This window comes from Malus sylvestris, chromosome 2, assembly GCF_916048215.2.
Source record: "Malus sylvestris chromosome 2, drMalSylv7.2, whole genome shotgun sequence".
NCBI classification, from domain to species: domain Eukaryota; kingdom Viridiplantae; phylum Streptophyta; class Magnoliopsida; order Rosales; family Rosaceae; genus Malus; species Malus sylvestris.
The window spans coordinates 16,276,270-16,348,358 of record NC_062261.1 but is presented as its reverse complement, the minus strand read 5'-3'; the positions used below and the strand labels follow the sequence as shown (position 1 = coordinate 16,348,358).

General features: G+C 38.0%; 5 protein-coding genes, 1 long non-coding RNA gene and 1 other non-coding gene across 9 annotated transcripts; 3 read left to right on the top strand and 4 right to left on the bottom strand.

Annotated features, from left to right (window-relative positions):
- Positions 1–18,362: 18,362 nt before the first annotated feature.
- On the top strand, positions 18,363–19,213 carry LOC126611183 (uncharacterized). The gene has a single exon (XM_050279375.1). It carries the CDS (start codon positions 18,525–18,527, stop codon positions 19,005–19,007), a length of 483 nt encoding a protein of 160 aa, XP_050135332.1. The 5' UTR covers positions 18,363–18,524; the 3' UTR covers positions 19,008–19,213.
- An 11,517-nt stretch (positions 19,214–30,730) lies between these two features.
- On the top strand, positions 30,731–31,862 carry LOC126611402 (uncharacterized). 2 transcript variants are annotated; one of them, XR_007618828.1, is made up of 2 exons: positions 30,731–31,415; positions 31,631–31,862. It is a non-coding gene; the product is annotated as an uncharacterized LOC126611402 (long non-coding RNA). The 2 variants fall into 2 exon arrangements; XR_007618835.1 differs by having other exon boundaries at positions 30,731–31,425.
- A 668-nt stretch (positions 31,863–32,530) lies between these two features.
- On the bottom strand, positions 32,531–34,239 carry LOC126611394 (galactomannan galactosyltransferase 1-like). Its single transcript, XM_050279673.1, is given in 3 exon segments — positions 32,531–34,132; positions 34,134–34,181; positions 34,183–34,239. Coding segments are annotated over 3 exon segments (1,491 nt in total). The 5' UTR covers positions 34,207–34,239; the 3' UTR covers positions 32,531–32,713.
- A 2,163-nt stretch (positions 34,240–36,402) lies between these two features.
- Positions 36,403–38,155, bottom strand: LOC126610880 (glycosyltransferase 6-like). Its single transcript, XM_050279031.1, has one exon. It carries the CDS (start codon positions 37,857–37,859, stop codon positions 36,591–36,593), a length of 1,269 nt encoding a protein of 422 aa, XP_050134988.1. The 5' UTR covers positions 37,860–38,155; the 3' UTR covers positions 36,403–36,590.
- Positions 38,156–38,900: 745 nt separating this feature from the next.
- TRNAT-AGU (transfer RNA threonine (anticodon AGU)) lies at positions 38,901–38,974 on the top strand. Its single transcript has one exon. It is a non-coding gene; the product is annotated as a tRNA-Thr (tRNA).
- Positions 38,975–39,060: 86 nt separating this feature from the next.
- Positions 39,061–42,292, bottom strand: LOC126610919 (heptahelical transmembrane protein 4-like). 2 transcript variants are annotated; one of them, XM_050279081.1, is made up of 4 exons: positions 41,997–42,292; positions 41,351–41,613; positions 40,532–40,856; positions 39,061–39,899 (listed from the first exon to the last, which is right to left on the bottom strand). In XM_050279081.1, the coding sequence occupies exons 2-4, from the start codon at positions 41,608–41,610 to the stop codon at positions 39,243–39,245; spliced, it is 1,242 nt and encodes a 413-aa protein (XP_050135038.1). In that variant the 5' UTR covers positions 41,611–41,613; positions 41,997–42,292; the 3' UTR covers positions 39,061–39,242. The 2 variants fall into 2 exon arrangements, with proteins under 2 accessions (XP_050135038.1, XP_050135047.1); XM_050279090.1 differs by having other exon boundaries at positions 39,061–39,896; positions 41,997–42,290.
- Positions 42,293–43,197: 905 nt separating this feature from the next.
- Positions 43,198–44,830, bottom strand: LOC126601680 (uncharacterized). The gene is made up of 2 exons (XM_050268425.1): positions 43,688–44,830; positions 43,198–43,263 (listed from the first exon to the last, which is right to left on the bottom strand). Exons 1-2 carry the CDS (start codon positions 44,828–44,830, stop codon positions 43,198–43,200), a joined length of 1,209 nt encoding a protein of 402 aa, XP_050124382.1.
- Positions 44,831–72,089: the final 27,259 nt, after the last annotated feature.

The window sequence follows — 72,089 nt, the reverse complement described above, 5'->3', positions numbered from 1 at the left end:
GTTTCTGTTCGTTCATGCTGTTGTGATGCGCTGCGCGGAGGGGTTGTAAATAAAAAAATTTATTTGTAAAGTTAAACGGCGTCGTTTTATTTGCTCTTTGAAAAAAATATATAATATTGCCGAGGGACCACTGGTTTCCATTCCTATCCAACCCGTTTAGTTTCCATTCATACCCTCTCTCTTCCCAAATGAAAAATCTCTTTCACTTTTCAAAAGTGTGCCCTAACCCCAGCAAACCACCAAAAGGCCACGGCAGCTACCCAACCTTGTTCCGCTGGCCTTCCATTCCAGCAACCACGCCAGCAGCCCCTTTCCAATTTTGAGGTAAATTTTTTATCTTCTGAATTTATATTATGCCAAATGTGATTGATTATTTTTATTTAATTGATATAGAGTTATAGGATAATACACTAATATAGTTATTGATTATTGATAATTGATATGAATTCTATAATGATTGATGAATATAATTGTTGTTTAGAGTGAAAATTGAATTCTTGATTATTGATTGACTAATTGAATTATTGAATAATGTATATGATCATTCATATTCATTAGGAGAATTGAATATTTGTTTATTGAATAATTTGTATGATTTTTGGTATTAATTAATTGAATTGTTAGTTTGATTAGTTATATATTAGCCATATTAGTATAGTCTACTCTAGGATTAAAAGTCTAAGATTTTTTTATTTTTTTTTCAATATACAGTTAAGTAATAGATCGAAAATATAAGACCTTGGAATTAGACGTCGAATGCTTGATTATCCACCCAATTATCGCGAAGCAATTCGTACACACTAGCTCCAAAATGAACCTTGCCAACCTAAATCCCACACCATGCCGAGGAAGTTAGAGACAATCGATGTTTTATCACTCGTTGGTTTGCCATTTTTAATCTTGCACTCCTTTAAGTTCGCCCCTCCCCTAACAATTTCAGCTTCTCCACAGGTGGTAGTGGACTAAGCCTCACAATGGGCGAGCAATAGGTAAATTAATTTTAAATCAAATAAAATTTCTTTATTTTGTAGGTAAATTATTTTTCATGAATTTTTACATATATTAGGCATGTTTTATATATTTATTAACATATGTGTATGTGTTTAGCATAATTTACCCACATTTATATGTAAAATATAATTTTTGTAAAATTAACTATGCATGTATTATTTTATAGGGTAACCATTTTTTTAACATTAGTTTATTTTGTAGGTAAACTTATTTTGCATGGATTATTACATATATTAGGCATATTTTATTTTACTGAAAATATGACTCCAACCCCTCAAATTCAATTTTTTCCATATAAAATCCGACATAATTTTTTTACTCTAAAAAAACCCAGTGACTAAGATCCCCCTAAGTGAATTCATTAATTACATATTACTAAAAAAAAAACCTAATATATGTAATAATACATAAGAAAAAAAGAAGTAATTTACCTACCTACTATTTGAAATGTTCATTTCCAATTATGCAAAATATTGTATACCAACAACAAAATATTGCATAAACTTAGGAATTGGATCATGCTTTTGATTTTATCTTTTACCTACAAACAATCATATACATATTACTTTATATATTTTTACCAAAAAACGTCCCTAATAGGCTAATATATGTAATAATTTACCTACCATGTATACAAAAATGTTATTTAATTCAAAATATATAATCTAGGTTTTATAAATATATATAATGTCACATCCCCGCCTAGGCCCCCACTACATCCCCAGCTCAACTCCACTGTACCACGATATTGTCCACTTTGGGCCCCGACCACGCTCTCACGGTTTTATTTCTGGGAACTCAGACGAGAACTTCCCAGTGGGTCACCCATCATGGGATGCTCTCGCTCGAACTCGCTTAACTTCGAAGTTCCGATGGAACCCGAAGTTAGTGAGCTCCCAAAAGGCCTCGTGCTAGTTAGAGATGAGAATATACATATAAGGCTTACAGGATCCACTCCCCTAAGCGATGTGGGATGTTACATATAAACTCTAGGTGTAGTATATATATATATATATTTATATAATTGGAACATATTAATTTACCTACCTACAAATTAATTTCCAATAATTTACCTACAAAAAATTATACCCCGTGTGTAATATAATATCTTTTTTTCACTAATACATGGAGAATAATTTACCCATAACAAAAATAAATATAATTTGATGTATTATATTGAAAAATATTATGTCATACCTATATTTATACAACAATAAAACATGCCTAACATGACACACCCCAACCAGGAATGTCCACTAGGACTCTGAATCGAGCTATGCTGGCCGACACCTGGAAAGTGACAAAGTCTTTTTGGGTTTTTCAAAACTTTTTCTAATTTTTTTTTCAAATTTTCGTATTTTTCTTTCAAAACACACTAAAAACGCTTAAAAACAGTGAAAAACAACTCTAGTGGTGCTAGGTGGTAAAATCCCACGAAAATCAATGCAAAACACTTTGTGTACCCCCCCCACACTTAAACCAAACATTGTCCTCAATGTTTCAAACATAGACTAACACGCAAGCAAATAAACAACACAACTAACAATCACGACAATCATGGCAAAGTGAAAGCAATAAAGAGTAGAGTTTAAGAACGCAAATCTGGTTGTGGATCCGGAGATTCCTAGGTCTTCTTTATTTGAACGCATGGGTTGCCTCCTAAGAAGCGCTTGCTTTAACGTCTTACAGTCGGACGATACCTCAATTTAAGCTTCACTAGAGCCTATGACATGGAGGGGTACATCCTCCACGACATGCTCCTCAAAACTTCCATGCATTAGATCTATGAACGGAAGAGGATAGTGATCCTTCCTGATTATGCCATTGAGCTTCCTAAAGTCAATGTAAATGCTTCCACCATCTTGGATTCGATTGGGCACCTGAACCAAAGAAGGTAACAACCTATTAGTTGAAATGGGAATTGGAATTGGAATAGATGGCTCACCAATATATTGCGACGAAGGCTCAAAAGTAGCAGCACTGTCAACAAATTCATTAGGGATGCTTTTGGCCAGATTGGATATTTTGAGGGCAGTGGCGTGTTCCTTGTGCTTCACTCCAATTCCCTCTTCGATGGTGGTTCTAGATACATCCTTCTTTATTGGTGCTGTTGAACGTTCCTGCCCTAAATTTTTAATCACATCTATGGCAAAACAAGAACGAACATCATTAGGATTCTTAACAGAGTCAGAAACATTGAATTTAATCATATCACCACCAAACTCCATTGTTAATACTCCCTTGGCCACATCAATCTTGGTTTGGGTTGTTTTCATGAAAGGTCGTCCAAGTAAGATTGGCAATTGTAGAGAGTGGGTTGAATCTTCCATCTCAAGCACATAGAAATCGGCTAGAAAGATCAAATGGTTAACCTGCACCAAAACATCTTCTAAAACTCTTTTCGGATATGCATTAGAACAATCGACTAATTGGATGATAACTCCATCATTTTTAAGCTCTCCTAGATTCATAGATGCATAAACAAAATACGGCATGACATTAATGGAAGCACCTAAATCTAGCATAGCATGTTCAAACCTTGTATTGCCAATCACACAAGGGATAGTGAAACTACCTGGATCTTTGCATTTATGTGGCTGCTTCCTTTGTAACATTGCAGAGACATTTTCACTTACATGTACCACCTCGTTCTCCAGAATTCGTTTCTTTGTTGTACAAAGCTTCTTAAAAAACTTAGCATACTTCGGAATTTGCTTTATTGCATCAAGGAATCAAATATTAACTTGCACCTTCCTGAAGGTCTCTAAAATGTCTTTTTCATTCTCTTCATTCCCAGATTGCATAAACCTGCCAGGGAAAGGCACATTTGGTGGAATAACATTAGGAGGAATTGAATTTGGACCTACCTTAGTTGAGTTGGACAGCATAAGATGCTTAGGGGGTTGTGGCAAGGGGTGTTCTTCCCTTGTCGTGGCTCTTTCTTCTTGATGTAGCAACTTTTCGTCCTCCTCTTGGCTTGGTTTGGACGTTTTTGAACTTGTTCCAATCTCCTTGCCACTTCTCAAAGTGCTAGCGTTAGCGGTTTCAAAACCTCATTTTGGATTGACAATGGTTGGGTTGGAGAGTTCACTTTGTTCTTGAATTTGCCCCATGAATTCTCCGATCTCTCCAAGTTAATTTTTCAATTCGCTCATCTCCTTAGCTTGGTTTTGTAAGCCCTGCGTTAAAGAAGTTAGTACATCAAGAATTTTATCATTATCCATGAACATACTTGAATTCGATTGGAATTGTTATGGGGGAGGCTGTGGTGGCTGCATAGGTTTTGAATAGAACTCCTCAGATTGCTGCCAATATCTGTCTTGTTGAAATTGTTGAGGTTCCCTCCACATAAGATTTGAGTAATCTTTCCAATCTGAATTGTAAGTGTTGGAAAACAGGTTGTTCCTTGATTGATTATGGCCTTGATAACCCCAGGCATCTCCATTCTCAGTTAATTGAGGACATTGATAAGTTTGATATCCTTGCCTATAGGACTCACCAAATGTAGGAACACTTTTCATTGTAGTCATTTCGATATACCGCGACAAAAGAGAAGTAAGATTCGCCATTTAAGCTTGAATATTAGCAATTGTCATGTCTTGCTTCTCTAGTACCTAAAATCAAAGAAAGAAAACTAAATCAATTATCAAAAGTAAAATAATAATAAATAAAAAAACAGGGTGATTAGCAATTTTACTAATCCCCGGTAACGGCGCCAAATTTGATGCGGTAAGAACTAACACACAAATTAAACCCTATTAAGACAGTTGTAGTAAACGTAAGTAGGGATCGTTCTAGGCCGAGGATTAATTAGGGATGCTAATCAACACAAATTAAACTTAAAAACTGAAAACTAGACTCAAGCAACTCAAAACAAGCTAAACTGACTCAAATAACACAAAACTAAATCAAATTGACTCAAAACAATAACTAGAATGTAATTTGGACGAAAATTGAACTAGAAAAACTTAAAACACTAAAAAGAACCCAGTTTGGACATGTTCTAACCTAAAGACATGAAATATAAAGGGGAATTGGTTTTCTGATGAATTTGAAGTAAAAACAAATAGATTTAAGACTCTATATAACTTTGAACGAAATTGGTGATTTAAAGGGGTGAATGGCTAGCTAGAGGATTCATCTCCACACATGGCACATATACATACGAATCGATTTCCAGTTATTCTTCCTATAAACCATGAATGACAATGCCCCAAATTAATCGTGAGAAACACAAATTAACTTTCAGATTTTCTTAAATTCATTAAATTGGACTCAGCGACGCAACTAAATTATTCTTATCAAGTTCCCTACATGAACATCATAATAGAGATACATATCAAAGATCATTAAGTTCTATGAAAATCATAAGCATTGACAAGGCATTCATAACTATGAACTGCATGATACTACTGCCAAGAGTTCACTTAACACAATCATGACTAGTGATTTTTACTACTTGTGAATATAAGTTCATAATGATTAGGTGAAATTCCCTTATATTCTAGCATCAAATTCATGCATGCAAACTAAGTAGGCCTCATTAATCAACATACAAGAACAAGTTATCAATCAAACAGATATGTAAATTGCATTCATGATTCATGAAATAATAACTGAACGTAATCAATTCATATGCAATATATGTTCATGGCTTTGAATTCGCCTCTAACTAAAACGAATTTAGTTCCATATGTTCACCATAATTGAAAACCAAATTAAACTAAACATTGGACTAAAACTAAGGATAGAAAGAACCCAGAAACGCTCCAGCACTCCAATGGCAGATTTGGCACAAGTCTTTAAAATCTCTCAGAAACCTGCAGCACTCATGTATATTCTGATTTTTTAGGCTCTTATGTGTGTGGTGCACGAAATTTTGGTGATCAATATGTATTTATAGGCCTAGAGTTTGCACAATTTCTAAAGGAAAAAGGATTGCAGAATCCTAGGATGAAAGGAAGTAGGATACACGACACAAAGCTTCTAGAAAGGGATGTTCTGGTAGATTTCTAGAGCAGAGGATAGGACTTCTAGAACCAGGTATTTAGGTGATTTAATGTGAAATTGATTCCCCCTTGCAGCTGGAATTAAGGTAGGATAAGATTAGGATATGATAGGATAAGATAAGGTTTTGGATAATGTTCATTCCTTTTAGCTGATTCCTTATCTTCTTTGTCTTGACTTTATTTTCTTTATCTCTTCAGCATATTCCTAGCCTCTTGAACTTCAAAAACGTCCATCTGCCTTGCTCCATGCATGTGCCATCCATTCTTGGCCCAAAACTACTCCAAAATACTCCAAATTGCACTTTCTTGCCAATTTTGTCATTTGAACCTGAAAACACACGAAAATAGCTTAAAACACTCTAATAAGTAGAAACTAACTATGAAAATGCAAGAAAACAAGCTAACTAAGTCACTTAAATATGCTTCTATCAATAATGTTTCAACAAATTGTCGATGATGTGATATGTGATTGAATAATGTTGAGCTCATAAGACTGCACTTAGGGTGATTGTGATTTAGCCAGAGTTACGACACATGCTTGTTTATTATGTCACCTCTCGCACCATATGCTCATATTGGATCCAATTTAGGTGCACAGTCTTGTCGTACAAACCTTATTCATGGTTCCGACTCGTAGGTGAATAACAATTTATCGCCCAACTATTATGTGAAAGTAGTATTGAGCATGATTGTATTACACCCATTATTCTCGTACAGACCTTTTTGTTTGGTTTCGACTCTTATGCAGTATATTGCCGTATAGGTCATTATAGTGACTTCAGCTAGATTGATTCTGAGCTATGAATTCAGCCGTACAGATTACCACAGGGGTTCCAGCTAACATGTTATATTTCTATGAAATTATTCTGACCTGAATTGCTTACTCTATTATATCTTGGCATGGCATACATATGAATATGATTATGTGAAGCCTGAATTGAATTGATATGATTTCATATATATATTTATGTATATGCTTATATCTTGATTCTGGGAAAAATTATACATGTTTTACAGCGAGGGGTTAGATATGTTGATAAATGAAATGATTTTGTAAAACATTTGTTTTTGCCCACTCACGTTTTCTGTTTTGCACCCCTCCAGGTTTTAAGTAAGCTTGATGTTGGTGGCTTGAGGACGTCGGCAGTTCTGACCTATATAAATAATAGTAGGACATTCCTGGTAATGTATAACTAGTACTTGTCCTACTGGACTGCACCTAGACTTTTATGCTCTGATTAAGAGTATTTACTTTTGTAACTAACTCCTATCACTTCTGGTTTAATAATGCACTCTAGTAATTCAATTTTTAATTATTCGTATATTTCCTATCATTTTTGCTTCCGCACTGTTCACATGGCTACGTCACTCTCACGTGACGACCAGCATGCCTTGATCTCGGTCGGGGTGTGTCAGTTTGGTATCATAGCCTAGGTTTAGCAGTCCTGTATAATTCTTGAATATTCTAATCCTTGTGATGTCTTATGTCAGAACTATGCCGCCTCGTAGAGAGCCCCGTCACTCAGCTGAGCTTAGTTTCCCTGATATTACTCAATTAGGGAAAGCTATAGTTACTGCGCTTCAGACTGCATTCCATCATTCCCAGATGACACCTCTTGAGACTGTGTACAACTTGAAACTGAATCACTTCATTGGAAATGAAGGACATGAGGGTGCGGAAAAATGGCTTAATTATATTTAGAAGACCTTTCTTATGATACAGAGTCAGGGTAACCTTCCTCTTGATAGGTGGGTCGAGACGACTACCTGGCTTTTGGGGGAGCAGCCTGCATCCTAGTGGAGACAGAAGTCTTACCAGTTGACCCCAGCGGAGATTGCAGACTGGGCAGTATTTAAAGAGTTGTTTAGGAAAATGTTCATTCCTCCTGAGTACATTGATCGTAAGAAACAAGAGTTCACTCATTTGAAACAAGGAAAGATGTCAACTAATGAGTATTACAGGATGTTTACTGATTTGTCGAGATATGATTCAGAGGTTGCTGCTAATCCGGTTAAGATGTTTTGTCGCTTCAGATTGGGTACTAAGAAGAAATGGCGTTCCATAGCGACATTGACTCACTGTGCCACTTACCAAGAGTTTTATGCGGTTTTACTACGGATCGAGGACTTAGAGAATATGCCCAGTGAAAGTGAGGATGAGGAAGGAAATAATGGGAACCAGAGGCGAGATAATAAAGGAAAAAGGCAAGCATTTCAGGGACCTTGCAAGACCCAGAACTTTAAGAAGAATGGTGGCAGTTCCAACTCTTCTAGCGGAGGATTGAGTACTAATATGCAGAGAAGAGGTGGTAGATTTACTGGAAGTCTTAGGTTCCAGAGGCAAAGAGATTTATGTGGTCCAGGTGGTTCTGTTGCTCATTTATGCCACAAGTGTAATAATAGGCATTTTGGGGAGTGTAGGAGAGGTAACAATGGATGTTTTACTTGTGGACAGATGGGTCATAGGGTTGCTCAATGCTCTCAGAGTTAGCAGAAAACCCAGCAGCCTTCCTTCCCACCACCTGCACCGACCCAACAAGCTTCAGAATCTGGTGGTTATACTCAGACTGGATGAGGAAGTGCCTACCATTATCAGGGCGATGCCGCTCCTTACACCTTAGGACAACATCAGCACTCTCAGGATCCTCAGTATCAAAGTGGGTACCCTCAATATCAGGGAAGATCTATGTCTTATTAGCCACATTCAGCCAGTGGATCTCAGTGGTGCCAAGGGGGACAGCCCCAGCAAAGAGAGATTACTGCTAGAAGTGCAGGATCTTCTAAGCAGTCTGGCCAGCAGAGACAATGACGTGGTGTTCATGCTAACAGAGGTCGTCGTGGACGACAACAGAATCAGGGGTGTATCCATAACATGTCACTGCAAGATGCCCAGAACAATCCGGATTTAATCATGGGTACGTTAAATATTCTTGGTCATTTTGCTAGAGTATTGATTGATTGTGGTGCTACACATCCTACACCTCTAGGATATGATTTAGAGTTTTCTATGCCTAGAAGGGATAAATGTTTTGTAGATCGAGTATATCCAGGATGTCCAGTGATAGTAGATGAGGTTATTATGCCTGCTAATCTTGTGCCGTTGGATATTATGGATTTTGATGTGATTTTGGGCACTGATTGATTGCACTATAATCATGCCAAGATAGATTGTTACGGAAAGACAGTCACATTTCATTGTCCTGGATTACCTAAAGTTACATTTGTAGGAGAGCCTAGTGGGGTGAGGCATGGTGTTATTTCTGCCATGAAAGCAAAGAGATTGTTGTCGAAAGGTTGTCAAGGATATTTGGCTCATGTAGTGTTGAATGATGATGCTCCTAGTAGTGTGGAAGATGTTCGTGTGGTCAGATATTTTCCGGATGTATTCCCTGAGGATTTGCCTGGATTGCCGCCAGATAGAGAGGTGGAGTTTGTTATTGATCTACTTCCAGGTACGAATCCTATATCCTTGACTCTTTATAGAATGGATCCGGCTGAATTAAGGGAATTAAAAGTCCAGTTGCAAGAGTTAGTGGATAAAAGTTTTATTCAACCTAGTACTTCACCTTGGGGACCTCTAGTTTTATTTGTGAGGAAGAAAGATGGAACTTTGAGGCTGTGCATTGATTACAGGCAATTGAATCGGGTAACTATTAAGAACCGTTATCTATTGCCTCGTATAGATGATTTATTCGATCAACTCAGAGGTGCCTGTGTATTTTCTAAGATTGACTTGAGGTCGGGTTACTACCAGTTGAAGATTAAAAATGAAGATGTCCCTAAAACTGCATTTAGGACTCGATATGGTCATTATGAGTTTCTTGTGATGTCATTCAGGTTAACTAATGCACCAGCAGCTTTTATGGATTTGATGAATCCAGTATTCCAGCCATATTTGGACAGGTTTGTTATTGTCTTCATTGACGATATTCTGGTATACTCTAAGTCTAAGGTTGAGCATGCTAGACATTTGAAATTGGTGTTGAGCAGTTTGAGGGAACACCAGCTATATGCTAAGTTTAGCAAATGTGAATTTTGGTTTAATCAAGTGGCATTTTTGGGACATGTCATTTCTGCTCAAGGCATTCAAATGGATTCTCAAAAGGTGGCAGCTGTAGAGAATTGGAAGCAACCTTGAACCGTTACCGAGATACGGAGTTTTCTTGGCCTAGTGGGCTATTATGGACGATTTGTTAAGGATTTTTCAGTGATTGCTTTGCCATTGATGAGGTTGACTCGAAAGGATGTTAAGTTTGAGTGGGATAACAAATGTGAGCAAAGTTTTCAGCAGTTGAAGTACTATTTCACTCATGCACCTGTTCAAGCACTTCCAGATGATAGCGGTGATTATAAGGTTTATAGTGATGCTTCTCTGAATGGTTTAGGTTGTGTATTGATGCAACATGGTAGGGTGATTACTTATGCTTTGAGACAATTGAAACCTCATGAGAAGAATTACCCTACACATGATTTGGAGTTAGCAGCTATCATCTTTGCTTTGAAGATTTGGAGACATTATCTTTATAGTGAGAAATGTGAGATCTTCACAGATCATAAAAGTCTTCAGTATCTGTTTACTAGTAGCGATCTTAATCTTCGACAGCGGAGGTGGATTGAGTTACTTAGTGACTATGATTGCACGATTGAGCATCATCATGGTCGTGCAAATGCAGTGGCAGATGCACTTAGTAAGAAGACTCCAACCAGACTTAATGTCATCTATGATTGTCATATTCCTCTTCTAGCAAATTTGAGGTCCACTGGAGTGGAAGATCGAGAAGAAGCCTTACTTGCTAATTTTCAAGTTAGGCCAATTTTAATTGATTGTGTGCTCGAGGCTCAGATGGATGATGAGGAGACACAGAAAATAATTCAAGCAAGAAATCAAGGTAAAAAGAAAGATTTTAGGATTCAAGAAACTGATGGTATGCTTATGCAGGAAAGCATAATGTATGTGCCAAATAATGCAGGGTTAAAGAAACAAATTTTGGATTAAGCACATATTTCAACATATGCGATGCATCCAGGAGACACTAAGATGTATCATACCATTAGACCATTTTATTATTTGCCGGGTATGAAAAGAGAAATTGCCGAATATGTGAGTAGGTGTGCCATTTGCCAACAAATTAAAGCTGAAAGGAAGAAGTCGTTTGGTTCCGACTCTTGTGCAGTATATTGCCGTATAGGTCATTATAGTGACTCCAGCTAGATTGATTTTGAGCTATGAATTCAGTCGTACAGATTACCACAGGGGTTCCAGCTAACATGTTATATTTCTATGAAATTATTCCTGCCTAAATTGCTTACTCTGTTATATCTTGACATGGCATACATATAAATATGATTATGTGAAGCATGAATTGAATTGATATAATTTCATATATATATTTATGTATATGCTTATATCTTGATTCTGGGAAAAATTATACATGTTTTACAGCGAGGGGTTAGATATGTTGATAAATGAAATGATTTTGTAAAACATTTGTTTTTGCCCACTCACGTTTTCTGTTTTGTGCCCCTCCAGGTTTTAAGTAAGATTGTTGTTAGTGGCTTAAGGACGTCTGCAGTTCTGACATATCTAAATAATAGTACGACATTCCTGGTACTGTATAACTAGTACTTGTCCTACTGGACTGCACCTAGACTTTTATGCTCTGATTAGGAGTATTTACTTTTGTAACTAACTTCTATCACTTCTGGTTTAGTAATGCACTCTAATTATTTGATTTTTAATTATTTGTATATTTCCTATCATTTTTGCTTCCGCACTGTGCACATGGCTATGTCACTGTCACGTGACGGCCAGCATGCCATGATCTCAGTCGGGGTGTGTCAGGTCACCTTAATCTTAATTTCAATTTTGCTTTGAAATCAAAACTGATGCATTAATTAGTTTATAATCACATTATTGCTAGCTCATTGTAAGGCTTAGCTTATCCCCCACTCATTAGTGTAGATACTATTGTTTGTTAAAAAGTTAAAAAAAAAAAAAAAAAAAAAACTAGTTTATAACATTGGTATTCTACACTTAGGGGAAGGGAAATGTTTAGTATCACAATAAGCTAGCAATAACGTGACATAAATTTGCTTTTGGCTAGAACCGAATCTAAGTCCTCTCACTTACAAATGAAGAAGAATATCACTAAACTGTAATACTAAATAGTTAATATTGTTAGTTAGCTAATTGATCTTGTGCAGCTTATCATGTCATGGTATTAGTTTTCTTTCTAAAGCCAAAACTGATATTTTCATTATATCCTAACGTTGGAGGTAATAACGTTAGACTTTTATTGTATAATTATATATGCTCTTTGAATAAATCTCATTTATTGGCCAACATCTCTTTGTAATAGTTCTATTATACACTTGGTAATCACTCTGGTGAAAAAGATGACAATGCTTTCTTCTCCTTTCTTCTCCTATAAAATCATCATTCTTGAAAGTTATATTATAATCTTCACTTATTTCATATCAAAGGAAAGAATGAGGTTGTTCATCCGATTCAAGTATCGCGAGTGTACGCTTACAAGGATCATAGGTGGTATCTTAAAGAGTATGGCGCCATAATCTACTACCCTAAGACATTGTCTACTAGAAGCGAAATCTACTCTTGAGGTCAATGAACTTAATCATATGCCTCAACCTAAAACCTCACTCTAATCAAGCATTGATGAAGAGCTGTTTCTACCCAACAAAAAATAAACATTTCGCTGTTGTTTTATTATTTTATATGATTTACCATGTCAATGGAAATTGTCATTTACTAATATTTATCATGTGTAAATTCTTGTAGGAGAAGTAACATCCACATTGTCATATTTTTCCAACAAAAAAATAATCCTCATCAACAATGGCGTTATTGTCTAAAAAATGTTTGTCAATTGTTCCAAAAGTGCAATAGTACTCATGCAATAAACGCAAGGACGAAACTATAAAGTCATCTCCAATCGAAGGGGTTATGTTTAGCCCCGTCCAGAGTTATAGACCTCCAAGAAATTATTTTTAAATAAACAGTGTCAAAGCCATATTAATATACCATAAAGGGGCTATTTTTTAGACGCTCTATAATTTATTATTTTTAAGTTTGTTCTTTAACTTTATTGGTTAATTGAATTAAACTACCATATTAAAATAAGGTTATCTAGACGTATTTTGAGTGTCACTTGTGGCTAAATGAATAAGCCTTCAAATTTCTTATTTTTATATAATCTCATTAATCTTTCAGATAGGATTTCGAGTGACACGTGTCGCTAAATGAGCAACTCCCCATATTTCTTATCTTTATGTGGGTGAAAAATATTGAAAATTTTAAATTTAGATTATTAGAAGAGGTAAGAGAGGGGTGTGTATGAAAATAGTGTTTGAGGTGAATAGAATGTAAAAATTGAAACAATATGAGATAAGATAGTATGGAATGACGAAAATAATGTGAGACCTGGTGTAGAAATGGTTTAGGTATTTATAGGAAAAAAATTAGAATTTTAAATTTTTTTTGTTTTTAATTTCGTCCTAAAAAAATAAATAAATCAAAATCCAACAGCTAATGACATCAGCTAAAACGGCTAGTTGACATCATGTAGCCATTGACTACTGACAGTTTGGGCCCCTCAAACGAGCTGGCTGGCTGGCTGACTGGCTCAACATGCCCAGCCCGATGGCCAAAGGGCTTGAGTTCAGCCTGATGGGTCCCTTTTTCTTTTGGGCCCATACCTCCATTAGAGATGGATTTTGTCTTAATTTGGGCTAAAACATAGGTGCGCTACTATTTCATTATTACCTACAAAGCTCTAAGAAAATTTCCTTATTAACTAAAAGCTTCAAATGCGTTAGTCATGGAGGGGTGGCTGAGTGACTTCAATTTGGGGAGAATCTTGAGTAGTAGGGTGACTAATTTCTTCTGAGTAGGCTGAGCTAATTTATGTAAAATTTGGGAGGTCTCGAAATTAGTATGGGTTTCTTAATATTTCAAACTTAGGCCTAGGCCAGCCCACCTTAGCCTAACTATAGGTCCACTATTGAACAAACGATTACAACGTAGTGAATTGGTTTCATGAGATCTTCACGAGTATCCGATGGCTAGTTTTTAAGTTTTTCAAATTTGTAGTCAGTACATACAGGTTAACAGTGGAAAGTTGTCAAAATTGTTTGAATGCTGATGAGTGCAGTGATCAAAGTGTAGGGTGCACTTACAAGTGCATAAACCATTTTGTTCGTTTGTTGTGTGTTTTAAAGACATAAGATGGGGGCGTCTTTGTAGAGCTAATACTAGATTCAGGTGTTATAATTCACGTTGTATAAAAAGAGGCGCTTAAAATGATCTAGATCTAACAGAAGATCAAATTAATTAATTAATTCAGAATTTAAATGAATTAAAATAACGAGCTGGTCAATTTTACAGGGGATGTGCTATCCACACATCTCTTTTTACTTCTCTCATATCCCTTGTTATTTTTGTCCTTTGATCTTCTTCAATTCATCTAATCCGATTGTCGAAAATTAAAAATGTGTGAGATAAATAAAAAAAGATGTGTGGATATCATATCCCTTTTACAGACCATTCATTCATGATAAAAAATTCTTAATAAAAGCAACTTTTTGTCAATTTTCCATTTTTAAAAGTTGAAAACAAACGTGGCATGCACTATCATGACCTGCTCATCCATTTGTCAGACATGGATACATGGCGACTCAGGCTTCTTTCTTGCGTTTCTTGTTTTTTCTTTTTGTTTTTTTTGTTTTTTTTTTTTTTTGGGTTAAGATTTTATAACAATTGTCTATCTTTGCAATTGAAGACTTTAATTCACACAAGTTGATTTAAAAAAACGTACTTTTTTGAATCACATCCTCCCGGCCTCGGCCGAGTCATCCCAAGAAATATAAATCTAAGGTATGCCACGTATCATATCCAGTGAAGTCGTGTCACTGTCGGCTGAGATTTTGAGGGTTGTATCAAAACTAAATTGAGGTCTTCAAGATGATTTCCCAAATGTTACAGAGACCATTATTTAACTAATATTTAATAAATTATAAGACATAGTTGTTAATGTTTAAATTATTATTCAAATGTTGATTAATTTATTTATTTTCCTATTAGTGACACGTTATATCAAATGTGATATAAATAATTAGTTTACTTAGCACTACTTAATGAATTAATTAATATAACAATATATTCATGCCATAAATCAAACGTCCAAAATTCATCATCGGTATTAAAAGAAAAATAACATCAAATAATAGAGAAATTTTTCAAAGTGTTTTGTATTTAAGTATTTACTGTACATGTTATAAAATCAGTGTCGAGATACTATAAATATATCATTTTCTCCACTTGTATTATGACATGTGGAGTACTGGATTTAGGGGTTAAGTGAGACATATGCAGTAGACACTTAGGGGGTTAAGTGAGATATTTAAATTTTCAAAGAGCAAAGTGAGACAAAGATTGAGATTCAGAAGGTATAAGTGTAAATGAGTGCATTTTTGCTCACCCCCTCAAGTGGTGGTATTGCTCACCACACTACTTATCATCGTTGAATGAATTTAAATTTTAAAATTTATGCTTATTCATTGTACAAATCTCAAATTTAAATTAATTTGAGATTTGTGATTAGAAAATGGGGGTGGCATGTCGTTTAATCAAGTATAATCAATTAATAAAAATTGAGATACCAAATTGCTTATTCACTGTACAGACTGTTAAATCAATTAATAAAAATTGAGATACCAAATTGCTTATTATATAGATTGTGCAAGTATAATCATAAGGGTTTTTATTTATGAATACCCAATGGAATTTTAACGTTGGTAAGGCAGTTTGTTGCGGGTATGTTGTTGTAAGCATAGAAAACTCAACCAACCTTATTCTCCAGGTATGCTTCAAGTTATTATTATTTTTTCGTAATGTTCTGTTTTTAATATTATTTTAAGGTATCTATTAATTAAATCAAGTACTATTTCGTGTATGGCTTCAATTTGAGAAAGTCCACGATCATTCCAATTTGTTCAGTCCTGCCGCCCTGCCGTCCTGCCGTCACTCTCTCTCTTGGAAAAATGTTAATATGTGTGAATAACACCACCTTATATTTAGATCTTTCTTACGTGACTTGTGTGTGAATTTGTTGATTCTAAAAATTTAAAAACTTACATGAGCGTGCAGGTCGAGTAACAATTAAGCTACCTGTATCCTTCTTGTGAATACAAGTGTGCCAACTCGTGATCGAATTCAGTCGAGCAAGTAGAATAGATGGGGTGGTGGTGATATTGAATGAGCTGCTAACTTTTGTACTTAAACGACTATGGTCGAGGAAGGAACACCTCTCAGCCTAGGTTTCTAGAACTTGAAGACAATGTTGCTTAATTCACTGTGAAGTTCAGGATCTTGTGCACGAGTTTCAGCCGCTTCAGCTATATTCATAAGAATATAAGTACGCCGAATCGGTATCAGGCAGTAGAGAGAAAGATACTCAAAGGAGATGAGTGTCTTTATAATGAACGTAGTTCGGCCTATAGACATCGAAATTTCAATAAAACAAATGTTCACCAATATGACTTGCCAAGGCTTATGTGGCGCGCACAGTGGGTCTTTCAAATTGTACACACGGCATAACATGTGACTCATCAAAGTTGGACGAGTCACCGACAAGTCATTGAGAGCGACACATGTCAATATCTGGCAAAAGAAAAATAATTACCAAATTAAACTATGGTTGAAAAAATAATTAAGGAGTTTTTTCTTTGGTTACTTTGAATTAAATCAAATAAATTAAAGATAATTTGGTTGATTAATTACTTTTTTTTAACAATATTAGCTACACTAAGAAGGAGGAGTGTAATTAAGGGCTAGTAATAATATGGTTCAAAAGTTTATTCATGCCAACTGTTCTCGGCGCCAAATGCTCTCCGCTTGCACAAGCTTGAAAGGCAACGTCAAACATTTGCTACATGCAAGAGCTGAAACTACACAAGGCACCAAGTGCTCCTTGCCTGCACAAGCTAAAACTGCACACAACATCAAATGCTCCTGGCTCGCACGAGCCTAAAGGCGACATCAAACAATCCTTGACTGCACAAGCTGAAATTACACCCAACATCAAAAATCTCAATCCACCTTATTGTGTTAGTTGTCCCGGTTTATTATTCAGTTTGTTTGTTTAACTTCCACACCCTTTCAAGTTTACCCCAAAAAACAAACTTTAACACCCTTAAGTTCTAATTTTAGCCTAATTACTAATACAACACCCTCCACAAAAACTAAAAGGATAAAGATAGGAAAAAAATACCCACCATACAAACCCAGCCCCATCCCCATCGACCGCCATTCTCTCTTGCTCCCCCCCCCCCCCCGGCGCCCGCCGCCGCCGCACCAACTTGACAAACAGCTTCTCTAGGCTTTTTCCTTGGGCATGTATCAGGGCAAAAGCTACCAAGGAACAATAACAATAAAGATCGTATGCGGTATCAGGGCACTGGATAATGAAGTTGAGATTATACCTTTCCTACTAGGTTTACACCATTTATAGTGAGGGGCCTAACTAGAATCAATCCCAGCCAAGCCAAACCAATCCCTGCATCCAGTCCAAGCTAAATCAATTCTACGTATCAAACGATGTCTTGTTCCCAAAATGACCTCCACATTTTTTAATTCTTTTAACTTTCCTTTACTATATAAAAATAAAATATATATAAATAAGTAAAAAAAAATAAACAAATTATTTGTTCTTGGGGACCGACATCCCCCCAAACGGTAAAAACCTAGCCTCAAAACCGTCCCCCAAAATCACAACCGCACCACCACGAGAAAGAGAGTAGACGTTGGCGGACATGGCGATTGGCAACCCATGGCGAGCTGACATCGACGCCGCTGTGGGGGAGGACCGAGAACGTGCGGTGGGTGTGGACTTGATGGGGTTTACATGGGGGAGGGCATTCTGATTGTTCTTTACCAGCCCTCGAACCCAAAGTCATGAGGAATTGAGGATCAATACTATATGGCAATTTACCACCAAGGCTGGGTTGCGATTTTAATTGTTCTTTTTTTTTTTTGGTCAACCATAACAAATATTATGTGGTGAAATTTGATTGGATGATTTTTTTTTTTTTTAACAAACGATAGAATCTAGCTAAGGGGGTGGGGTGGGAGTGGGTTAAGCTTCACACTGAGTTAGTAATAATAACGTGTTGAGAGTCGAACTTAAGAACTTTTAAGAATATTATTAGACCGTAGTACTAATGATCAGATCTTTACAAGTCAGTCTGCATAAGGATAAATTTGTAAATCACATTTTCATCCTAAAGTGGGTGGGATTTAAGACATTGGTGTACCAATAACAGCTAATAATATATGATCTCCACAATTCTATATATATTCTTGCTCACTATCCCACTTTTCCTTGAGATATACGTACGTACCTGTTTCTAGCGTGGGAGAGAGATCACAAAAGCCAAAACTATTCGGTATACGAATTTCCAAGACTAGCTACAGTTCCATGCTCGATCATGGCAAACATGAAGAAACCTAGCAAAGAAAGCAGACTCACAAAGTTCATGAAGGCCCCCCTAAGGGTTTTAATCAAGGCCAGGGATTTCTACATCATGAGCATGACCGAGTGCTCCGGTCAATTCGATTACGGCACGGCCATGGGATGCCCTGGTGCCCAGGTCCCAAGTACTTTGCCTAGAAGCTTCAGCACAAGCTCTACCAGATCAAGCACTGCCGATAACGAAGATTACAGAGAGCTTATGAGGGCTGCTTCTGCTAGGAGCTTAAGGAATAAAATTGAATTTGATCTTTCTCGAAAAGCGCAGCTTCCTAGGCAGCCTCCGGTGGCTGGAGTGCCCAACGCTATGTCTCGCAGTCGAAGTGTTGGAATCGGAAGGATCGACGAAGACAAGGCGTGTGAATTTGAAGAAGAAGTCCAGTTCAAGAGAGATGTGTATCCGAGAAGTAGGAGCTATGCTGTTTCTAGGAGAACAAATTAGAAGGGGTGGCTTCTATAATTATCTTGCATTATTAAATTATATCAAAGTCAAATGTATCATATTGATCTTAATATCCTTTTTAATTTCAAGTGTTTTAGCTAGTTGATTGTCGAATGGGGGTTGTTATATAAGATTTTAGTTATGCAGATTTGAACCAGTATTTCTATGTAAAACACCGTGAAATGAGAGATGTATATTATTGGGTACGTAATGTGTTCATCGGTATCGGAACCGTCAATGTGTTCATCATTTGGATCCATGAGAAGAGGACTGCAAAACTAAATGCATGATAGTTCTAACAATTCTTTAGTTATCAATTATTTTCGTTGGTCTTTACTTATTTCCAAAGAAAATTTATCCTTTTTTTTTTTAATAAAAGTTCAAATGAAGAGATTTGAAGTTAACATAAATTAATGTTTTATTGGTCACTTAATGATCAAGGAATGCACAGATGGTGAATAAATAGATATTAAAATTTAAAATTTTGGTGATCTTATGAAATTTGACATGTGTATATATCGAAAAATGAGTTTTGTTACTGGAAGTTTATCTTGCAATTTGAGTCTAGTATTTTTAAGCAAGTTCCTTCATCTTGTCAACGCTTCCTAATTGTTAATATAGCAAAGGTCACTTGGGGTTGTAACATTTTATTGTGGGTTTCTGTTTTTTTCTTTAAAAAAATTCAAAAATGAGTGACCACAGTGAGAAATCTAACTTCAGAGTTATTTGGTTTCTAAATAAATTTATTAAATACAGTCTAGTTGCGGTTGGATTTTAGCATAAAGTTAGAAAGGAAGATATACAATAACAACTAGTGTTGAAGCCACTAACGAAGGTGATGCAGTATAAGCACGATACATATCGTCCCAGTCAATGTGTTGCTAATTGCTACATCATTCAATCACGCGTTGCACTTCCAATGTGGTGGAGCAAAGTTTGGATGAAGGTATCAAGTGGTGAATTGCCAGGCGGTTAGGACCTTTATTTTCAACTAATTACGTTTTATTTATAAACTATATTTCTATCATTTAATGTAGCTTATAATAATAATATTGTGAATAATAGTTGCATTTTCTTTTTTGGAGATGAGCTCATTTTTCCAGTTGCAAATAACGTATATTCACCATAGAAATTTCATAATCGGAACTATTCAATTGCTTAAACTTTCATTTGAAGATCATCCTTACAAAAAATCATTCGAATCGGATATCGTTTATTCATTTAAATGTATCAATAAATCAAAGGTGCATGTACCAAGTAATTTATTAATGATGAACTGTTTATTTGATACATTTGGATGGCTAAATGATATCCAATTCGATATAAATTTTTGTAAGAGTGATGTTCAAATGAAGATTAAGAAATTGAACAGCTCTGATATGAAATTTTTACGTGCAAGATATGTTATTTGGAAATGGAGGAATAAGCTCATCTCCCAAAGGTGAATGGAAGCATTATTCAAAAACCCCTTTTCTTGTGAGCAAGGTCAACATTTTTTTAGTGAAGAAGTAGAGGTTCCATCATAAACCAATTGTTTATAGGGAATAATCTAACTTTATAAGTCATTGCAAGGCTTCTCATTTCACTCTTTTACCTTCTTATTTCACATGCTCCATCACGTGTAGTGAATTTTTAAGCCAAACATATGAGCAACACGAATTAAATGACGTGGAGCACATGTGGTCATTGGGCTTCACACATGAGCCAACCTGCTCTAATAACATAAAGAAGTTGAGGTTTCACCATAAAACCAATTGACTATAGAGAATAGTACAACTTCTTATAAACCCCGGTAAAATTTCTCCTTTCATTGATATGAGACTTTATTACATTCATATCTGACATTTAGTCGTAATTGTTGGACTTGAGAGGCCATAAGAATCCCCGATTTAATAGGATATATTATCTCCTTGAGATAATGTAATCTGAACAAAAAGATCCCATCACTTTGGACGGTGGTGGCATCATACTGGCATTGGACATATTCTTGCGTGCTGTCGTGCTGAGTCGTATTTCAACTTGATAAATAAGGCTATTTTATATTAGAGAGCACACAAGTCTGCGTTAAGTTTGAGTTCAACGATTCGGAGCTTGGATGATATATATGACTCATTCACAATACAACCACAACTTATCCAGGTGACGCCATCCGTGAAAAACTAAACCAGAAAAAAACACCTAAACTGATGATTATTCACCATGTAACGAAGTGACAGACAAACATAATTACCGATGAAGTATTTAAGCATATAACATTTTTCTTTATAAAAACAGGGATGACGCCACACTTTTTTAAAAGATAAAATAACCTTATAAAACAAGATCCTACCATGCCAATTGAGGGATGGAACTAATTTCAGATGAAAATTACAAATCAATTGAGTCTTTCTGTTTCAATGTCTTTGAGAAACTGAGGACCAAATGCATATTGGTCACAAGATTATATGAGTTTATATTCAAAGTCTTAAAACATTTGACAAATTAATAAAGAAAAACAAGAAATTGAGTTCTCTAATGGTTCATGGATTTTAAGTTAGTTTTGCTTTATTAAGTTGTCAAACATTTTAAGCCTTTGGATCAAAACTCATATAATTTTGTGGCTAATATGCATTTGGTCCTCATAAGTCCTAAAAAAGAGGACCTTAGGAGAGCAGAATGTACAAACCAAATGCAAGACTGACTATAATTATTAGGGGTGCAATTTGGGTTGGGTCAACCCGAATCCGTCCATGTTCAATCCGATTTCAAACCTGATCAAACGTGTTAAAATGAAGTAAAAATCCACCAAGCCCAACCCGACCTCAACCTGGTCATTTATTAGATTGGGTTGGGTTGGGTTGATTATTTCCTAGCCCATGTCAACCCAAACCCAACCTGATTTCTAGCCCGAATTCCCTTATGCATATATTACCCACCCCGCTTCATATTGTTGAAGCATTAAGTAAGGGATGACTACAATCAAATTTTGTTGTTGATTTATGATTGTATAATAAATGATAATGTTGTCTTTACATTTCGTTTGGTTGAAACTTTAGTATTCTCTTGTAATTTTGCTTCAACTTCGCTTGGTTGAAACATTAGAAGTGGTATCCATATTATTTGGTTGAACTTTTCTGTGGATGAAGATGTGTAAAATTGAATTTTAATTAATAGTCTACTATACATTGACGTTGTTTGGGCAAACCCAAACCCGAACCCAACCCAAGTAAGCCCGAACACAATTTAAACCCGAACTCAAATCCGAATTGTGAAAGTTTGGGTTAGGATTGTGTTGACCATTTAATCCGCCCAAACCGCCTGAGTTGCACCCCTAATAATTATGTGATAAATTAGCAAAGTTATCAGCGGTTATATTTCTTTCCATGTAAGTGTAATTAATCATATAATTGGAGATATGGTCCAACAAGAACCATTATCTTTGATGAGTAAAGAAATTTGTCATGAAATTTGATTCTCCTTCTTAAGTGCTTGTATTAATACTTTAAAATCATATTAACTTCATCAAGCCTCATTTGAATGACTACAAGCGCACCTGCCACAAATGTTGTACATCCTGAAGAAATTTGAAAACTTGTAGCATAAGTACAAAGTTATTTTACTTTAATCACTTGCAAGAAATGGATTTGTACGGGAAGAGTATGATCTTTTAAACCGTAGAAAAAGTTCATCCGCTTGGCTCTTTCCATCTTTTGGATTGAGAATTAAAAACAAAACCTAGAAAGAAAAAAAAAACTGATGAGATAGGTCACACAAAAAATGTTTGACATTTGCAACATGTTTGTCCACGTTTAGCAGATACACAGCACAAATCTAAGAAATATCGAAGAAAACTCAGCAAGTTGATCAAGCTTCCCTAAGGCTTTCGGTAAAGGTGAGGGACTTTTATATCCAAAGTATTATAGACTGCTTTGGACACACTACAAGAAAAATTGCCAACGCACATAAAAAATTAAATGTGTCCTATGAGGCTAAGGAAACCAACATATATGCCTATAGATCAATAGCAACAGTGTAGCAACTAAAATATTATATGTGCCCTTTGATGATAAGGCACAATATTGCATTCGTGTCATAGAGTAGCACAAATAGCAGTCTATTTGTGCCTTAATTCTAACAACCATGTCAAATGAGGAGCGTAGAAGGAGAGATGATGAAGGAAGAGGCCAAAGAGCCTCACATTCCCGTCGAGTCATCCAAGATGTGGCTGAGATCTCCAAGCCCATGCATTCCGCAAACATTGATATAAGCAGACAACAACGAGGTAAGGATCGCTTGGACGATTATTTTGTCTATAACAGTGCATTCCTTGATACGTACTTTAGACGTTGTTTTATAATGCAGTGACATTTGTTCAACAAAATCATGATTGTCGTTCGCAACTATGATTCTTACTTTGTGCAAAAGAAAGATGCTTTTGGTGTCATGGCTCTCTTTCCTGAGCAAAAAGTTATTGTTGCCTTATAGATACTTGCATATGGAGTATCTGCAAACCAAGTGGATGAGATATCGAGAATGGAGAAATCAACCATTCTTGACTTCCTGATAAGGTTTTGCTCACAATCAAATCTATCTACACAAAGAGTACCTATGGAGACCTATGACAATGGACTTGCAAAGGCTTCTGAAGAAGGGTGAGATGCGAGGTTTTCGTGGCATGATTGGAAGAATTGAATGTATGCATAGGACTAAGAAAAATTGTCTAAGTGCATGGCAAGCAGCTTATAGAGACAGAAAATGAGCATAAAATATCATTTTAGAGGTGGTGGCATCATTTGATAGATGGATTTGGCATGCTTTTTTCGGTGTTCCAGGAGCTCAAAATGACCTCAATATCCTTGCCCAATCTCCAGTGTTCGACGAGGTGCTACAAGGAAGAGCACCGAAAGTCACATATTGGGTCAATGGGCATAAGTACGATTGAGCATACTACCTAGCAGACGGCATTTGCCCAACGTGGACATCGTTTGTTAAAATAGTGCCATGACCGCGAAGTGAAAAGAAAAAACTCTTCAGAAGCTGTCAAGAGGGGTATAGGAAGGATGTGGAGCATTGTTTTGATATCCTCCAAGCTCGTTAGGCGATTGTCAAAGGTGCTGCCATACTATCTGATTTAGAGTCATTTCGATCCATCATGATGACATTTATCATTCTTCACAATATGATTGTGGAAGATGAGTATAATTATGATGTCATTGATGAATTTGAGTCAGACATGATGAACAATTCCAAAACACAAATATATTGTGTTCATGACGCCACTGAAGAACCCGTTCAACACGAGCATTTAGAAAATGATGGACGTTACAAAGAAAGGATCATTGAACGATATACTTCAATCCAATCCTCATACTATTGCAAAGCCCGGCAAAGTGACTTGATAGAGCACTTGTGGGGATTGAAACAAGCTCAAGAAACTTAAAAACAAGCTTGTGGTAGAAGAAGAATGCTCTTAGTTTGTTTGGTGTGTTTTTTAAGTTCATTTAGTGTGTTTTTTTCATTTGGTGTGTTTATGTAATTTTATTTGGTGTGTTTTTTAAATTCATTTAGTGTGGTTTCTTTTTAATTAGTGTGTTTATATAATTTTTTTTGGTGTGTTTTAGTTTAAATAAAGTACCAAATTAAATAAGGGGTGTGCTATCCACACACCCCTTTTTACTTCTCACACACCCCTTGTTAATTTATGTCCATTAATCTTCTTCAATTCATCCAATCCGATGGCCGAAAACTAAAAAGGTGTGGGAGAAGTAATCACACCCCATAAATACAGATACTCTTAGTTTAAATAAAGTACTAAATTAAATAAATACGAAATTATAAAAATTGACCGGTGGAAATTGAACGGTCCAGAAAAAAGAGCCGTTGAAATCCAACGGCCGAAAGGGTGCCACGTTGCACCCAATAATGGCTAACACAGCCTGTAAAGCGCGGGCCCCACCACTTGAAATCTTGTCGATAATGCGCCCCCATGTGCGCATGTTATGCACATGCCTGATGCAAATTTTTTTATAACATGGCTGACGTCAGCCTTGCATCACTCCCCATCAGGCGCTCGGGCCTTAGACTTATGTCTGAGCTCTCCCACAGGCTCCCCCTTAACCCAATTGCCCGAATGGGCTGGTGCCACTTTGGGAGGAGATTGGATTGCAAATGGAGCCTATCCACCGGGCTAAATAACACACTGAAAGTGCTTTAAGTGGAACATTAACAGCTTACTTATTCACCAAGTATTACAATTGCCCACACTCAAAATTAATAAATAGATATACTTCAATCGTTCAGCCTTTTATCAAACTTCAATCAGATAAACCAATTATTGCCAAAGAAAATGTTAACTAACCTCCAAACCATTCGAATCTCCATTTTCTCCTCCATAGTTAATTCTTTCCACCACTTTGATAGTCAATTAGGTCTGGCAAACGGGTCATGTATGTCGTGTTCGTTTCATTTTTGTGTAACACCTGTTATCTTAATGGGTCCTTAACAAAACAGGTAAAATGATCCGACCCATTATGACCTGCTATGACCCGTTAAGAAAAAAAAAATTCCTTAAATTGCACATACCACACATTGCCACATAAATATTACTTCAAAACATTAAAACACATTTGTCGTTTAAATACTATATCTACACTCGAAAATAAGAGTCAAATAAACAAACATTCATACACTACTAGTCTATTACAAAATATTAAATGTGCAAAGATATGCAAAACGAAAGAGTTTTTGTTTTCAAGGTTGTGAAGCCTTTCTCAAAAGTTTAAACCTTGTCAATGGAACTCAAAGTTTGCATGTTATTCCTTTTACAAAATCCTCAATTTTCATCAATCATCATGCCACTAGTGTAAATATTTTAAATTGAAGATCAAATTCATTCATTGTATTCATATAGGGTCAAGGAGTGTAACTGTAAAACATCATCAAAATCGGAGTTAAAAGAATCGTTAAATCATGATTTTTCATTGATAACCGTCAAACAGTTTTATCCCGTTAATTGATCTCTGAATGTTTGTTTTTTGCGATTTTTGACGTATGCGATCTTGAAGCATATACAAACAAGTTTGACGGTTGGATCGTTAAAATTAATTTCGTAGAATGCATATCTCATCAAAACGATAGATTCACTAACATTTAGAGTTTATTTATATTTTCATTTAAGTATAACATAAGATTTTGTGGTATGCACTAGTGTAAATATTTTAAATTGAATATCGAGTTCATTCATTGTATTCATATAGGGTCAACTAGTGTAGCTATAAAAAAAATCATCAAAATCGGAGTTAAAATAACCGTTAAATCGTGATTTTTTTTTTTGATAACCGTTGAAACGTTTTGTCCCATTACTTGATCTCTGAATGTTTGTTTTTTGTAATTTTTGGCATATGCAATCTCGAAGTATATACAAACATATTTGACGATTGGATTGTTGAAACTAGTTTTGTAGAATGTGTATCCCATCAAAACAATAGATTCACTAACACTTAAGAGTTTATTCATACTTTCATTAAGTATGACATAAGATTTTGTGGTATCCACTAGTGTAAATATTTTAAATTGAAGATCGAGTTCATTCATTGTATTCATATAGGGTCAGGAGTGTAACTGTAAAAAATCATCAAAATCGGAGTTAAAATACCCGTTAAATCATGATTTTTCGTTGATAACCGTCGAAAAGTTTTGTCTCATTACTTGATCTCTGAATATTTTTTTTTTATGATTTTTTGTTGATGCGATCTTGATGCATATACAAACAAGTTTGACGATTGGATCATTGAAATTAGTTTCGTAGAATTCGTTCAATGGTATATATATATATTTATTAAGTAGATTTAAATTTATTTATTTTGTACATATAACACTTAAGAAATTGAATGGTATGTATATTTAAACCGATCCAATGGTCACCAATTTTTTATATTTAATTTAATATATATATATATATATAATTATTATAGTATTTTTTTTAGGGTTATAAAATTATAACATTAATATTTTGCTTATCGTGTATCGTGTTACCCACGTGTATACCCGAACCAACCCGTTATCTTAACATGTGCTTATCAGGTTACCCGATAATGACCCGATTCGTTATCGTGTCAATCCAAACACCTATTAATTTCGTATTGTGTCGTGTCTGGTTATCGGGTTGTGTCAGAAATTACCAAACCTACTGTCAATAGAGCTCTACCACGAGTCTTCAACCCAATCTCTGTGTTGATCATCCTCTGGGCCTCCACTGTTTTTGCTAACTTTTGGGTTGGATCAATTTGGATTGGAATTAGCGACAAGGATTTATTCACAACATTCCATGTTGCTAGCCCCACAGTTGGTTCACGAGTTTTCTTTGCTTTTTTAGGACTAGAACAGGCACCTTAATCTTTATATACACTTATATATTATGGATATAAAAACGTGGTCAAAAGACAGATGGAGAGGTTATTTTCATAATCTTTTCAATGAAGGACATGAAATGAGTACTTCTTTGGGGGAGTTGAGTAACTCAGAAGAGTGTAGAAACTACTCGTTTTACTGCCGAATTAAGAAGGAAGAAGTGGTTGTAGCATTGAAAAAGATGAAGCATAGAAAAGCAGTGGGCCCAGATGATATACTAATCAAAGTATGGAAAGTCTTGAGAGAAAATGGTATAGCATGGTTCACAGACCTTTTCAATAAGATTTTGAAAACGAAGAAGATGCCAAATGAATGGTGAAAGAGCACTTTGGTGCCTATCTATAAGAATAAGGGCGACGTACAAAGTTGCATGAATTATAGGGGTATTAAGTTAATGAGTCATACAATGAAGCTTTGGGATAGAGTAATTGAGCATGGACTGAGGCAAGAGACACAGGTCTTGGACAACCAATTCGGGTTCATGCAAGAGTGCTCAACCATGGAGGTAATCTATCTCTTATGAAGATCGATGGAAAGATATAAAGATATGAAAAAGGATTTGCACATGGTCTTTATAGATTTGGAAAAGCGTATGATAGGGTCCCAAAAGACATTCTTTGGAGGATTTTAGAGAAGAAATGAGTACGAGTAGCATATATCCAAGCTAAAATGGATATGTATGATGGAGCAAGAACTGTCGTAAGAACTCATGAAGGACAAACCGAAGGCTTCCCCATAACTGTAGGGTTACATCAAAGTTCACCTTTAAGTCCTTACCTTTTTGCATTGGTAATGAATGAGTTAACTGGATATATTCAAGATGATATTACTTGGTATATACTTTTCACAGACGATATAGTGTTGATAGATGAAATTCAGGAATAAGCAAATGCGAAGCTTAACCTTTGGAGAGAAGTGTGGGAATCTAAAAGTCTTCACCTAAGTCGATCAAAGACAAAGTATATGGAGTGCAAGTTCAGTGCAAATGGAGGCTCAAAAGGTGAATCTCTCAAAAAGCACTTTGAATAAAAAATTGTGCTTATTCTAAAATGCTCTTTTGATACATTTGTATGTGTACAACTCGGACATAGAAAACACTTGGGTAGATGCAACTGCAACCTGTATTAGATGATAAAAATCTACTTAATTAAAAGCTGTAATTGCAATTTGCAAAGCAACATCGTACAGGCAAAACCAAAGCTGCATAATTACAAATAAACAGCAACTAATTAGACTGGATTAGGTCAATTAGTTTGCTTCTTTGCACTAAATATTACATTTCAATATATTCATCTCCTCATAAATTAGAACTAAAATGGCATTGTCAACTTCGGTCTTCCGTGCTAATAATACAACTATGCGTACATTTTTTGCATTAGATCATTGGGACTGACTCGAAGCTGTCTGGCTCTCGTAATAAAAAAAGGGTTTGGCAAACACTTTCTTCTTCTCAAAGCTAAGTTAGCTAACAACCAAACCAAGCAAAGAATTGGACCAATTGGGTGGGTATTTTGTCCCATTTTTCCATTAAAAAAAAAAGCGCAGGGAGGAAAAGCACCCAAAGTTCCCTGAGGCTGCTCTCAACATTTTTTTTTTGGGTGTACTATCCACACAGCCTTTTTTACTTCTCACACACCTCTTGTTAATTTATGTCCGTTGATCTTCCTCAATTCATTTGATCCGACGGCCGAAAACTAAAAATGTGTGAGAGAAGTAAAAATGGGTGTGTGGATATCACACCCTTAAACCCTTTTTTTTCGCCAAAAAGATGGGCCTGAAGACGTAACGTTGGGCATTTTAAGGTTTGGTGCGCCTAAAATGGGTGGAACGCACTGTTCCACAGGACGAGAATTTTTATTGCCCCTCACCCTCTTGGAACGACTCGTTTCACATCCGTGGAACACAAAATTATAACATTTTAAAACAAAAATGCCCCTTTCCCATTGTCTCTTTCCTCAGATCCCAACCTCTCCATCTCCTTCTTCTTCCTTCTCGCTTCCATCCGAGCCCTAGTTTTCCACGGCATCTTTGCTCCCTCCCTTCATTTTCTCTACTTTTATTTTGTAACGAAGAAAAATGACAATACAAAATTCACAGAAATAGATTATTTCTAATACAGCAGCAGGTAGCGCTCGCGGTGGAGCAGCTGCTCGCCGTGAATTCGTACAACCCCGACATCCTTCCCAATCTCGAAAACTACGTCAACGAGCAGGTATGTATCTTTCTCTCCGTCTCTGTCTCTGTCTCTTCATTGACAGGAACCAATACTTGGGTTTGATTAATTTTGATTGAACGACTGGATTTATTTGGTTGTTTTTCAAGTTTCTTCGCAGACCTACAATCTCGATGCCAATCTTTGCCTTCTTAGCCTCTATCAGGTAATTTGAGAATTGGTTTTTAATTTTAATTGATTTTTGTTTTAGAATTACTGCGAAAGTGAATTCTTTTTAATTGGTTTATGTTTTGCAATCCATAATTTCCTGCAAAGATGAATGCTTTTTAATTGGTTTTGTTTTAGGATTCATAATTTACTGAAAAACGGAATTTTCGTTGGTTATTGTTTTCGATTATATAATTAAATGCAAATTCTTTAGTTGGTTTTGTTTTAGGGGGTGTATTCAATTGAGAATGTGAGAGATTTTAATGGATTTATAAGTCCATAGATTTTTATGGAGTTTAATTGATTTGTAGAGATTCCATATAAAATTTTGATTCAATTCCCTCGAAATCTCATGGGAAGATGTGAGATTTGTGGATGTTTAAAATACACTACGAAATCTCTCCAATTCCCTCTAATTTCTCAACTTTCTCAAATTCTTTAAAATAAATTTCTAATTGAATAGACCTAAAATGTTATAAACTTCTTTAAAATCTTAATTGAATACACTTGGATTTCTAAGGATTTTAATAAACTATTTTAAAATTCTAATTGAATACACCTAGAATTTCAGAGAATCACTTAAAATCCTGATTAAATACCCCTAGATTCATTAAAAGAATTAAAATCCCTTAAAATCCCAATGGAATACACCCCCCAGATTGTATGATTTACTGCAAAGCTGAATTCTTTGTAATTGGTTTTCGATTTTCGATTCTATAATTTTGCAAGTGCCGAAGAGTTTGCTGAGCGTGATGAACACTTACAATGCCAACGGAAGCCCTACAGTCTCTGCATCTTCGGCTGTGGCTTCACAATCATTCAATCTTTTGGTTCTGTTTCGTCCAACACGTACCAAACGCAAAACAGAACAATCGTCTTATTCCGTCCTACGCATACCAAAAATACACGAAACCTCCATTCTGTTCCATCTGCGTACCAAACGGTACCTTAGCGAAGACCTTTTTTTGGATCAAAATATAGACTTATTTATAATTTAATCGAAATGTTTATATGCAAGAATATTAAATAAAAATGCAAGGCTTATCTTGTCCCAAACAAATGAATCACTATGTTCAGCAGTAAAAGAGGCAATCGTGTGAGCAGCCAGGTTGCTATCCCGTGGCACAAACCCAATTTTGACATCTCCAATATACTTCACCAAAGAATCAATATCAAACAAAAAGACATTTCAAATCAGCATCCACTTCAACCCCCTTGTTAATCATTCGCAGCAGCACTTGGGCATCTGATTCAATCTCCAACTTCATAAATCCTTCGTTTTTGCAAAACACAAGTGCTGCACGAATAGCCTATGCTCCGCCAAGATTGCCGAATGAAAAGGCCTCTTCCTCGCCCGTCCTGCTCTTCGCATACACCTGGAAAATCTCGAATCACCCACTTATAACTCCGCAACCATGTCTTCGAATTCCATGATCCATCACAGTTTACTTTCAAAGTACCAACAGATGACTTAGAGGAAAGTGGGTCTTCAGCGACGAGCGGTGAAGACGATGGCAAAGGCGAAAGTGAGCCTCAGAGGCTTATGAGGGCTCAACGGAAGAGACTCCGCAAGAAGCAGCTCAATCTTGTTCGACGTAATGCCTCTGAGAAACCTGGCGCTGCTATCGCTGAGAAACCGGGTTAGAAAATGTTGGGAAGTGATCTTCGCACAATCTTGTTTAAATTATAAGTTTTAATTGAATAAATCAAAGGAGAATAAAAAGACTTAAATAAACACGAGTGCAGAAATCTTTTGGATTGTTTCGTAAACTAAATTATGGTTTCTGTTTTGGGTAATTTCATTTGAAATTTTGAAAACTGGAGTGAAAATTAACGCGAGATTGCGTTTGTTCAGGCAATGAGACACCTGCTTGCGGTAATCAGAACAAAGTGAAGCAAAGGGGGAAGGCAAAGAAGCAAGCTAAAGAAAGAGGGCAAGACTAAAACAAGGGCAAATGGTATGTCATATGCGCTCGCACAGAACGTTTTATTAAGATCAAATTATTTGCCATTTCACGTTTTATTCTAAATTACAATAAGAGGGATGCCCATATTTAGTAAAATCAATCATTTTTTTTTGTTCATAATATCCGGTTCCGTTTGGGTTGCCTTGGGTTGACATTGTTCAACCCAACCTTCCATCGAGCCTATCGGTTCAAACTGCTATAAATAGCACGAAGTCTTGGTATTGCGAACTTAGAACTTATTTTAATATTGAAAAGAGAAATATCACTAGACTGTAAGTTGTGGGAGCTTCCGATGTTTGTCAACAAAACTTATTGCATAGTGAGATGTGAATTTACAAGAAGTACATGAAATGAAATGTGAGGAAGGGAGGGGAGAGACATTTGGCCCAAGGAGAAGATCAAAAGAACTTGGACGATATCATGTGTAGCAATAACGGTGGGCAGTAGGGCAATTGGAAGCCTTGGCGGCCCCTAGGTGGATCCGCCAACGGAGATGTGAAAGCTAAAGAATCAATTGATACAACGCAAAGTAAACGAGGGTAGGTAAGGTAGCTATGTGACACCAAACCCCTAATAAAACAGTGATGAGAAATTAAGATTCGTCTGTGTTTCCATCCTTGTTTGATATAACTTCCAAGTCTTGAACTCCCCATTAAAAAAACAAGTATATTTATCATCATTCCTAACAACGATTAAGATATCATTAGGGTTTTCCCAAATTGTCATCATCATCAACAACTCCCCTATATACCTTTTGCATGGCCAAACACTTCCCCGCTCATAAGACAGATCCAATAATTTAGTCACTTTCCATACAATTTAGTCAACAAATCAGTCAACAGCTTTCATCATCCAATGAATCCAATCAGCATAAGTAATTGATTAATAAATCCACCTTTTACAAAAGCCGAATAAACAAAAGCCAAAAGCAAAAGCAATCAAACAAAAGCTATATGCTAATCTGCACCTTTTCAAAACTCGGCCGGGTAATCAAACGGCACCGGAGTGGCAGCACTCTCCCCCGCGCTCGGGTGCACGTACCCATATTTACGCAGCACCTGGTTATCCGCGAAATTCAACGCCTTCCGCATCCCGTCCCAGCACGACTCCCCGGAATACATCTCGTTGTGCATTCCGCTGCACGGCTGGCATCCCGTAAAGTGCGTGACGAACGGCCGCCTCCAGCTCCCCTTCCCGTACCCCGCCTCACGCAAGTACTCCTCCCTATACGCACCGTACTGTTCGCTCACCTTTTCCGCGTGCCTCCTCCTCAAACGCACCGCATTGTCCTCCTCCCCTCTCTCTATCTCGTCGTACCTGGCCTCGATCTTATCCAGCGTCCCCACGATCTCCGCCCAGTACCCTTCGAAATAATACTCGCTCTCCAGATAAATCTTGTCCCCCCATTTCTCCTTCTCCCTGTAGATCAAGTAAGCCAGGCCCGTCTGATCGTCCGACTCCGGGAACGCCTTGTCCTTGAACGTTGACCGGAGGGTCTCCCCCCACTTCTCGTACTCCGGCGTCTGCGGGCCCATGCTGGCCCACACCTCGAGGAAATCCATGGCCCACTGGGAGTTCCGGATTAAGAACACCCCAGCATTGAGCCCGGTCCAGCTGTGCGTCTCCATTACCAGGTGCGTCCACCCGTGGACGATGAGGTTGTGGTTTTTGTACCGGTCCAGCGGGAGCTTGAACTCCATATCGGTGAACAACGCGTCCGAGTCGACCCACCAGATCCACTCGGCCTCCGGGTGGGCCACCATGGCGGCCCGGATTACGGGGAGCTTGGCCCAGTAGTTCCCCATCCGCGGGTGCAGCAACGCGTTGTTGTAGAAGATTTCGTGGCCGTGGATTCTACAGTAGTCCACCTTGTTCTTGAAGAATCTCAGGAGGAGATGATCGCCGATAGGATTTTTACACGCGGACGGCTGGGATCCCGTCACCATCAGAATCCTTTCCCCCGCTCCCGACGCCAACGACGGGTGGTGCAGCAGCCACTGCCGCCGCTTCTCGTCCCAGTCCCGAACCGGCTGTCCGAGCGTGTACCGGACCTCCCGGTCATCGTAGAAGGTCCGGTTCCGGGGGTCCCGGCGGAGGTCAGCGTCGTCGGCGCATTGATCGGGTTCAGCAGCGGTTGGCGGCGGAGCGACCGTGCGGTTGAAATTGGGGATGGAAGAAGGGGTTACGAAAGTCCAGAGAGTGAGGAGGAGGAGAAGAGCGATAAATGCGCCGCCGAAGAAAAGCAGTCCGTCGGCGACCCAGGAAGACGGCCTTGCTCTGGCATAGGGTTTCGACATTTGAGGCAACTCAGGGGAGAGCATTGGAAATGGAAAATGCGACAGGGCTGGGTTGTTAACGGTGTCGTTTTGCGTCCATCGATGAAGGGTTTCGTACAGCTTCTATTCTGGTCCTCTGGATATGTTTAGCAGAAGGGTTTGAGAAGTGGGGGGAGTGTAGAGTGCATAGTCGGTTTAGTAGCGCTGAAGATGCTAAAGTGCGCCACGATCTACGGCATTCGTTGGGTCCCTTTGTCTGGCCTACACCTTGATCAAGCAGACACGTGTATGTATGTGTTTATGAACCGGCACCTTCGTGGGTAGAAATTAGAATTTTGTCGCTTTTACTTTTATGACCCACACCACGTTACTTTACAGTGTGGGTGCGACTCACAAGAAAGGAATGAAGGAAGGTATTATGGTCATTTAGGTGCACTTTATTGTGATATTAATAATGAACATGGACTTGTTTGGAATGAAAAGGAAATCTAAAACTTATATTATTGGAGATAAATGTTTTGGAAATTTTTTCAAAAGTAAGATTTTTTATGAATTTTTCAACATTTTTTATTTTTGACATAATATATTTATATATCGTTATAAAAATTGTGTTGAAAACATAAGTTGACAGAGAATTCATGCAGAATTTTACTTTTAAATTTTTTTTAAAAATTCTGTAAAAGGATTTCTTTTATTTGGAAGGAATTGGTTTGGCAAATAGAGTTGGCATAGTGTTGAATTGAATTAGTTATGATGTTGATTGATAATTACCCAGACAGGTGGCAACATTCAAACAAGTGATGAACATGAGATTTTAAGCTTATAAAATTGCAACCCACCAATGCAAATTATTGTCACATAATCTCTAGTTCAAATCGTCAAAGTGTTTATTCCTCCATTTGAGGGTTTTGTATCTGATTCTCGCCATACCACGTGTATAAAGAAAACTTCAAGTTCATAATTAGTTTACTTATATTCATAAGATAGTAATATAAATGATGGATAAATTTTGATGTGTATCCGGAACACAAAAATGATACATAACGTATTATAATATAAGTAAACGATAAGATTGATATGTCCCATATTATGCTCCAAAGGAATGAGAGGCAATAATGGATTTTTACTAAATATTTACATATATAAATTATGTAATATATATTTATATTTTTTGGTACAGTACAATAATATCATTAGTAATGTTATCAAATATCAATACCGTATAAAAAAAAATCGGTTTAATACAATACCGTGCCATTACAATTGACACAATATCGGTATGGTACAGTTAACAATTCCGTTGACACGGTAATTTGATAATAAATTCCATCCCAATTAGCATTACCCTTTTCAATGTCTCCACTTTATAACACATGATGTACCACCTTATGTTCTGGATACACAAAAAAGTCTCTCCAGATGATGGTGCAACTGCAATGAGTTAACATAAGCATGAGTTCAGAGTTACATTTTCCCCTAGTTATAACCAACAAAAAAAAAAAGAGAAGATTTTGTAATATTCAATTTAGCTTTTTTTTTCCCTACAAAAATAGTTTTTTTCTTTCCCCCATTTTCTATATACAAATTACATTGTGAAGGGGAAGTTAGACTTTAGTTCATATACAGATATAAATAATCTTAACCATCAAAATTACAAGTTCTTAATAAAAAATGATTAGCATTGAAAAACAACAGAGTTTAGCATCTCAAATCCGAACTCTCGATGACAGCTAGAAGGGATCGCTAGACAAGCAATCAGACCAACAATAAATGTTTAATGATAGTGAAAAAAAAAAAGAAAAAAAAAAAAAGCCACACCTAGCTCAATTTGTTGACTGGTAAGCACATGGTAAGGAAACATAATAACTACAAGGTGAAGCATCTTACATGAAAACTGGAGATAATGTTTTAAAATTACAAATTAATAATACTAATCTTCATATTAGTATGGGTCAGTCTTATTAATATACTTATACAGAAAAACAACCAAAACCATAAGTAAACAGTGGAGATTAACACTAACAGATACCAATGTCAGAAGATTCGCAACATAATCACTTACATAAGTAGTTTTTTAACCTGTTTAATATTGTCTGAAGTGGGACCCTTCTTGCCTTTGTAATCCTTTATATTTTATAAAATTACACCACTACATTGTTGACAAGTATAATGAAATTCTTACCTTTGGGAAAGAAAAAAATTAAACGGAATTTTTTTTTCCAAATGTGATCGTTACACCAATCAAGAATGACACATTGTTTATAAATAGTGACCACTTACAAACCAATAATCATGTGTTTTTTATTGACCAAAGTTTTCTAATTTGGCAGCATTTCCCATTTCATAATATATTACAGACCTTCGCTTCTACACTCCACGAAATCTAAGGATCATTAGTTGAAACTTGAAATCAAATACATTGTTTTTTCCGATTTTTTTATTCTCAATAAAATATGATTACTTGTAGGGGACATATTTCATCAAATACAACATGTACAACCAACAAAAACACAACTACGCTTATTATCTTTCTATAATTTAAAACCCCACAATTTAATTAATTAATCAAACGTTACAACATAACAGAAACAGTTGACGAACTCAAATCAAGGTGCACAAAACCATAATTTCGAAGTACTTGATTATCCGCGAAATTCAAAGCCCTATTCATCTCGTCCCAACACGAATCCCCGGTATACTGTGGATTGTGCTCTCCGCTGCACGGTTGACACCCGGTAAAATGCGTCACAAACGGTCTCCTCACGCGCCCCTTAAGATACGTCTCTTTTTTCGCACCGTACCACTCGTTCACTTTCTCCGCATGTTTCCTTCTCAAACCGCTGTCGTTTCGCTCCGTCTCGGCGTAACTCTCGGTGAAGTTATCGTACTTCCCCACTACCCCTATCCAATAAGCTTCCAAGTAGTACTCCCACTCCAAATAAGTCTTTTTCCCCCACCTCTCCTCATCCGTGAAGAGCAAGTAAATCAGAGCGGATTGATCGTCTGGGAGTGGGAACGGCTTGTCCTTGAATACCGATGTCAATATTCGGCCCCAGTTTTCAAAATCCGAGGTCTGTGGGCCGATCGAGGCCCATTCATCAATTAAGTCCATGGACCATTGACAATTTCGAATTAACAACACCCCGGCATTAAGCCCGGTCCAACTTTTATTATCTTTGTCCCCATAAACCATATTGGGCCAACCGTGGACTACAAGGTTGTGATTTTCATACCGGCCCAACGGAACCCTAAATTCCATGTCCGTAAAAACCGCATCTGAATCTATCCACCAGATCCATTCGGCTTCCGGGTGGGCCAGCATCGCGGCCCGAATAACCGGAAGCTTGGCCCAATAGGAGTCCATCTTGGGATGCAAGTGCGCGTTGTTGTAGAAAATCTCGTGTCCATGTAAACGACAGTAGTCCACCTTGTTCTTGAACAGCCTCAGAAGAAGATGATCGCCAATCGGGTTCTTACACTTGGACGGCTGCGATCCGGTGACGAGGAGGACCTGGTTCCGCGACCCGGAAGCGAGCGACGGATGTAGGTCCAGCCAAACGCGCCGCTTCTGGTCCCAGTTCCTGACCGGGCTTTCTATGAAGTAGCTCAGTTCCGGGTCGTCGTAGAATGTAGTGTCGATCGGGTCGGGTTGTGGATTCGGGTCGTGGGTGGCGTATCCCGAGCCGGGTATAGGAAAAGGGAGGAATCCGAAATTGGGTTTGTGATGGTACATGGCGATGAAGCACCAGAAGAACCAGACGGAGAAAAGGGCGATGAATAGGCCAGCGAGGAAGGAAAACCCGTCGGTGCAGGGTCGGGATTGGTGGGTGGGTTTCGCCATTGGAAGGTGTTTGGGAGGTGGGAAGGTGGAGTAAGTGGGAAGAGTGGGATAGGATTAGGATGCATATTTGAAGAGAGAGAGAGAGAGAGAGAGAGAGAGAAGGGGGGATTGGGATTCTGGGGATTTGGGGATTTGGGGATTTTTGTTAATGTGAGACAAATGCCTAAAATTGGAAGTGGGAATTGAATTTTGGGGAGACGTTTATGGGAGAAAGGGGATTTGTTTCCGAAAGGAATGAAGGTAGAAAGGGCAAGTAATCATTGCAGTGCCGGTTGTGATCTGGGATTTTATGAACATAAATGAATGACCGAATGATAGAGAAAGGAGGAAGAAAGATGAAGTTTGGACTCTGGCCTGCTACTTTATATGGCTTAAACTAAACGCAGAATGCCAATGTAAAGGAGTAAAAAATTTGGATGTTCTTTTTTGTTTTCTACAACATGCTACTCACTGCGTTTTAAGTTTAAACTTACCGTATTTCGAAGCAATTCTCTCTTTTTTAGCAATTTAGATGAATTTATTTGTTGGTTAGTTCAGGTTAGAGATGGTTCATTGTGAGACCCTAAAGTATGGAAGGACAAACCCCTAATGTGGCATCTCCTTTGATTGTGTAGTTATGAATATGATTGATGATTGCCGAAGCTTTACAAATTTAATTTAGTTGGATTTTTCATGATTTTAAATAATTTGCTAATTATGCTTATTTAATTTAACACGTTCGGATCACATGTGAGGCGTTTCTTAAACAATTTAGTTGACTTTGTGAGTTGATATTGAAAAATCTGTAAAATTAAAATAGAACTTTAACCAAACTACAATATCAAAATCAGTTAATTTACCAAAACAAAATTAGAAATTCATTTATCAAATATTGCTTGGATCTACTTAAATATACAAATTTTCTTCCCATTAATTTCCACGCTAATAAATTCAGAAAGTATGGATGAACGGGAAAAGCGGATGCATTGGAAAAGGAAACGCGGTGTGAAAAATTGGCCGTATTCTTGTAAACAATAATTCCGATGGAATACATAACAAGAAGCTTTCATAGCTCAGTTGGTTAGAGCACCCGTTTAGTAAGCGGGAGGTCTTGAGTTCAACTCTCAATGAAAGCAAAAACAAATTATTTTTCCTCCCTTTTTGTTCACGTACTGCACTGCAATTCTTTCATACAGAAAGCGTACAAGAAAAAAAATAGAAATACTCCAATACGATGTTTCTTTTTTTCATTTTCCCAGGAACCAAACACGATTTTCTGTGCCCAATTCTAGTCACAAATCGGAAATCACATTATTTACGCTACACATAAAATAACAACAAACAGAGACCTTACAGTTACCCACTAATACTAGAGTCAAGAGGCAACCTTCCTAATTCACTAAATCAGCAACCCGCTAAGTCGCGCCACTTGAGGTACACCAGCCCTGCACGGTAATGGGTGTATGCCCCCGCCACTACCAATACGTGAAACAGCTGGTGGCTGTGCCCTGCTATGTCGAATTTCCCAGGCAGCCATCGTTCCGGAATCCTTGTGGCATAGACCAGGGCTCCCACCCCGTAGAGAAGCCCCATCAGAATCTCATACCCGGTTGTGTGGAGTGCCTCAGGTTGATCTGAAAACAAGATCAGCTTGTGCATAACAGGTAGAATCCCGGACAAGCCCATGCCAAGAAAAAGAGACACACGGACTATTCGGTATTCGGGATTTTGAAAGACTGGGATAAGGGAAACCAAAACTGTGGCAATTCCCAAGAGGGTTATGCATCCCATGTAGAGGGCGCACAAGAAAGGGTTACACATGAAACTGTAGTAGACGAGAGGGTAGAATGAGGTAGATATAAGGGCTGCAATTCCAGCATAGTCCATCCTGAGCATGATATACGACATGCGCTCAGAGTGGCAAGAGAGGAGATGGCATGCGCTGCTGGTCAGCAAACAAAACATGGCTCCCCCCAAGAAGGCAAAAAATGGCCATCTTGTGATTGGTCTAATCATCAATGGTGCTATTATGTTTGCTACATCCTCCTTCATGCTACGCTGCTTAAATCCAAACAACAAATTAAAGTATGTTAGCGGATGCATCTCCCAAAGTACATTAACATTGACAATGGAAAGTAGATTTATATGATTGGGGATTCTAACTGCGCATGCTTTTATATTATTTAATGCTCCAAGGGCTCACACAATTAGATTGTGCACGCGCCCGTGTGTGTGAAATAGGACACAACTATCAGTTAACTTTCCTACATATCATCTTACATGGACAGCTATGCGATAATTTGAGTAGCCAAACTATTAAGGGAAACCATTTTGCAAAACTCACATTTATACTAAAAAATCTCACATAAATGATACAATTCTAAGCACATTATGCTAGAAAATCAAAGCCTTGTAAATGGCACACTGGGGATGAGTGTGTAGATGTGAGGAACTAGATAATTAAATGCCAAAGGATCAAAATAAGTTGAAACATATTTCAACAATACATAAACTATTTATTGTTCATATTGAATTGGAGGAGAACGTCAAATAGTAAAATGTTCATTCAGGAAGAAAGAACCTATTGAACATAATGGAAGAATCTAAAAGCTTAAAAGGTATTACGAATGTATATAAATGGTCAGTGGATAAGTTAATATCATTGGATCTACGGCTTTAAAGGTCAAGCATACCAGCACACAGACATCAGTTTGGTTGCCATGGGAGAATCGTTGTGGCAAACAGTTTTTCAGAAGTTCCATAACATGCCAACCAGAGAGTGAGGGTAGCAGATCGATTGAAGTTAACGACGTCTTTAACTCTTCTCTAAGTCTGTTAAGATCTGGCATGTTGGGTAAGGAAGGGAGGCAGGTCATGAATTCTTCATGTAATTTGTGCAGATCCGCCTTTTTCAGCACATCAGGAAAATGCTGCAGAGCATGAAGATCAACGACCTCTGGAACCTTATTTGCAGTGTATATGGTCAAGGAAAGAAAAAGGAAGAATCCGATCAAGTGCCTGGAAAGCAATAATTTGTTAGAAAAGATTGTCCAACGTTGAAGTTTATGCCGTTCTAGTTCCGACATATCAGTTACCAAAAATATATTTTTACACAAAGTTAAAAAAAACCAACTGCGCACCTCTATAACAAAAAAAGGATACATAATTTCACATCAGAGAATTTCGTGGGTTTGACATAGAAATATGGAAGTCAACACAATTCTTGTGATCGAAGTAAATTGTCATATTCAACAGTTTAATCCACTACTGTTAACTCAGAAGAAACAAACAGTTTTTGCTTTCTCATTAAATATTACAAACTTCAAGAGGGGAAATATAGAAACTGTTTAAAATAAACTCCCGATTAATAGCTTTTATCTGAAAGCAACAGACCCGTTAACCATATTACTGGTGCAGACCAAATGATCACATAATGTCATATATGTACAACTAAACATTTCCAAATAATATATAAAAAAAAAAAGAAGACTCATATACAGACAGAGGCTTACGTCCAAACGTTCAGCGTCTCGTTGTGGATGGTAAACATACTAAGCAAGACCTGCTTCAATGGCCATTCAGACCGGTAATGGCCTAAGATGAACTCATTGTCCCTCAAGTAATTTGGCAAAGTGTGGTACTCAACCAGCTGATACTTCACCTTCTCCCACAGCCACTTTCCTTTGCCTTCCTTCGACGAAGATGCACGATTGTTCTCCAATGCTTCGGATGAAAGTTTTGGATCTTCAAATTCTTCGATTTCGCTCCCCATTTTCTGTTTAACCCCAAATCATACAATGTCACACTTAACACATTGAAAAATTCTCTCTTTCGTTGCCAAAGAACAATTATAAGGTACCAGGCAATGAACCCAGATCCTGAAGCATTGACCCTTATCAAATCCAACGTAAAAAATCGAAAAATGCATCAAATTTTTTATTTTTGAATTGAAATATGAACAATTGCAGAGAGAATGCAAACCCATTACAAAAAAATTTAGTCTTAAATCTAATTGTCCATTTTCTTTTGTTGCATTTTCTTGGAAACCAAAGCCAAATTAAAGGTACGCAAAATCCAGCATTAACAATCTAATCACAAATAGTAAGTAATGGTGGGAAATCAAAGCATGCCAAGCAAAACCCAGGTGAGAAAACGTACCGAAAAATCGAAGACCCGCCAGCTGAGAACAATCAAAGCAGCCCCAGAAGGAGATTCGTCTTCTTTCCCAGATGGGGTCTTCAGAGTCGGTCCTTTTTATATATATTTGTATAAATAATGGAGCAGTGATAATCAGAAGAAGGAGAATTGTCCTTGATAGAAATCACAAGAGGAAATTGGACGTGGGTGATTACAAATTAAAATACAGATTTGGGAATTGAGGGGAGAGATTCGATTGAGGAGATGCGGAGATGCCGGTGGAGGTCGATCGGGTGGGCCAGCAGACACTTATTAGTTGTTACCAAGTTTGGCACGTCTCGGAGGGAATTCAAGATATTTTGCCAAACTGCTTTGAGATTAAGCCAAGGCGGTGTTCGTACGTTAAAAGTTACGTGACACAATGCAATCTTTTGTTGAGAGATGTGTCCCATACGAGCAAGTCCACCCATAAGGACTTTGCGCCAGCATTCAGCGCATTTATCCACTCAAGTGAACAGTAATATACTAGCGTGAACAGTAATAGGCCAAGGCATCTCCACTCCTAAAAAAATGCGCTGGCACTCAGCGCATTTATTTGGTGTGTTTTTTTTTTAAGTTTATTTCGGATAAGATTTTTAACCAATTTCGGATAAAATTTCAAATAAACTTAAAAAAAAATACACTAAAATAAAATTACATAAACTCATCAAATAAACTATAAAAAAAACACACTAAAATGAAATTACATAAACTCATCAAATACACTTTATTCTTCAACCACAAACTTTATTCTTCAAATACACGATGAAGATGAATGTAGGGATGTATGGTTTATATGGACAAAAAAATTAAGGATGAGCTTTTTGGTATTTTTTTTTCACACAAAAAGTATATGAAAGCTTTGGTAGAAGGTGTAGAAAATATTGAAATGTGGCATAAGGTGGAAGATGAGGGTTAGGTATTTATAGAAAAAAAAAAACTTTTTTAAAATTTTACTGTATTTTTTAAAAAAAAAATTCTGTATTTTTTTATATTTTTTAATTAATTTTAATGTAGTTAATTAATCTGGACCGTTGGATTTGAAAAATATTCAAATCCAAGAGCCCAGGATCGGCCACGTGACCAACACCAACAAATGGCCCAGCTTCTTGGTCAGCCTATTTTGTGCTGGCCCAGAGACCAGCATGGGCTGGGTGCCAGTTTATTGCGCGGGCTGGAGGACTTAAACAGGATGCTGGGCTGCTATTTGGACAGGGTGCTGGGCAAAGTCCACTCCGGTGGACTTGCTCTAAAGCGCCATCAGGCTGACAAATTAATAGAAAATAATTTTTTATCCTTTCTTTTTTAACGTTTCATACATTTTTTTTGTTACTATATATTCTTTGATATTTTTTAATTCATTCGATATAACAATCAGAATTTAAGAGGCGTGTGTGCAGTGGCGAAGCCAGGATTTCTCAGGGGGAGGGGCGAACTTAAAACAGTGCAAGGTTAAAAAAAAATAGCAACAACTAAATCTTTGTATATAATAATGTCTTCCATAATTAATCAATAAAAACAAATTACAATTGTTGTCGACGAGGTTTCATGTCATGAAAACGTCGCATAATAGGCTCATTATCAATAAAAGCAAATACATCTCTCTCAATGTAAACAATCATGCTATCACTCAACCATTGATCTTCCATTTTATTATGCAATGGTGTTTTCACAATCTTCATAGCAGAAAAAGCTCTCTCCACCGAAGCGGTTGCAACCGGTAACACCAAAACCAATGTAAGAAGCTTATACACTAACATATAGCTTTCACACCTCCCAGTCTTCACTAACTCTTTTGCAAGATCACTGATTCCTCTCAATGATGAAAACTCACTATGCATCTTCATATCTTGAATGTAATTGTCAAGTTGAATTGGAAGATTCATAAGGTCCATACGATCAAAATCTTGAGGATAAAGTTGGGCTAAACGAACAATTTTTTCTTTGTCAAAATATGAAAAATTATTCACTGGACTCAAACATGCCATACAAAGAAGCAACTCGGTGTTTACCTCATTGAAGCGATCATTCAATTCCTTTAGTTGCATATCAAGGACTTGAAAATAGAGGTCTACACGATAGTAATGGAAGTTTGTGATTTTTGGAGCTTTACGCCTTGATTTTCCAGGTACGAAATGCAAATCCTCCATGTTAGGAATGACAATATCATGCTCCTCACAAAACTTTTCTACACCATGCAACAAGTCCCCAAAGTCATCATCTCTCAAGGATTGTAGTCTTTGCTTGCATACTTCCACTAACATCATCGCATTCACAATATCTTGATCTTTCTTTTGCAATGCTTGTGATAACTCATTTGTAATTCCCAATATAAGTCTCATCAAGAAAAGGTGAAACACAAAATCAAAAGTTTGTATGTCTTTGAATAACCCAGTAGCTTCACCGAGATTATCTTGGTTGCGATCACTTTTAATCCATTCAACCACCTCCACCACGACTTCAAACATAACAATAATACTAACTATAGTACCATAATGCGAGTTCCACCGTGTATCACATGGACGCATGAGGCTACTTTCTTGATTTAACCCTTTACCCGTTTCAAGATTACCAAGATGAAGAGCTTTTTGAATTTGTTCTTGTTGTTTCTCTCTCAATGCATCACGACGCTTGCACGAAGATCCAATAAGATTCACCAATCTATTAGCATTGATGAAGAAATTGGCAACATCCTCATTTTCCTTTGCCACAAATACAAGAGCTAGTTGGAGTTGGTGAGCAAAACAATGAATATAAAATGCTTGAGGGTATTTGTTCAAAATCTTTGTTTTAAGACCATTTAACTCACCTCTCATATTACTAGCTTCATCATAGCCTTGTCCTCATAACTTGGACATACTCAAATTTGTTGTAGCAAACAATCTCTCAATAGCCTCTTCAAGTGAGCTACTAGTTGTAGAGGAGACATGTTAAACACCTAAAAACTTTTCAATTGCTTCTCCTTTTTTGTTCACATAACGCAATACCACCGCCATTTGCTCTTTATTGGAAGCATCACGTGATCCATCAACCAAAAGAGAAAAAAATGTACCTTCCATATCTTTAGTGATTGCATTAATAGTTTCAATAGCACAAGCACGAACAAGATCCTTTTGAATATCGGAAGAAGTATATTTGAGATTCTTGGGACCATTCTCAAACACAACCTTTCTAACTTTCTCATTATGATCGGCAAGAAGTTGCATAAGCTCTATATAATTACCCCTATTGCTCGATTTCAAAGATTCATCGTGCCCACGAAAAGCCAAACCTTGTCGCAACAACCATCTTGTGCAATCAAGTGCTCCACTCAGTAAAGTGTGATAATTAACGCGAGCTTCATCAGTTTGCTTGATCATAAATGTTTCAATGTGTTGTTTTTGTGTCATCAAGTCTTTAGCTTGTTGCATAGCCTTATTATGAAGACTTCCAACACCTCCCTCGTGGACTCGAAAATTTTCGGGTCCTTTCCTCCAATTTGTAAACCCTTTTGTAGTGAACACATCACTTCCACTACCACCCGCTTTATCAAAATCACATTTAAAAAGATAGCAATAACGGCAAAATGCAGCATCTTTTACTATACTATACTCCAACCACTTAAAATTATCAAACCAACCTGTAATAAAACATCGATTGTCGCTAGCTTTCCTTGGCATGATGTGAGACTTAGGTTGACAAGGTTCCTTTTGAAGGTAGTATCTACGAATTGCTTCACGACAATTGAGTGGATAATCAAGCATTCGACGTCTCAGTCCAGGGTCTGCCTGAAGATTAGCTAATATTTCATCCAACTCAGTAATCTCACTTTGTTGTGCACTACTCGGAATACTAGAAGGTGGAGGAGGACTACCCGGAATATTTGAAGGAAGAGGAGGACTATCCGGAATATTTGGAGAAGGATTTAAGCACTGTTTCTTATAATATCGTTCCATTACGTAACTGTATAACGAAAGAAAAACAAATATATCTTAGACTCTTAGTCCTAGAGTAGACTACGAATTTAATTAATCAGTACCAACAATCATATCATATGAATAATCAATTTTTATTCTACAGTAGAGTATGTAGACTACAAATGTAATTAATAAGTACCAACAATGCATTTGAATGAGGGTTTTAGTTAGTTGAATTGGGGTTCATTATGTTAATGTATATATAATGTATCAATCCTCTTTTATGTACTTCAAAAAAAAAAAAATCAATAATCATAGTATTCATATGAATAATCTATAATCAATAACCATATAATGTATAACCTTGTAATCCTACATCAATTAAACAAAAATTTATATTCAATAATCAATTAGGGTTTGAAATAAATTAAAAAATTTACCTTAATTGGAATTTGGAGTGCCTATGCAGTGTGCTTGCAGTTGCAGATTGATGTGTCTAGTCTATCTGCTACAGGACAGAAGGTTTTGTCGTGTGGGGGGGGGAAAGGGGGGAAAAGGTGGGGTGGAGGGACTGACGGGATGGGATTTGGGGAAAAAGGTGAAGGGTTTTTAATTTGGTTTAGGGTTTAGATGGGGATAGGGACCAGTGGTCCCCCCGTTTATATATATTTTTTATTTCATTCAACCAAAACGACGCCGTTTGCCAAAAAATTTAAATTTTTTTTACCAGGCCCAAAACGACGTCGTTTTGGCCTGAATTTTAAAATTAAAAAAAAAAACCTCCCCGTCGTCTTCCCCGAGCTACCTCTGTTTCTGGTTTCAGAACCTGGTGCTCCCCAGTTTCCGGCCAAACCAGGGGGGTTCAAGCGTCGCTCCTGCCTTTGTTTTCCGGCGAGCGGAGGGGCGAACGCCCCCCTTCGCTCCTACGTAGCTTCACCTCTGGGTGGGGGGACTGACGGGATGGGATTTGGGGAAAAAGGTGAAGGGTTTTTAATTTGGTTTAGGGTTTAGATGGGGATGGGGACCAGTGGTCCCCCCGTTTATATTTTTTTTTTATTTCATTCAACCAAAACGACGCCGTTTGCCAAAAAATTTAATTGTTTTTTACCAGGCCCAAAACGACGTCGTTTTGGCCTGGATTTTAAAATTAAAAAAAAATACCTCCCTGTCGTCTTCCCCGAGCTACCTTTGTTTCTGGTTTCAGAACCCGGTGCTCCCCAGTTTCCAGCCAAACCAGGGGGGTTCAAGCGTCGCTCCTGCCTTTGTTTTCCGGCGAGCGGAGGGGCGAACGCCCCCCTTCGCTCCTACGTAGCTTCGCCTCTGCGTGTGTGGATAATATCATCCTATCAATAATAATAGAACACATTCGTGTCAAGCAAATAATATTAACTAATTTGTTAATGAACTTTGGCAGTTAAAAAAAAAAAGAGCCATGAGTTAGATTAAGTGAAAATATATGAATTCCAGAGAGTTATGTGATATTCGTGTTAAGTCTCAGAAGCATTGTTGTAAATAAGTAAATATTATAGGATTATTTTTTACACACCCACAACTTTATGGAGACAATTTCAACTTTGTCCCTCATTCTTCTGCATTTAAGATCCTCTCCGGATCCTTTTTGTGAGAATCACGAGAATCTTCCAATCACGTTCATTCATCGTACATCGTGCAGTCAGAAATTATTGTAAATTTTTTATTTAAAATTGAATGTACACAGTACCTGACAGAAACTAACCGCACGATATACGTTGAATAGACGTGATTGGAGGATCCTTATAAAGAAAATCGGAAGAATATCCTCATTCATTCTTTTGAAGCCACCCCACGTCCCCACCCCCAAAAACAAAAAACACACCTGGCAAGCCCAATTCGATGACCAAGTAGGGGTGGGCACTTAAAACCAAAAACCGAAACCGAAACACAAACCAAATCGGTTCACACCGAACGGTTCGATTTTGCAGTTTTGAAACGGTTTTGGTTTTGAAACCGAACCGCAAAGTAGGAAACGGTTGGGTTTCGGTTTTGGTTTTTGAAAACTGTACTGTAAATATTAATAGGAATTTAATTGAATGTCCATATTAGATGTTGAGTTTTAATTGGTTATTTATTAGAGTCCATACATTTAGTATTAGGGGTGTGCTATCCACACACCCCTTTTTACTACTCTCACACCCCTTATTAATTTATGTCATTTGATATTCTTTAATTCATCCGATCTAACGGCTTAAAATTAAAAAGGTGTGAGAGAAGCAAAAAGGGATGTGTGGATATCACACCCTTAGTATTAACTCAACCACACTAGAATATCATCATTCATCACCTTCTTTCTCTTCTACATTATATCATCACTCATTAGTAGGAGTGGGCACTTGAATGCATTGTCCTACAATGGATATGTGATCAATAGGTAAATGGTTCACACAAAGGACGTTGAGAAATTGATATTGCAAGGGAAATAATGCATAGCTTCCTCATAGATTTAAGGGTGCAACCATGCAAGTTTGTTTGTTGGGCAATTATAATATATATCTGCCATGAGTCCATGACATTGGATCATTGATACATGTTATCTACTGCACAGAGTATGCATGTAAAGTTGCAAACCGTTCATTCATTTCTTTTCCCAAGCCTTAAATTTTTGTGTGGCAATTGGTACCTAGCTAGTTTGGGAAAATGAATTAAGGGTTAGTTTGGGATTGTGGTGCTATTTTTTATTTTTATTTTAAAAAAAAAAACAACTTATTAAAAAACATCAAATGTGTTTGGTAAAAAAAAAAAAAAAAAAAAAATCTGTTTTTAAGAAACTATTGACAATGACAATAGAAAAACATAAAATAACATATAAAAAAAAGCACAAGTAGAGTCTACAATGCTTCTGAAAAATAGTGATTTTTTTTTTCAAAGCGTAGTAATCACTAATCAATGTCCATTTAATGAAATTTTTAAATGGCAAGTATACCACATATTTTACAAAATTAGAATCATTGTCCTACATTTCTCTTTGACCATTATTATTTTACATTAAACCATTTCTATTTGTCACTTAGTACTACAGTCTAGTGATATTCATTTTCCCTTATAAGTGAGAGGTCTTAGGTTTGATTCTCGCCAAAGGAAAACTTGAACCACATTATTGTTAGCCTATTGTGAAGCTTAACCCACGCCATCACCTCTTTAGTGTAGATAATATTGTTTGAAAAAAATACCATGTCTTTTTTAGTCATTTAACATATTCACACCAATTTATGTAAAAGTTTACCAGACATTGTTTTTTTTTTTTTTTTTTTTGTTGCCCTAAGATTCTAGCCATAATAATTTTACTCATATTCGTTTTTAGCGGAAATCAAGCTTAAAATTTTTCGCTTATAAATGAATAAAAATACCACTGGATCTTTTACCATGAGGCCACAAATAAGTTAACTATACCATATTAACTTACTTTATTTAGTTTTTTCTTCTTCAATGTCTCCTTAAGAATTGGTTGACCTCTCACTTATAAATGAATCATATTCTAGTATATATTAGTGCAATCCTCGTGGGAATGATCTCATACTTTCTTTCTACACTATGTGTTTGATCTTGTGCACTTGTGAGTTTAAAACGTGTAATTAGTAGCTTAATATTAAAGTTGCTAATTTCATAACAACTTTCTGGTACCGTTGCTGGGGATCGAATTTGATTATATTACTTACTTAATTGGATTGTTACACTTATAGTTGATTTGGATTTAAAGTTAATTGTTGCTTTTTTTTTTTATAATAGTAAATTATTTCTTAAGTCTCTTGTTTAGCTTATCCATTGTTTTTTGTTTTTGTAGAAAAGTGGAGCCACTTTAGCTTGTGCCGATACAAAAATTAAAGTTTGCGGGTGGTTTGCCATCTACATCTTTGCTTGCCCGTCTCCTTTAAACCCTCAACTCGAAGCCTAACCCTACCCTAAACGACAAAAGAGGGCAAGGTCTCTGGGGAATTCTCTAAAAGTGCCAAGAAAAGAAAGTCATTCAATAACTGTGATGGAAAGAGTGACAAGCAAGGGAATGGGCAAGAGAAGGCAACTTCTGCAACATCTCAACAAACAAGTACATCTCTTTCCTTTACTGTGTCTTTTCACATACGTTGTTGTGCTCGAATTTTAATTCTTGAAATGCTTGGCTTAGGTGGCAAGGAAAAGCGTTTCAATCAAAGGTTATGCAAGATGGTCCTTCACTACTACAAAAGTACCCAATATTGTCTTTTAAAAACGACAAGAAAAGCCCATTTATGTCGGAAATTAACAAAAATCCAACATAAATTCATGTAATGGCTAACAAAAGAACTGACAACATTGCTTGTGTCACGAAAATTCTTTTGTTGTCGGATAGGACTCTTAATCCGCCTAGAAAAAGGAGAGTCCATTAAACAAGAAAAGCAAAATGGTGTCGGATAGGAAACATTGGCATTGGTTACAAGTGACATTAATCATTCTGTCGGATTCAATCGACACTAAATTCTGAGAAATTCAGTCGGATACAAGGACAATTTTGTCGTCCATAACTGACAGAAAAAATATTAATGATAAAAAAAAATAAACATGACAATTTAAATAAACATAAACAAAACTAGTAATTGAATAAATAATAATAAACAAAATTAATAATTATCCATCATAATATATATTCATATATACATATAAGTTCGTTAATTATGTTTATAATCTTTTACTAATTATACAATTTGTAAGAAAAAAAATATACCTACTTTCGACTTCCTTTTCATCTTCCTTAATCAAGCGTCAATCCTTCATCAAAGGAATATTTTGAGGATCGTTGCCCTCAAAAGCAATAAACTTTGAAAAATGATCACTATTCAAACTTATGCATTTTCCGATGGAATCAAATTAACAGTTTTGTTTTCCTATCCATTTTGGGATTCCACATCTCCGAGTTCTCTGTTGAGGCATTGCTCCTTGTTAATAATAAAAAAAAATATTTGTGATGCATGTGGATTCAAATTTCTGCCTTTATTTGATTGACGAATCTGCACCTGCAAAATAATAACACCTAAGATTAAGGCCAAAAGCCTCACGCGTCTACAATGAAAGGGGGCTTTGGCTGAAGAATCTCTGATGCCAAAGTTAGAATTCCAAGAAGAATGTGTTTGAGTGTTTGTGGGAAGCAAAAAGCCTCTTTAGGGGTAACTAAAGCTTATTGAATTTTGGAGATAAATGGAGAAGTGGGAGGTCATGCGTAGTATTTCCCCAGGTTATAGGCATTCCACCATTTGTCGATCTCTTTGTCGTTCATGGTGCTTAGGGTGTACCTATTCTTGCCACCTGCTCTGCTGACTTTGTATAGACCTTCCCATATATGATTAATCTTTTTGGAGCCTTCTCTTTAGGTAGTGATGAATGTTTTTCTTAGGACCAGATCTCCAGGTTGAAACTGCCTAATCTTTGCCCTTTTGTTGTAGCTAGAGAGGAGCTGCTGCTGGTAGGCTACAATGTGGGTGATAACCTTCTCGCGTTCCTTCTTTGCTAGTTCTAGATTTGTTGCCATCTTATTTTTGTTCTGCTCAAAAGTTGGCAATATGGTGCTGATGCTCGGCACGATGACATTGGGAGGGATAATTGCTTCTAAATCGAATGCCAATGAGAAAGGAGTTTCACCGGTTGCTTGTCGTTTGGTTGTACGATACGCCCATAGGACACCGGGAAGTTTGTCTAGCCATTTTCCATGCTTGTCTGTGAGGGATTTCTTGAGGCAATCTAGGATTGTCTTGTTGGATGCCTCCGCCTACCTGTTGCCTTGAGGATATCTAGGCGTAAACATATGCTGTTTGATGCCATATTTCTAGAAGAAATTTGCCAAGTCTTTGCCCACAAATTGCGGGCCATTGTCAGTGACGATAGATTGAGGGATGCCGAGCCGGCAAATAATGTTCCTCCATATGAAGTGCTATATGTCTAATTGAGTAGTGATGGTCATAGGCTAGGCTTTTACCCACTTGGTGAAGTAGCCGGTAGCCACGATCATCATGCATCTGCCCCCAGTAGCAGGCGACATGGGCACTACCACGTCGATTGCCCATTGCATGAATGGCCATGATCTTATTTATGGGTGGAGCTCGCTGGCAGACAGTGTGGGTACAGGCTTGAAACGTTGGCAGCTGTCGCACTTTTGAACAAATTCCTTAGCATTTTGATGCATAGTGGGCCAATAATAGTTAGCGTTGAAGACCTTCTATGCTAAGGATTGACCTTCTGAGTGGTTTCCACAAACTCATTCGTGGATTGAGCTCAGAACTTTTAAGTCGTCAAGAGGTGCTAGGCAGCGAAGATGTGAGCTTGAAAATGACCTTTGGACGAGAATGTCGTTCCATATGTAGTAGCGTGCCGCCTTTTTTTGGAGATTCCTAACTTCTAATCTATTTGCAGGGAGTGCCCCATTGATTAGGTAATCGATGATGAGATCTTGCCAGCTTGGTGTTGTGTTGACTTGTAAAACCTCGACTATTGGTTTTTCTTCTATACTCAATTTTCCTAAATACTCAATTAGGATGGAGCGTCTGAACTAGTAGTCCAAAGCAGTGCCTAAAGCTTCTAAGACGTCTGTATGAGCGTTGTCTGCCTATGGCACTTGTGTGAGGGTGTAAGTCTAAAACTCCTCAAGTTACTTTCATACCTTCTCGAGATATAGTGCCATCCTTGGATGCTTTGCTGCATACTCCAGGGTAATCTGGCTAGTGATAAGCTGAGAATCGGAATGGATTGTGAGCTTCTTGACTGCCAGATCTTATGCCATTCAGAAGCCTCTCAATAAAGCCTCGTACTCTAATTTGTTGTTTGATGCCTTGAAGCCTAGAGTGATTGCCTGCTCGAGCACCGAGCCATCGGGGGTGATAAGAACCAAACGTGCACTAGAATCTTTGTAGTTGGATAAACCGTCGACGTGTCGGCGCCAAAAGTTTTTGTCATAAAGGGTTGGTTTGGCCAAGGCATGCTCGAAGGCATCTTTGGGTTGTGTCATTACGTCTTCCAGGCCAAGAGTGAACTTTGCTATGAAGTTTGCTAAAACTTAAGCTTTTATCGCGATACGGGGTCGGTAAACCAAGCCGTATTGGCCGAGTTCCAACGCCCACTTCATCACTTGTTGAGAAGTGTCTAGACCAAGTAAGATAGATCGTAGAGGATACTAAGTCAAAACGACAGTCGTATGCACTTGAAAGTATAGTTTGAGCTTTTGAGCTGCAATAACTAACGCCAAAATTAACTTTTCGATCCTCAGATATCTTTTTTCCGCATAGAGGAGAGCTTTAGAAGTATAGAATATTGGCAGTTGAGCCCCTAGCTCTTCTCGTATGAGGGCAGAGTTTACTGTTACATCTGAGACTACCAAGTAGATGTATAATTCCTCGGTTGCTTCCAACTTGTATAGTAGCGGAGAGGATGCCAAATATTTCTTCAAGTCTTGAAATGCCTTCTCGCACTCATTGTCCCACTTGTCTCTTTGCATTTTCATGATGGCCCCTAGCTCTTCTTGCGTCGTCCGGTTAGACTTTGTATCTCATTCAAAGTGGTGGGGGATTTCATCTCCAATATTGCTCGGATCTACTTAGGATGTGCCTCAATTCCTTGCTGGGTTACGAGGTACCCTAAGAATCGCCCTGATGAGGCTCTAAATGTGCATTTGGCAGGGTTGAGCTTCATCTTGTACTCCCTAAAGATACTGAATGTCTCTACCAAGTTTCTGAGATGGTCTAACCGCTGCTTTCCTTTTACCATAATGTCGTTGACGTAAACCTCCATGGTAACCCTAATCTACTTCTTGAACATCATGTTTACTAACATTTGATAGGTAGTTTCTGCATTCTTAAGGCCAAAAGGCATAACCTTGTAGTAGTAGGTGTCTCGCTCAATCACAAATGCAGTTTTCTCTTTGTCGGGCTCAAACATGGCAATCTGATTATAGCTGGAATATGCATCTAAGAAGTTGTGCAGCTGGTTCCCTGCAGTTGAGTCTACCATTAAGTCAATTTGGGGGACAGGGAACAGATCTTTCGGGCAAGCCTTGTTAAGGTCGGTGTAATCTACATATACTTTCCACTTGCCATTCTCTTTCTTCATTACCAGCCTGGCGTTGGCTAGCCATGCTGAATGCGCCACTTCCCTAATGAATCTAGCTTCTAGTAGCTTGTCTATCTTTGCCTCAATGATCACTACTCGTTCTTGAGCGAAGTGTCTTCGTTTTTGGATTACCGGTTTGGCTACGAGATTGACATGTAGCTAATGATAGGCTACCTTGGGATCAATGCCAGGCATGTCGGAGGGTGACTATGCAAAAACATCACGATTTTCCCTAAGGAAGGTTGTGAGCTTTTCTTTTTCCTTTAGGCTCAATCGTGAACTAATTTTAGCCATTTTCTTTGGCTCGACATGTCTCTTCCTAACGCCATCATCTTAATCCACCTATTATAGTTGCTATTTGGTAGCAGGCTCGTCATTCTCAACCTCGGTAACTCCTACAAGGGTGAAGGACCTTTTCATTAACTCATTCAGCATTTACACTATGTATCGTCGGGATACGGCATAGTCATACTTGATCTCTCCAACTCCTTATTCCAGAATGCGAAATCAGATTTTCTAGTACTCAATGAAGGTTAAGGCGCTCAATTTCACTAGCCAGGGCCTTCCCAGAATCTTGTTATAGGGAAATGGGTCACTGACTATAATGAACGTCTGCTTTAAGACTACGGTGGTGTTCTTACATCGAGTGTTATGTTGCCAATAGCAGTCGAAGTGTATCCATTGAATTTGGTGAGTACCTCTATTCGACGTGTTATCGTGCTTTCTAGATCTTCTGAATGACGGATAGCTGAAGTAGATTTACTATACGTTGTCCACCATCACTCTGTCGACTATAGCGTGTCCCAGTTGAACGGATATTACCATAGCATCGTCGTGTGGGAAGTCAACTCCCTCAGCATCCTGCTCAGTGAAATCAACAATGAGTCCAAGTTTGGAGTAGGGTGCCTGAACCTGGAAGATTGTTATAAACTGCTAGATCTTCCTCTTGCCAGAGATTGGTCTCTACGCTTGGCCCTCTACCTGTTTTGGTCGTTTGACTGTTTATTGTCCACTTTCTTCTGGGCTGCCTCAGACTTTTTCTGAGGTTGCTCAGGTGCCTTGATTTCTCTTCGGGCCTCATCCCAAACTGCATGCTTCTCAATTCTCCAAATAGAGGATGATCTGCTATGAGTCATTTTTGGAAGGTTGTGCTGACAATTGAGTCATTGCAGCCGACTATCTTCACCTTGAACCTCTTGACATAGTCGCAAAGAGACTCATTTGGATTCTTCTTGATGTTGAAGAAATGATTGGACTTCTTCTTGATCGAGCGGTAGAATGAGTACTCCTTAGTGAAAATTACGGAAAACTCATCGAAATTTTGGATAGATTATGGAAGCAGGGTATAGAACTAATCATGCACCTTGTCATGCAAAGTAGTGGTGAATATCCTGCATATTAAGGCATTATTAGCCCCGTAGAGAATCATCGTTGCGGTAGTGCAAGTGCCTTTTTGGGTCTCCATCTCCTTTAAATATGGTGAAATGTGGCGTATTGAACTTACGCGAGGGTTCCGTCTGCTCGATCTCATCCATGAAAGGTGATCTGCCCATATGTGCCACGTCCCTACGAAGGGCTTTGTCTATGGTGTTGATGTGTTGGAATCCGCGTAATCACTTAGTTAGGAGCCTCTTTACTTCTTCCTAAATTTACCTTTGTCGGGGCAGCGGGGCTTCCAGCTGCCCCCGGTCATGACATATTGGTCTTGGCTGCTCTTCCCTATGCTCAGCTCATCAATACCGTGCATGTTATACATATAGTTGTTCCTAACATGTTAGCGAATTACTCGTAGGCTGCCAGTTGAACTTGAGCCAGATTGGGCGACTGCTTATCCCCGTCTACCATGCTGCCTACTCTGATGTGAGGTGGAGGATGCTCCTTACAGGTCTAACCGCTTATGAACACTTTGCCTGGAAGGTTGTCCATGTTGATTATCAAAATGTGGCCCCAACCATGAATTTATGCTCGTCCGGGGGCCTAAATGACATTGCACACTCATCTGCGCACTAAGGCGAGAGTCTACGTTATCTCGGGGGCCCAGACGGGAGTGGACATTACCAAAATGCTCATTTCGTAACTGGTCGATGGGTTCTTGCTGGGACGTTATTGGAAAGAAACGTCATCGCATGTCCTTATCCTACTTCTGTACACTTCATCGCGGGCATACTGCATCTTGGTGTACTGTAGGAGCTGACTTCCCAAGGTAGTCTACTACGCGAGGGTGCTTGTCAGTTCGGTGACCTATTGGGATAGGTATTGTTCTCCATTTGGAGTGGAAAAGCTGTGACAGTAGACGTCTGCTTGAGTTGTGAAAGTGCAATGGACTCCGAGTGCAAAGCTTGAGTCAGGATAAGTTAGATCTTAAGTAAGGTGGGGGTGAAAATACCCTTGGTTCTCAGCCTTGGGATCTGGATATGGGCTGGTTGAATTGGTTTGGGACCATGCTGGACCGTCTAGAGGGCTGCGGGAGCAGGTTGGACGCATAGGCGTTGGGCCACCTCGGTTGGCGTGGCTTGTGCTGCCTCGATTTGGGCAACTCATGTTCAAGTAAAGGTGGTAGGCGTTAAAGGTTGCTGTCGAAAATGAGTAATTGCTTGGGTATGCGCTTGCTAGCTGCTTATGTCGTGGGCCTCATGCCCTAAGGTTTCCTCGCTTTGAGTGGAGGCTGCCCCATGGGCCACTACAGCAGCGGTTACCACTGCTGGCATGGCCATGGTACCTCGTGGTAGCAAAGGTGCAGTCTTTGCCGTGGTAAGCCTCGATGAGCGACGACATAGAGCCACATCGTGATCTCTATCGGTTGATCCATGTCCTTCAACGTAGGATGTCGCATTGGTTGTAGTTTCTAAATTTCTTGCCATCATAGTTATGTATCTACGAACGAAGGAAGTCAAAAGCGAGAGTCTTCTTCGATTTTTCAGATCATAGCTCTGAATGAAAGCACCAATTTGTGGATATAAATTTCTACATTTCTTTGATTGATGAATCTACACCTACAAAATATTAACACCTAAGATTAAAGCCAAAAGCCTTACGCGCCCACGATGAATTGGGGGGGCTTTGGCAGAAGAATCTTTGATGCCAAAGTTAGAATTCTGAGAAGAATGTGTTTGAGTGTTTATGGGAAGCAAAAAGCCTTTTTAGGGGTAGCTAAAGCTTACTGAATTTTGAAGATAAATGGAGTATTTATATGAGAGGATGAGTATGGGCCGACACTCTAGGGTTTAGGGGTGGTCGGCCCTAGGTGGTATTCTTTGGTGGAATATTCTAAGATATTTGTGTAAATAAATATCTTAGAATAATTAGGTAAATATCCTAAATAAATGGAATTAGGATAATTTACTTGAAAATGGTCTTTTCTTATGAGGAATGCACTTATGATATGAATAAGGAATTATTCTATCATAAATACCTTTAACTTTTCCTACGAGCAGGGGTGCCTTGAGCAATGGTTGATCTAATCTCTGCCTACTTGAGCTACGCGTGGTGAAGGAGATTGCTCCTTGCTCATTTAATAGGAACATTCTTGTCTTTCTTGGGAAATAATCTACGTGTAAGCTCCATATTTTTTGGGATTATTTTTGGCTCCACAATGCATATTATAAAAACAAAACCTACATAAGAGCTCTAAACAAAGACCAATTTTCAATTTATGCATAATATTTGTTAAGGTATCTCAAGTCAAGATTCAAAATACAAACTTTATTTAACAACATAATCAAATTTAAAACACAAAATGAACGTAATACAAATAATTTAAAACGTACTGGCTTCAAAATGTTGCTCCTTGAATTGTTCATTCATGGTGATTGAAGTGAGAAGGAGAAGGGGAGAAGAGAAGGAGAAGGAGAAGGAAAGAATGAGGAGATGAGAATGAAAGAGGGGAAGGAATGCAGCGGGAAGTGAGAAGAAACTGGGGAAGGGAGAAGGCAATGACGTAAGGAAGAGAGAGAGGGGTTTTATTATGTAGAATCGGTAGTACTATTGGTTAAAACCAACAACAGTCTTTCTGTAAAAAAAAAAAAAATTTGTCCAGTACACTTTCGTATTGCATTCGGATATAACCGACAACACGCTTTTCTGTGTAAAGAATGGAGGGAAATATCCCGCCCAAAATTTTGTCATTATTTAAAAAAAAAATAATTGTTGGTTTAATAAATAATATGTATTAAATAGAATACGTTTTTAACAAAGAAATAAATAATTATTTGGTTTAATAGATAATACGTATTTAAATAGATAATAACCCATGTAAATATGCGATAAAGAAACAAAAAGATAATTGTACAATGAAAATGTCATCACACAACCTAAATATTGTCTAATCAATACTTCAAAAACATAAATAAAAATTTACCACAAATTATTTTTCCCACTTCAATATTTAGGCACAAATTTAACAGAGATATGCATTCTACGAAACTAGTTTCAACGATCCAACAGTCAAACTTGTTTGTATATACTATAAGATCACATACGTAAAAAATTGCAAAAAAAAAAATTAAAAAAGAAATTAGGTAGTTGGACAAAAAAATTGACGGTTATAAACAAAAAAAAAAAAATCATGATTTAATAGTTATTTTAGCTTCAATTTTGATGATTTTTTACAGCTATACTCCTCGACCCTGTAAGAATAGAATGGATGAATTCGATCTTCAATTTAAAATATTACACTAGTGGATACCACAAAATCTTATGTTGTACTTATTGGAAGTATAAAATAAACTCTTAAGTGTTTGTTAAAGCTACCAATTTGATAAGATATGCATTCTACGAAACTAGCTTTAACGATCCAACCGTCAAATATGTTTTCATATACTCCGTGATAGCATGCGTAAAAAATCGCACAAAAAAGAAAAAATATTCAGAGATTAGGTAACGGGACTCAAAATTTCAACGGTTATAAAAAAATAAAATCACATCATGCTCCTCATCAGTCGATCTCTTCAAGACAATGGCTACTTTTTGCTTCGGCAGCAAACTCCTCCTTTATACACTTTCTCAGACTCAACGTTCCAATCACAGATCTACTTGCACTCGGCAATTCCGATCTAGCATCCATAAACTTCTCAACAGCCTCATTTGGATTCTCGCAGTTACTGGCATCTACTTTCCCATCCCTAACCACTACATCCTAACTCCAAAGATTCATTAACAATAAATCATCATTTATCAACAATCTAAACAAATCATCAGATTGTACCCAATAGTTTAAATCAATCTCTAAAGCAGCATCCAAAACCTGGACATTATTATCAACTAGAGTAGGCTTATAACAATCAACATCTAAAGGCAAAGGAGATAAGAATGAATCCGAGTTTCCCCAACAAGCAGTACTTATATTAGGAATAGAAAAGTTATCAAAAGGTTCACTTACACAGAGGCCTCAGAGTCCTTATCAGAAGTCAGCCTCCACTTTTGCACAAGATCAGCCTTTGGTACCCATTGCTTGTGGCCTTTTAGTACCTTCCGATACACTCTTTTTTCTATTCACCTTCTGCTTCCACTTTGGAATCACCGCAGTCTAACCCTCCTGATTTTCACCCTCTACACCAGTCTCCAGAGCCTCATCACCACCACCTCCAGCTTCCTCAAAACCCACCTCCTCATCAACGATCACCGGTTGCAGAAAAACAAAGCATAGAATCTTCCTGAATATCGCCCAAAGTCTCCTTGTCAACATGGTTATTCTCAAACAAAATCCTTGGTTCATTATCAAATAATCTGGTTCTGAGAAACCACCTCTCATCAGCATTCAATTCAGGAGGTGGTACGTTTTTTGTAATATTTGGGTACAGAAAATTCAAGGGCATTCAAGTAAGCACTGTACCAGTCACCAGATGAATGAGAAGGTTACAGACAATATATTTTATAAAAAATCTTAGTATATGAATTTAAATTGAAGACTCCATGTCAAAAGCATCGGTTTTATTTAATTCAGAGTTACATTTTGATTTAAATAGAGTACATAAAAAACATTAGTTATGCTTCCATAGAAGGAGAAGAAGCTGGCGTGATATCAACACAAAACTCCCAAATTTGCGCACTCCTGATGGCAAGAGGTCCCGCAAAAGATTTATGCACTAATGCGTTGTGGCATGGTTTACCGATTGATACAAGTTGAGAGCAACAACCCTCGGTGAGATGCCAATCCTCAGTCATAGCATAATATATTTCTCTTCCACACTCGACTGTAATTCTTTTTTCGCAATCTTCTGTACATTTATGAACTGCCGAGGTGGGTGATATATTTGCACGTCCTGGTAAAGCCAGCATAGCTGCAGCCACGAAAATCAAGATTGCAGCACAAGTTTGATAACTGTTCAACCTTGCCATATTTTCTTCAACTTTATGATTTTTTTGGTTGCAAATGATGATGTCGAGGATGGTAAAGAACAAATAACAAGATTGTCCTTTTATAGGCCAAGTGTTATTAATGACATGAAACGCAATTACAATAGGGTAACATAACTTGCACCATAACACTAAACTGAACCTTAGATTAATTCGAATATATCTTTTCTTTAAAACTTTAATGGTTGTGTAACTGGCGTTGTTGCATTCCGTCAGTTTTATTAAGAGTAAGAGTTAAGTATTAAACTGTACACGCCTATACAGGTGTGTTTGAGAGAGGCTAGAACAAATTTACTTTTATTTAATTTTTTTGTTTATTTTTAAATAAGACCTGCTATGCTTAAATGGCTGTGAGGATGGCGTAAAAATATATTAGAAGCATTTTAAGTGCTTTTTCAAAATTCGCTACATTTTTATTAAGAATTGGTTCCGAAATCATTTTCTTCAAAAGTGTTTTGTGTTAGGGGTGTGATATCCACAAACTCTTTCTTACTTCTCTCACACCTTTTTGGTTTTCGACCGTCGGATCGGATGAATTAAAGAAGATCAACGGACAGAAATTAACAAGGGGTGTGTGAGAAGTAAAAAGAGGTGTGTGGATAGCACACCCCTTTGTGTTATTATAAAAGAATGTGTCGTGTCGTAAGTTCAAATCTCGTAGATAGATGGAAATTAAGAAAATTCCTCTTACTCTTAGTGTAGTCATGTTTTTGTACATATAAGAAAAAAAGTGAGCACAAAATTACGCTAAAAATTCAAGCTTCTCAAGCATCAGGCATTCGCAGATAGTGTTTTACCGCAGTGATGAAAATCAACAATGCATATGCACTTTGTGCGGGTTTGATTCCGATTGATCATCTTCTCTTTTTATCATTTAATAATTTAATCCAACAACACTATCGTTTATAAAAATTAAAAAATTAAAAATTAGGCATTCGCAAGTTGGAGCCCAGTGACTACGGACTCATTTGTCAATGGAAAAGCTCAACGAGAATGGAGTCATTTGCCATAACAAATAATGCCCAATAATGAACATGGACCAAATAAAGCTTGAAAATAAACATGACCAAAGCAAGTCCGATCATTTTAATAACACATTTTTTGAAAAGAGGATGGGGAGAATGTTCAAATTTGTGGTGCAATGGGTTGAAAAGTAACGCCCTATTCACCAAGGTAGTCAACCAGTGGACAGGCAACGGTTATGGCTGGTGAGTATTGTGGTTATTTACCCATAACCGTTTATACTTATACCCGCATAACCGTTTACCCGTTGGGTAATTGCCTAAACGATTATACCCATAACCGTTTATAAACGGTTAACCATACTCATAACCGCAACCGTTTAATACCCGTTTACCCCATTTACCCTTTCTAACCTATTTATCTTTTTTTTACTGTTACCCCTTTTTCATCCGTCTACATGTTTTTTAACAACTTGAAAATTAAAAAAAAAATATTATGTTGTAGGCCTATTTGATTGAACGATCTAGGGTTTAGAAAGAGAGAGAGGGGGCCGGCTACTATTAGAGAGAAGAGAGATTAATTTAATTATGAGGTGTGTTTGATTCACCTCATTGTGCCTTTATTTATAGTAGTAAGAAGGGTAAAACCTTTCCCTTTAGGATTACAACATTTAATAGGTAATCTAATCCTAATAGGAATATAAGATATATTCCCAGATTCCCTAGGATTTACACAATTACATTCCTATTCTAAATATGACTGCAACACTCCCCCTTGAGTGTGTAAATACTCAACAAACCATCGCATCAGATCTTCAGCAGATAAGGTAGAATAGTTGATGAAGTCACTGACACAACGGGTGATCGTGAGTCTCAAATCTACTTTGAAGTATGCATTTGTAAAAACTCACAAAAACCTTGCTATGGTAAAACCCAAGATAGGCAAAAACTCATAGACTAAGGAGAAAAGTAAGAAAATATGCATAATGTCTAAAACACTCATCAAATTGGACGAAGGTAGTGAACTTATCGGAGTATGATCATCTCAGGATGGGTGCCTCATTAAAATCTCGTTAGGGAGCAAAAACCAAGTGGGAAAAATGCTCCTAATCGTAGGAAAAAAGAGTATATTAAGATCATGTAAGTATGCTTTTAGATACTCCCCTTGAGTTAGACATAACTTCTACATAAGAGAACTACAAGCGATTCAACTCAGATAATTTACGCATACCGATTCCTTGGATGAGCTTTTAAAATGTAGACTTGGGCAATGACTTGGTAAAGAGATAGGCCAGGTTGTCCTGGGAACAGATTTGTTTGACTTCAATGTTCTGATGCTGCTGCCGCTGGTGTGAGTAATAGAACTTCGGCGCTATATGGTTGGTGTTGTCTCCCTTGATGTATCCTTTCTTCAGCTGCTCGATACATGCTGCATTGTCTTCAAAGATTGTCATAGGAAGGTCAACGACTAATGTAAGACCACTAGTGCTTCGAATATGTTCCATAACGTTTCTTAGCCAAAAGCAATCACGCGATGCTTCATGTAGGGCAAGAATCTCAGCATGGTTAGACGAAGTCGCAACTAGCGTTTACTTGGTAGACCTCCAAGATATAGCGGTGTTTCCAACGATAAAGACATAACCCGTTTGAGAACGTGCTTTATGTGGGTCATACAGATATCCAACATCTGCGTAACCAACAAGGCGAGAATCAATCCGAGGGCCATAGAGGGCGGCAACACTTAGAGATTCGCGGGTATAGAACAAGCCCAAATCTCTTCCTCATCCTCCTTTAGACGGAAGGGATCTCGTTTAGCATCTATAGTCCGAATGACTATGGGTGTACTCGAAGGCTTCGCTTTATCCTCATTAAAATGTCGCAACACCTTTTGGGTGTAGTTCGATTGATGTACTAGGATTCCATCTGAACAGTGCTCGATCTCCAGGCCGAGACAATATCGAGTTTTCCCAAGATCCTTCATATCAAATTCCGATTTCAAGTGTGTAGCAATTTCCTCAAGCTCTGCGGGAGTTCCAATGAGGTTCATGTCATCGACATAAACTGCAACAATTGCAAATCCGGAATGTGACTTCTTTATGAACACGCATGTGCATAGTTTGTTGTTCACATAACCCTGACTTGTCAAATATTCACTCAGATGGTTATACCACTTCCACCCGGATTGTTTTATTCCGTAAAGTGACCTCCTCAACCTAATTGAGAGAGTGTTTCGTGGTCTAAAATAAAGCATAGAATTTTCCTGAATATCGCCCAAAGTCTCCTTGTCAACATGGTTATTCTCAAACAAAATCCTTGGTTCATTATCAAATAATCTGGTTCTGAGAAACCACCTCTCATCAGCATTCAATTCAGGAGGTGGTACGTTTTTTGTACTAATATTTGGGTACAGAAAATTCAAGGGCATTCAAGTAAGCACTGTACCAGTCACCAGATGAATGAGAAGGTTACGGACAATATATTTTATAAAAAATTTTAGTATATGAATTTAAATTGAAGACTCCATGTCAAAAACATCGGTTTTATTTAATTCGGAGTTACATTTTGATTTAAAAAGAGTACATAAAAAACATTAGTTATGCTTCCATAGAAGGAGAAGAAGCTGGCGTGATATCAACACAAAACTCCCAAATTTGCGCACTCCTGATGGCAAGAGGTCCCGCAAAAGATTTATGCACTAATGCGTTGTGGCATGGTTTACCGATTGATACAAGTTGAGAGCAACAACCCTCGGTGAGATGCCAATCCTCAGTTATAGCATAATATATTTCTCTTCCACACTCGACTGTAATTCTTTTTTCGCAATCTTCTGTACATTTATGAACTGCCGAGGTGGGTGATATATTTGCACGTCCTGGTAAAACCAGCATAGCTGCAGCCACGAAAATCAAGATTGCAGCACAAGTTTGATAACTGTTCAACCTTGCCATATTTTCTTCAACTTTATGATTTTTTTGGTTGCAAATGATGATGTCGAGGATGGTAAAGAACAAATAACAAGATTTTCCTTTTATAGGCCTAGTGTTATTAATGACATGAAACACAATTACAATAGGGTAACATAACTTGCACCATAACACTAAACTGAACCTTAAATTAATTGGAATATATCTTTTCTTTTAAACTTTAATGGTTGTGTAACTGGCGTTGTTGCATTCCGTCAATTTTATTAAGAGTAAGAGTTAAGTATTAAATTGTACACGCCTATACAGGTGTGTTTGAGAGAGGCTAGAACAAATTTACTTTTATTTAATTTTTTTATTTTTAAATAAGACTTGCTATGCTTAAATGGCTGTGAGGATGGTGTAAAAATATATTAGAAGCATTTTAAGTGCTTTTCAAAATTCACTGCATTTTTACTAAGAATTGGTTCCGAAATCATTTTCTTCAAAAGTGTTTTGTGTTATTATAAAAGAATATGTCATGTCTTAAGTTCAAATCTTGTAGATAGATGTAAATTAAGAAAATTCCTCTTCCTCTTAGTGTAGTCATGTTTTTGTACATATAAGGAAAAAAGTGAGCACAAAATTACGCTAAAAATTCAAGCTTCTCAAGCATCAAGCATTTGCAGATAGTGTTTTACCGCAGTGATGAAAATCAACAATGCATATGCACTTTGTGCGGGTTCGATCCCGATTGATCATCTTCTCTTTTTAACATTTAATAATTTAACCCAATAACACTATCGTTTATAAAAATAAAAAAATAAAAAATTAGGCATTCGCAAGTTGGAGCCCAATGACTATGGACTCGTTTGTCAATGGAAAAGCTCAATGAGAACGGAGTCATTTGCCATAACAAATAATGCCCAATAATGAACATGGACCAAATAAAGCTTGAAAATAAACATGACCAAAGCAAGTCCGATCATATTAATAACACATTTTTTGAAAAGAGGATGGGGAGAATGTTCAAATTTGTGGTGCAATGGGTTGAAAAGTAACGCCCTATTCACCAAGGTACTCCATCAGTGGATGGGCAACGGTTATGGCTGGTGGGTAACTGTGGTTATTTATCCATAACCGTTTATGCTAATACCCGCATAACCGTTTACCCGTTGGGTAATTGCCTAAACAACCCATAACAGTTTATAAACGGTTAACCATACTCATAACCGCAAACGTTTAATACCCGTTTACCCCATTTACGCTTTCTAACCTATTTATCTTTTTTTTACCGTTACCCCTTTTTCATCCGTCTACATGTTTTTTAACAACTTGAAAATTAAAAAAAAAAAATTATGTTGTCGGCCTATTTGATTGAACGATCTAGGGTTTAGAAAGAGAGAGAGGGGGCCGGCTACTATTAGAGAGAAGAGAAATTAATTTAATTGTGAAGTGTGTTTGATTCACCCCATTGTGCCTTTATTTATAGTAGTAGGAAGGGTAAAACATTTCCCTTTAGGATTACAACATTTAATAGGTAATCTAATCCTAATAGGAATATAAGATACATTCCCAGATTCCCTAGGATTTACACAATTACATTCCTATTCTAAATATGACTGCAACACTCCCCCTTGAGTGTGTAAATACTCAACAAACCATCGCATCAGATCTTCAGCAGATAAGGTAGAATAGTTGATGAAGTCATCGGCACAACGGGTGATCGCGAGTCTCAAATTTACTTTGAAGTATGCATTTGTAAAAACTCACAAAAACCTTGCTATGATAAAACCCAAGATAGGCAAAAACCCATAGACTAAGGAGAAAAGTAAAAAAAATATGCATAATGTCTAAAACACTCGTCAAACTGGACGAAGGTAGTGAACTCAACGGAGTATGATCATCCCAGGATGGGTGCCTCATTAAAATCTCATTAGGTAGCAAAAACCCAGTGGGAAAAATGCTCTTAATCGTAGGAAAAAGAGTACATTATGATCATATGAGTATGCTTCGAGATACTCCCTTTGAGTTAGACATAACTTCTACATAAGAGAACTACAAGCGATTCAACTCAGATAATTTATGCATATTGATTCCTTGGACGAGCTTTTAAAATGTAGACTTGGGCAATGACTTGGTAAAGAGATCGGCCAGGTTGTCCTGGGAACGGATTTACTTGACTTCAATGTTCTGATGCTGCTACTGCTGGTGTGAGTAAAAGAACTTCGGTGCTATTTGTACCATACTTGACCAATCCCGAAACTACTGAGCACCGGTCAACTTTATACTGTCAAGGACCCAGAAGAGTTTCCCTTCAACCAAGAGGCCTATCATAGCGCGACACGCGTTGACATCAGAAGCCAATCATAGTGCGACACGTGTCCACATAAGAAGCCAATCACAACACAACACGTGTCAATGTCAGAATGAAACTAGAAACTTTCTTCTATAAATAGAGATTATTCTCTCATAATATTTTCTAATGTCATTTGTACTAAATCATTCACTAGTACTTACTAAAGGAGAGCTTGAACCTATGTACTTGTGTAAACCCTTCACAATTAATAAGAACTCCTATACTCCGTGGACGTAGCCAATCTGGGTGAACCACGTACATCTTCTGTTTGCTTCCCTGTCCCTATCCATTTACATACTTATCCACACTAGTGACCGGAGCAATCTAGCAAATGTCACAAACTTAACACTCTCTGTTGTACCAAAGTCCTCACTAATTTTATGCATCAACATTTGGCGCCGTTTGTGGGAACATGAGGAGCGAAGGCGCCGTTTCCACCATTCGTACACTCTTTTTTTACCAGACATCCCTCTCCAACATGAGGAGCGAAGGAAGCCACAACACGTAGAATGACACCCTTCTTGCACTTGGTACGAGACAACGAAAGAAGAAAGGAAATAGGGTTACTCTTCAAGCTAAAGTCGATGAGCTAAAAGCTCAGAACAACAAGATAGCGATGAAGAATAAGGTCCTTCAGGAGCAGTATGAAAAGCTCTTTGAGACGCTCCATGAAACTAGGCATACTCAAACACGCAAGCTCATTACCCTTGTAGTCATCAATCATCATCTGGGTGCCCCCCAACACGGAGGGTCACATTCCTTCGACATGGGTATCCCTGATGAAGAGTGACCTAATAATCAAAACATTGATCAACATGAGACTTCTCTCAACCTAGTTGCTTCGACCTGAAATAGGAAAAGTGGAGGAAGACACCTCCTTACAGAAGGAGTTGAAGGATCGAAAGCCGTTTCTCGCAACTGTTGAGATTTCCTAAAGCAACGTCGAGACAATCTCATCCATGTAAGCTCGAAGAGCAATGACCCAAGGGTCTTTGAAAGACTCGGTCCCCTCCCATGTCCCAAGCCGGTTACCAATTTGGGGAAGGGGTAACAAGTCCTAGAGAAACACGAAGGTATAGAGGACTCAGAGATGTTCCGACAGACATACCTTGGAAGTCAGTACGGCTAGTCTAGGGAAAAACCACATGCTCGTGATTAAACCTTCCTACTTCCAAAAGGAGATGGGGATGTACGAAAGAAAGCTCTAGTGGTACATGACTCCACTCAGGACCATATTGTCCTACAACTCCTTAAGGAAGTAAATAAGTTGAAGGCCGAACGACAAGCTGAGATACCTGATTGGAACCAACCTAAGCCTAGCCCTCTTACAAGGAGGATCCTCGACACCTTCCTCCAAGCAAAGACAAAGCAGAAGCTTGACTTGTAACTCTATACTGGAAAAGAGGACCCGATTGAACACTTTAACCTTTTTGAGTCCACCATGGCATATCAGATGCACACCGACGAAGAACGATGTCTTTTCTTCCCCTCTACCCTCTCTGGTGAAGCTCTAAACTGGTATTGCTGTCTTTCACCTGAGATGGTAGACTCATTTGAGGAATTGAGGAAACTGTTTGTTTCTCAACACATTTTCCAGATCGATCGCTTGCACTTTGCGAATGACTTGTACACTATTCACCAGAAGCCAGATGAGTCATTACGTATGTATGCTGGCCGCTTTAGCCATGAGTATTCCCGTTGTGCAGAGGCAGATGACAAGACTACCCTTAAAGCCTTCACAGCAGGCCTACGTGACTGTTTCTTCAAGTACATGATCAATGCCAACACTTGGAAGACTTACTCTGAGGTGATGGCACAGGCTTACAACCATGCCTCCGCCGAGGCAAGGACATATCAAGGGAAACCCCCTACAGCCACCCCTTATCAGCGAGTAGGGAGTATAAGCTAAATCCAACCAAATGAGAAGACCTCGACCTTCCAAATGGCAGCGGTGCCTCCCCCTGCCTTACTTAATACTTTGCCACGTCAATAGACATATCAATCTTAGGGAAAAAGGAAAGATTTCCATCCTCACCAATCTCATTTTAGTAAAAGAAGTAAGGGACACTACTGCGATAACCAAGGGTATCGCCATGATAATCCCTGACCCCAGGCAGTCAACACAGTAGGTCAAGCACGTGTCAGGACAGCCCTTACCCCGAGGTATAAGGCATACACACCTTTGAATGCCACATGCGTGGCCATTTACCCAGCATAGCACACTTGATACAGAAGCTAAAGCCGAGGCACCCGGATTACAAGGCCACGAAGAACACGGGCACGTTTTGCTGCTACCACGAGCATAACGGCCATGATGGCAAGAAGTGTATCACCCTTCGTGATCATATTGAAACTTTGGCACGTGAAGGAAAAATTGATCAATTCCTCCTTCACCCTCCAAGGGGTAACCGTAACCAACGCCAAGTGAATGTGATATATTCCATAAATGGTGGCACACCCATATCTAAATCTTCCAACAGGGCCATGAAAAATAGTGAACGAGCTTTAAGGTCTGGTCACCAAGTGTTTCACGTGGAAGACATCAGGTGAGGTAAGTATAAAAAGCCTAATTGGGATCCGATATGTTTCTACCCTGAGGAAGAAATAGGTATCATCTACCCTCACAACGACCTATTGATCGTGGAAGCTCACATAGCTAACTTTGAAGTACGATGAATCCTGGTAGACACGGGGGCTTCAGACAATATCATGTTTGCTGAAGCTTTCAGGGCACTTAATGTAGCTGAACACTTGCTCGATCGCTCGATTTCCCCTCTAATAAGCTTCTCCGGTGATATCGTGCAACCTTTGGGGAGCATACACTTACCTTTCACCATTGGTACATGCCCTTACACAACTACCATTACCACTAACTTCGTGGTGGTTGATTGCCCAACGACATACAATGTCATCTTCGGACGCATAGGTATCAATGATCTCAAGGCCTTGGTATCCACACATATGTTGTTGATGAAATTTACAACCCCCTATGGTAATGGTTACATCAAAGGAGATCAACTTAGTGCACGATCATGTTACAACATTTTGGTCAAGAAACAACACATGTCTGTGCCTAAGGAAACCCTTTCTATACATGACCAAGTCATAAAGACCAGCCTAAACGAAGCCAACATGGATCTTCACGGTGGCAACAGTCAACCCAACGATCCTCAAGATGACTCTTTCACCCAACAAGCACAACCCGCTGAAGAGTTGGAGAAGGTCTCTATCTCAAAAGATTATCCAGATCGTATGGTGAAGATTGGCACCACCTTGTCACCACCAATTCGGTTGACATTGATCTCTTTTTTGTAAGAGAACACTGAGGTCTTCGCCTAGTTATACGAGGACATGCCAGACATCTCTCCCGATATCATCTGTCATCGTTTAAGTATTGACCTCAAGACCAAGCCAGTGAGACAGAGGCGAAGATCTTATAACGCTGAATGGTACGAGGCAATGAAGGCAGAAGTTGAAAAACTCAAAGGCATAGGCTTCGTCCGCGAAGTCAATTATCCAACGTGGGTAGCAAATGTTGTCCTTGTTAAGAAGAATCCGACCAAGGAAAATCTCCTGCTCCAAAAGGTCTTGTGGAAAATGTGTGTCGATTACACTGACCTAAACAAAGGATGCCCGAATGATAGCTTTCCTCTTCCTCTCATAGACAGACTTATAAACTCTACGGCAGGGTGTGAACTCCTGAGCTTTATGGATGCTTACTCAGGATATAACCAAATCCTCATGAACCCTCCGGACCTAGAACACACAACCTTCACTACCGTCAAGGGACTATATTGCTATAAAGTCATGCCCTTCGGCCTAAAGAATGCAGGAGAGACTTATGAGAGACTAGTCAATTCAAGGTTCACTTAACAGATTGGGAAGAGCATGGAAGTTTACGTTGATGATATGCTAGTCAAGAGCAAACATGCTGACCAACACATCACCAACCTATCTGAAAATTTCACCATTCTGAAGAGGTATCGAATGAGGTTAAACCCCAACAAATGTGCTTTCGGCGTAAGCTCTGGTAAATTCTTAGGCTTCATGATAAGCCAACGAGGCATTGAGGCTAATCCCGAGAAGATCAAAGCAATCCTTGACATGAAGGAATCGGTAACTTCAAAAGACATCCAGAGCCTTACTGGCAAGGTGGCAGCCTTAACTAGGTTCATCTCTAAGGCCACAGACAGATGTGCTCATTTCTTCAAAACACTTAAGGGAAGTAAAAAGTACATTACATGGACTGATGAATATGCTGAGGCATTCAAGAACCTCAAAGACTACATGAGTAAAGCCTCTCTGCTCTCTTAACTTGAGGTTGGTGACACTCTCATTATCTATCTGTCGGTATTGGCTTCAGCAGTAAGTTCCGTTCTCATTCGAAAGTATGGTAATGTCGAACGGTCTGTCTACTATGCTAGCAAGGCCTTACAAGATGCGGAGACACGATACTCCAACATTGAGAAATTGGCTCTAGCATTGGTCATGTCTGCTCGAAAACTTCGCCCTTACTTCCAAGCACACTCCATTATCGTGCTTACCAATCATCCTCTTCGATAGATACTTCAAAGTCCTGACACTTCTGAGCGAATGATTAAATGGGTGATAGCATTGGGTGAGTTTGACATCTCCTACCAACCAAAGCCAGCTGAGAAGGGCCAAGCAGTGGCAGACTTCATCGCCAACTTCACATATCCTATTGACATTGTTTCTACGCCTAAAGAAGCGGTTTCATTACCCTCGGAAGCTCAGAAAATAGAACCAACAGCCCCAGCATGGAGTTTATATGTTGATGGCTCGTCCAACCAACAGGGTTGTGGAGCAGGACTAGTCTTTACGACCCTTGACAAAGTGGCGATGGAGTATGCTCTTCGTTTCAAATTCAAGGCGTCAAACAATGAGGCCGAATATGAAGCTTTCCTAGCAGGCTTACGTTTTGCCAAACACCTTGGGGTTAAACGAATTGATATCTTCAGTGACTTCCAATTAATGGTTAACCAGGTCACCAACAACTTTGACGCTAAGGATAGCTCCATGGCAGCATATTTGGCACAAACACAATTGTTGCTCAAGCATTTCCACTACCAGATCATCCAAATTCCTCGAGCGGCAAACAGTCATGCAGATGCTTTGGCTCGCCTCTCCTCGGCGGTGGAAGACAAGATTGGGAGAAAAATTCAGGTCGAATTGTTGGTAGCACCAAGCACCATGGCTGTAGAAGTGTGCAACTTACAACAAGGGGATAGTTGGATTACCCCGATTTATAGATTCCTTACTCATGGCACCCTTCCAAATGACAAAGTCCAAGCTCAGCAGATTCGATACAAGGCTACCCGTTACTTGATCATTAACGACCAACTCTACAAGCAGGGTTTTAACCTACCATACCTAAGATGCCTTACGCCCGTAAAGGCGGAAACTGTTTTTCGGGAAATACATGAAGGAGTCTGCAAAGATCATGCTGGATCTCGATCCCTAGCACACAAGGCTTTTCACCAAGG

Excerpts from the sequence above, each read along its gene's own strand:
- LOC126611183 (XM_050279375.1), top strand. The coding sequence starts at position 18,525 with ATGGCAAACATGAAGAAACCTAGCAAAGAAAGCAGACTCACAAAGTTC.
- LOC126610880 (XM_050279031.1), bottom strand. The coding sequence starts at position 37,859 with ATGGCGAAACCCACCCACCAATCCCGACCCTGCACCGACGGGTTTTCC.
- LOC126610919 (XM_050279081.1), bottom strand. The coding sequence starts at position 41,610 with ATGGGGAGCGAAATCGAAGAATTTGAAGATCCAAAACTTTCATCCGAA. Across the intron at positions 40,857-41,350 it reads GAGACGCTGAACGTTTGGAC|GCACTTGATCGGATTCTTCC; the intron begins GTAAGCCTCTGT and ends ATTGCTTTCCAG. Across the intron at positions 39,900-40,531 it reads AAACTGATGTCTGTGTGCTG|CAGCGTAGCATGAAGGAGGA; the intron begins GTATGCTTGACC and ends TTTGGATTTAAG.
- LOC126601680 (XM_050268425.1), bottom strand. The coding sequence starts at position 44,830 with ATGAGAGGTGAGTTAAATGGTCTTAAAACAAAGATTTTGAACAAATAC. Across the intron at positions 43,264-43,687 it reads CTTTTTCTGCTATGAAGATT|AGCAAGTCCACCGGAGTGGA; the intron begins GTGAAAACACCA and ends ATGGCGCTTTAG.